Source organism: Juglans microcarpa x Juglans regia, chromosome 2D, assembly GCF_004785595.1.
Source record: "Juglans microcarpa x Juglans regia isolate MS1-56 chromosome 2D, Jm3101_v1.0, whole genome shotgun sequence".
Classification (NCBI taxonomy): domain Eukaryota; kingdom Viridiplantae; phylum Streptophyta; class Magnoliopsida; order Fagales; family Juglandaceae; genus Juglans; species Juglans microcarpa x Juglans regia.
In genome coordinates this window covers 128,615-179,987 of record NC_054596.1, presented here as the reverse complement: position 1 = coordinate 179,987, position 51,373 = coordinate 128,615, and the positions used below count along the sequence as shown (strand labels likewise).

The 51,373-nt window shown below is 37.6% G+C and overlaps 4 protein-coding genes and 1 pseudogene across 14 annotated transcripts; 2 read left to right on the top strand and 3 right to left on the bottom strand.

The window, feature by feature from the left end:
- The first annotated feature begins 1,729 nt into the window (after nt 1–1,729).
- Nucleotides 1,730–3,809, top strand: LOC121249067. The gene is made up of 4 exons (XM_041147724.1): nt 1,730–1,834; nt 1,881–1,966; nt 3,177–3,314; nt 3,397–3,809. Exons 1-4 carry the CDS (start codon nt 1,747–1,749, stop codon nt 3,628–3,630), a joined length of 546 nt encoding a protein of 181 aa, XP_041003658.1. The 5' UTR covers nt 1,730–1,746; the 3' UTR covers nt 3,631–3,809.
- A 376-nt stretch (nt 3,810–4,185) lies between these two features.
- Nucleotides 4,186–7,480, bottom strand: LOC121249068. Its single transcript, XM_041147725.1, has 5 exons — nt 7,364–7,480; nt 7,148–7,284; nt 6,882–7,064; nt 4,339–4,587; nt 4,186–4,247 (listed from the first exon to the last, which is right to left on the bottom strand). Exons 2-5 carry the CDS (start codon nt 7,235–7,237, stop codon nt 4,227–4,229), a joined length of 543 nt encoding a protein of 180 aa, XP_041003659.1. The 5' UTR covers nt 7,238–7,284; nt 7,364–7,480; the 3' UTR covers nt 4,186–4,226.
- A 2,316-nt stretch (nt 7,481–9,796) lies between these two features.
- On the top strand, nt 9,797–20,048 carry LOC121249064. Of its 4 annotated transcripts, none has more exons than XM_041147721.1 (16): nt 9,801–10,097; nt 10,524–10,618; nt 10,724–10,837; nt 11,840–11,944; nt 12,072–12,143; nt 14,685–14,797; nt 15,460–15,597; nt 16,269–16,337; nt 16,626–16,713; nt 16,829–16,900; nt 16,993–17,093; nt 17,907–18,036; nt 18,808–18,867; nt 18,960–19,070; nt 19,575–19,701; nt 19,779–20,048. In XM_041147721.1, the coding sequence occupies exons 1-15, from the start codon at nt 10,001–10,003 to the stop codon at nt 19,683–19,685; spliced, it is 1,476 nt and encodes a 491-aa protein (XP_041003655.1). In that variant the 5' UTR covers nt 9,801–10,000; the 3' UTR covers nt 19,686–19,701; nt 19,779–20,048. The 4 variants fall into 4 exon arrangements, 2 of the variants coding, with proteins under 2 accessions (XP_041003655.1, XP_041003656.1); XM_041147722.1 differs by having other exon boundaries at nt 9,803–10,097; nt 17,907–18,024; XR_005937583.1 differs by lacking the exon at nt 19,779–20,048 and having other exon boundaries at nt 9,797–10,097; nt 18,947–19,070.
- Nucleotides 20,049–27,891: 7,843 nt separating this feature from the next.
- On the bottom strand, nt 27,892–31,616 carry LOC121250849 (annotated as a pseudogene).
- Nucleotides 31,617–31,986: 370 nt separating this feature from the next.
- LOC121250297 (UPF0496 protein At3g19330) lies at nt 31,987–47,568 on the bottom strand. Of its 8 annotated transcripts, none has more exons than XR_005937749.1 (4): nt 47,309–47,568; nt 46,171–47,220; nt 35,166–35,279; nt 31,987–32,041 (listed from the first exon to the last, which is right to left on the bottom strand). XR_005937749.1 is itself a non-coding variant. In XM_041149390.1 (3 exons), exons 1-3 carry the CDS (start codon nt 47,421–47,423, stop codon nt 35,264–35,266), a joined length of 1,206 nt encoding a protein of 401 aa, XP_041005324.1. In that variant the 5' UTR covers nt 47,424–47,568; the 3' UTR covers nt 34,869–35,263. The 8 variants fall into 8 exon arrangements, 4 of the variants coding, with proteins under 4 accessions (XP_041005324.1, XP_041005325.1, XP_041005326.1 ...); XR_005937750.1 differs by having other exon boundaries at nt 35,166–35,266; XR_005937748.1 differs by having other exon boundaries at nt 31,989–32,132.
- Nucleotides 47,569–51,373: the final 3,805 nt, after the last annotated feature.

Below are 51,373 nucleotides of genomic sequence, written 5' to 3'. Positions count from 1 at the left end.
GCGTAGAATTTCACGTGGCAGCTGATGGTACCAGTATGAGTTAAATGGTGTCAAAATAAGCAGTTCCAGCAGCCATCTCTTGAGAAAAATGAAAATAAAAAGTCCAAAGAATCAAGCATGTGGGCCTAAAAGATTGTTTGCTGGCAACTATTAGCTTATCCTTTAGAAATGCAAATGAAAAAGAAAGAACAGATTATGTTGATCCTGCTAAAAATCCGGCCGACAAAAGTTAAAACAAAAAACACAGCTCTTGCTTAGTTGGGCTTGGGGCCCAATTTTATGGAACTACCTTTGTCGGCAGAACCACGGGATGTTTTTAACGTTTTTGTAGGGCATATTATCACTACTTGAGAGGGCAAATGAACACGAAACGTCAAAATCAGTTGGAAGGATTTTGTTTGTTTTTTATCCTTTAGCTTGTTTAAATAGAAAAAGGTTTAAGATGCGTTTACACGATGAATTGAGTTAAATTATTTATGGATAGTAATAAATTTTATAAGGTTCACTTAAGATAAATTTAAATGTGTTTGAATGTTAATATGAGTTTAGATATATTTATAAAAAATTAAAAAAAATTGTAGGTCCTGCATGTAAAGAAGTGTTGAATTGAAAAAGATTATGAATCTCACGTGTAAATATATTTTGAATTGAAATGAGTTTAATAATTTAAAAATTAAATGTTTAGATATTAGATTTAATTTAAAATTAAATTAAATTAAATTGATCTCAGTTGAATCTATCAACTAAACATGATCTTAGAGGGCAATGCTTGTACAAAATGGGATAGTGGTGGTAGGGGTAACGCTCTCTTTCCCTCGCGCTAAAATAGAGATTGACTTTGAGCAGGAATAAAAGAATTTTACATCTCGAATCAAAATTTTACACATGAGCATTTTAAGAGAGTAACAATAGAAACATTCATAGGCAAATCCCACTTTCTCTTTCTCCCCCTCTCTCCTCTCTCTCTCTATTTTTTTCTATGGCGACTGATTTTTGGCATGTGCATCCAAATTTTTGTACTTTTCTTTATGAATTTGTAAATGTTTATGGATAGATAACAGAAACCCAAAAAGATTGAAGCACCAACAAATGCCCAGACCCATCGTCACGGAATTAACCATCTTCTTTTTCTTCCTTGAAGAAGCTATATATAAAGCTGCTATGTTCTACTCCAGCAATAAGAGAAAAAAAATTAAGAATTTGCACTGCTGTGTTCTGCTCGCAGCAATAAGAGAAAAAAAACCTTCGCAATGGTAGAGTGAGGAGAGAAAGAGCACTAAAAAGAAGAGAGAGAGAAGGGAGAGAGAGCGCGACAAGATAAAAGAGGGAAAAAAGGAAAAGAGATTTATTTCCATGTTTGTAGTTTTATTATTGTTCTCTTGAAATACTTATGTCATAATTGACCCGTCCAGCCCCTACCCTCTCCCGCTAAAATATGATGTCACTGTCAGTCTTTATGCCTTTTAATTCTCGTGCAAGCCTTATTCTCCTTATTCATCGTCTTCTTCTTTAATTTTTTGAGAAAGTCTTTATACAGTCCCATGTCAGGAGACTGGGCGTGCACGCCCAACGTGGCAAAAATGCCTCATTTTATTAAGTTAGGCTTACGACATCGTCTTGCTTGAGACGGACGCCTTCCTCATTTGGCTGGTCTTCGTTATTCCATTGACAAAGTGAATTCATTCTTCCCTGAGACGTAAGCTCTGCCCAGAAGAGTTCCTTCCTCATTTGGCTGGTCTTCTCTTCATGAGAGATTGCTTCCTTCCTCCCCGAGACCGAAGCTTTGCCCAAAAGAGTAGCCCTAACTTCACTCCGTCAGTATTGGAGATTCGCGTTGCCCAGAAGAGTAGCCCTAACTTGACTTCATCAGTGGTGGAGATTCGCTTTGCCCAGAACTGTAATAAATTCTGTCCCAACCCTAACGTCGTCGTGCAAGATGGTGGAGGAGTTGATTCCGCCCAAAAGAGTAATTATTGAGCCCAACCCTAACTTCACTCCGTCTGAGCCCTAATAGGTTGATTTATGACAATTTTTGTATGGTAATGTTTCTCTATTTTTGTTAGAAATTAAGGCATTTGGTAGGTATTTGGTAATTCTGTGTTTGAGTTCGTATTGGAAATTAAGCTAGTTGGTAATTCTAGAAATTAGGGCATCTTCGAAGTACATCTTCATACACGTTGTTGTTGGTAATTCTGGAAATTAAAGCATCTTCGATGTACATCTTCATACACATTGTTGTTGGAAATTATGTGTTGAGTTCTTATTGGAAATGTCATGGTGTCATTGCTGCTGCAGTCCAATTGTTTGAGAAAATGTGTGAGAGGGACTCAGTTTCATGAAATGTAATGATCTCTGGTTTTTGAAATTGTTTTAATTTCTTGCACTCTACATTTTTCAAAGCACGTAACTTTCTTGCTGCTTGTGGTATTACTCCAATCTACTGTTTCAACTGGAGCTGATTTGGCTTCACACTTATTTTCCTTTTACATTTTAGCTCCATTTGTAGGTGTTTTATGTACATTATATCATAATATTCCAGTAAGGAATTCTTAAAATTGATTTTGCCTTTAGAAGCATAGAGAGAAGAGGGAGCTCATGGAGACATATTGGATACTTGAGGTGTTGTCTTCTAGTTTGAAGTTACTCATCGAGCTTTATTCTTTGGCATCAAAGTCTCTTGACTCTAAACACTGATAAGCATATTCCGAATGCTATTTTGTGTAATATTTCATCAATATCAATGAATAGCAGCAAATTTTACTTTTGTGTTTAATATCTACTTTTCTTAGTTTATTGTAAATTCTGAGTGCAAGTACGGTTAGGAGATGAACTTTTTATAATCTATTATTCTGATTAGTTATATTTGCAAGAATGGGTGAGAAATAGCTTAACCTGAAAATCATAAAGACTGATTGTCTTGCTCAAACCCAACTCATTTTAATTTCTTGCACTCTATATTTTTCAAAGAGAAGCTAGGAATCCATTTTTCAAAGAGACGATGACCTAACATAGATGCATTGATGTATTAGGGACTTCAACTCATGGAAGTAATCATGGAAGTCTAAACTAATTCATGATATTATTTGTTTCAAGGGTGTTTACCACTATACTAATATTTTACTTGTTTCATGGATGTTTGTGTTTAATAAAGTGCAATGTCTTCATCGCAATCTCAGTCATCATCTTCTTTGGGTGATCGTTATTTGAGAAATGCTCCAATATGTTTATGTGGGTCGATTGCACGTCTCAAAATCTCGAACACCTCAAGAAATCCAAGAAGACCTTTTTTCACTTGTCCAAAGTACAATAAGGAGGTCATCACTTAATCTCCTACACTGTTGAACAATAGTGATATTTCTTTTTTCTACATTGATTTTTACAAGATATTTGCTGTAGGGAAAGCCATACTACAACTACTTTATATGGGTAGATTTTGAAGAACGAAATGAAAGTCCCTTTGCCAGGGAAAGAGAACTCCAGCAAAGAGAGGAAGAAGTCGAAAAGAGAGAGGTTGAAGTCCAAAGGAGAGAGAATGAACTCCAACATGCACGCATGCTACTTTGCGTATATTGGGCATTTACAATTCTAATCTCATGTTGTTTGCTACGATCAACATCAATTGAAGATTAAGTTTGTATTAGGGACTTTTTAGATGTTGTTAACTTTTTGTGTTCTAGTGTAGCTAGACTGGTTACTTGTAAACCTTCTGCATTAATATGCAGTCTTTTGTGCGAAGTTGTAATATGCAGTTTCTATGTCCAACTGTACCAGACTTATGTTGCAATCAATATAACGTATTTTCCATCAAATTTGTTGCTGTAATAGTAAGCTGAGATTTGATCTATGCGGGAACTGCTCTTCTTTACATACTAGTGCATTAATAAAGTGTGAAACTTCCAGCACCTAATAAGCAGGTTGCTTTGAACTTAAATATCTCAAACTCTTCATTAAAAGCACAGAACATTGTGTCTGAAAATAAATGTCACAACAGGTACTTCAGTGTCCACAAATACAAAATGTTATCAACAAATGTAGCCATGGCTAATGCCAAATACAAACAAGGACCACAAATACAAAGTGTGACCACAAAAGCCGAGTACAAAAATTTCAATAGTGACCAGTAACAACTACATTCGAAATGAACAATGCCATAAGCAACCAGCTCCACAAATGCTAACAGCTCCACAGGCATAAAGTTATTGTCAACTTCTAATACACCACTCAAACTAACAATGTTGAAGATTCACCTGTAATCGGGTTAATGAAAATCGATTTAGAAATTACTTAAAAATTGTCATACGTTAGTAAACAAAGTTATATACATGAACTATTGCATACCTGGCTAATGACACTTTGTTGTGTGCCATGAAATACGACCTCATCTGTTGTTGCTGCTTGAACGCCACTTGTGTTCAAGATCTCATCTGTTACTGCTGCAACACCACTTGTGTTCAAGACCTCATATGTTACTACTGCAACGCTACTTGTGTTCAAGACCTCATCTGTTGTTGCTGCAACGCCACTTGTGCTCAAGACCTCATCTGTTCTTGGAGCGCCACTCAAGACCTCATCCTGAAGTTGACTTGCCTACATTTCAACCATACATAATTAAATTATATGTTTTTATGAAATAACTCTGCATAAGTATGACAAACAAATTAACTACATTTTTTCTCTTTCTTTTTGCACCGGTCTTGGACTGTTTACGTTTAGTTTGTGGCTTCCTTATAACCTTCTCTACTGTAGGTGCCATCCTCTTTGATGGAGGCCTCCCCTTACCTCTAACAATGCGAGGACTCAACATTTTTTTCGAACTTCCCATTTCAACATCATTAACCTCAGCATTCACAATTATAGGCCGCGCTTTGGTTTTTGTGTAACTCAAATTCATAGCCAACAACTTCTGTGTCATATCCATTGAATAATGATCGCTTTCAGCTGCATTTGTAGCGACTTCGTAGCACAGCTTAATCAAATTAGTATACCTTCCAGCAACTGGTTTATTACTCAAATCATCATAACTGCTTCGAATCAGAGTATACCTTCGCTTAATGTCCTTCCGCCACATGTCCATAATGTACTTTGAAGGCACTGATTGAACATCTTTTACTGAGAAAATAGCAAGAATGTGCCTGCATAAAATGCATCTCATCTGAAATAGTCTACACATGCACTTTGCCTCACACTCATCTTCATTAAAGTATGTCTGGTATGTAACTCTTTTAATATACCCTTCAACTTGCAATTGGTCATTAACTTGATATGTCGAAATTGCCCATTCCGTCTTGATGAGAATACAATGAGAATAAATAATCCCCATTACTTCAGACTGTACCTCCTTAAATTTAGAATTAGTATACAATTCTTGAAATTTCTTCTCCACGGGTAAATGGGTTATACATGGGATTGTGCAGTTGAATGAGTGAAAGTCCGCTGCCATCTCATTCTCTCCTTTCTTCCTCAATGCATTGTCAAACTGATTAACGAACTCTTTTAACGTGGTCCCCGAATGCACAAAACTATCAAAAAATACATTAATGCTCTTACTTCTTTGAGTTGTGCTCATTCTAGCCCAAAATGTATCTTTTAGATATATAGGAACCCAATGCATCCTCTCACTATATAGATTTTGAAGCCATGTATTCTCGTGCAAATTATACGTATCAAGAAACACCTCTCAAGACTTCTCAAACTCTTCAGAAGTTTGGCAATCATAAACACATTTGTACAATGCACTCTTCAATCCATCATTATATTTAGAATGGAAACCCAACTTCTCTGGTAGTTTTCGCATAATGTGCCATAAACAATACCTGTGTCGGGTCTTCGGGAAGACTATTGCTATGACATTTTTTATGGCCTTATCATGGTCAGTGATGATGGCATTTGGTGTTCTCCCATCCACACATTTCAACCAAGTCTCAAATAACCAAATAAATGTATCAGTAACTTCATTTGAAATCAAACCTGCTCCAAAAAGTATTGATTGTCTATGATGGTTAACACCAACGAAAGGGGCGAATGACATGCCATATCTATTTGTTAAGTATGTTGTATCAAATATTACAACATTCCCAAAATACCCATACTCTATTACATGCATCGGCCCAAAAAACATTCTTTAATCTTCCCTCGTCGTCTAAATCCATCAAGGAATAGAACCCATCATTCTTATACTGCATTCTCTCAAAGTAGCCACAGAGTGCATCAGCACCTCCTTTACCAAGCCTAAGATGTCGGGCCTTATCAATATAATTCTGCGCATCCTTCTCAACAAATGGAAGATTATCATATCCACCTGCCTCGACAACCAATGAGTTGAAACTTTTAGCCATACTTATTCATGCCTTGTCGTTGATATCTAGTTGTCTTTTTATGGAAGCGTCGATAGCACGATTACATCTAAAGAACCTTGCCTTTCTTGGACTTAACCCATGGTTGTGTGCATTATCAATGGTAGTTATATGCAACACCCCATCAAGCAGGATTGCATTAATCTTAGCCTTACAATCCGTCTTCGTTGTCGGCCGTGGTTTAGAAACATTCGAAATACGGTTCCTTGCCTTACCACCACGAGCACAACCAAGTGTTAAATACCTAACACTCCCATCGTCTTCCCTTTTACTTCTTTGGGTCATTACGCTAAACCTAATTTGTTTTCCATATTTCTTATAGACGTCTAAAAGCTCATGCTCAGTTTTAAATGACATCCCTGGCCTCGGCTCTATAACACCATCATCGTCATTTCCATGGCTGCTCGATGGTACTTCCTCAACCACTGAATTATCAACCTCCTGCATTAACCCATAACACCTATCAAGATAAGGAATGTATAAACCTAAGGAATGTATAAACCCAATTTCAATATATAAAGTGTATACTTGCTCTTGTTCAATGAACTCGTCTCCCACATTTGAGCTATCCTGATAAGTATTGCTTTCAGAAGAAAACAACGATCGCCTAGTAGACGAGGAGGGTTTTGTCATGTCCTTAGGATTACTTGAATATCCCGGATAGGGAATTTGATAGGCAATTGGTAGTCTAAACGGTACTCCCGTTGGCTGCTGCAATTTGCAATAAATAAACATAAATGTCCTTCACAAAGTTGATTTAAATATAGAAACTTCCGAATCATAAAGTTTAGCACCTCGTTTCTCCATGAATAAGGGTCGGCATTTGGACGAGGAGCAAACGGTGGGAAAAATGTAGGTGGCATCATCCCATGATAACCATGCATATATCTGTTATATGCTGACCAATCTGGATAAATGATCTTGGTATTTCCTGAAAAAATATCGAATAATGATTTATCACCAAATTATAAATGACACTGATAACATGGCTTTGGATGGGAAAAGAATACCTGTGTCATTGCAGTAGTGCTGGCAGGCCTTGTAGCACTGCTGGTAGGCCTTGTGCTTTCTTCCCCTTTCTCCATCGAATTGTCTACCAAATGGACCTACCTCTATGTAAACATTCAGCCAATTCAAGATAAAAAATTAGTAGTAAAGAGAATCATAGCCTATTCCTGAACATATAGTACTGAACATGTTTAATAATCCGGTAATAACAATGGGTAGGAACACCCAGAGTCACAAAAAGCAATCCACCAATCACAACTAAAACTTATTCTTCATCTACACAACCCTAAGAAAACATAAACAAACTATGTCATCTCATGCTACTCCTCTAATTCACTTTACAAAATAAATCAACAATATCAAACACTGATACAGAAGTAAAAAAAGAAAATTTACATTGAAATCTAAATTTTTTTTGCTAACTTTTTTTTTTTTTTTTTGCTTAGCCAAATGATGACCTTGAAATCTAAATTCAGATGAATCTAGCTAGTTCCTTCAGAAGACAACGCCATACTTACTTATCATCAGGCAAAAAAGATAAATTGATGAACTTAATAATAAGCAAGCAAAGCTAGTACGTGCATATGGATTATTAAAGCCGAAACTGAAACCAAGTAATAACAATGAGAGCAGAGCAACTAGAGGCAAACCAATTAGCACAACGCCGGCGGTGGAGGAGTTGAGCACGACGGCGGTGGTGGGGGAGATTAGCACAATGCCGGTGATGGAGGAGACAAAAAAATCTGGGTCGCGCGGGGCTGCTAGCAGCAAACAGATTTGCTCGGTAGCCTTAATCCTCGTTACTGGCTGATGTTGGTGGAGGAGTTGAGCACGACGACGGTGGTGGAGGAGATTAGCACAACGCCGGTGGTGGAGGAGACAAAAAAATGGGGTCGCGCGGGGCTTCTAGCAGTAAAACGATTTTCTCGAAACCCTCGATCGTCGTTACTGGCTGATGGTGGTGGAGGACGTTACCGACTGATGGTGGTGGAGGAGATGAACACAATGTCGGTGGTGGAGGTCAGTGAAAACAATGCCAGTGGTAGAGGAAAAATCTGGGTCGCGCGGGATGAATAGTAGCAGCAAAGTGAATTCTGATTTTGAATTCCTTCTATTATCTTCGTCAAAGGCTTAAAGCAGAGGAGGTCAATTTCTTCTTTCGACCAAGCTGATTTGGACAAACGACAAACAGTGGCGTACGCGGGGATTGCTTAAGCAGACTGTACCTAGCATATCTCTTTTTTTTTTGTTGCCTTTTTCAGTTTACAAGGAAATCTCTACTTTCTTTCGGTTTTTTTTTTGTCTTACTTCTATTTTCAGTGAAAAAATATCTTCGTTTTAGAAAAAGTTTTATTCTCAAATCGGTACAGTATGTTTAATAAATTATTTATATAACATAATTTGATTTAAAAAATAAATATTAAATAGTAATTCTATTCATTATTCTAATTCTCTTCATTCTCTTATCATTTCATAATGTGACATTAGATAATTAGAGATTATTTATTATATTTCATTTGTAAATCTATCATCTCATAATATGACATTAGATAATTATAGATTATTTATTATATTTCACTTGTAAATCTATCGTCTCATAATATGGCATTGATAATGTGTCATTAGTTGAAAAATTTGTAATGATTAGATAAAAGTTGAAAAGTTAAAAATTTACAATTAAAAAGTGTTTATGTTTGAATGATGTTTGGAAATGAAATGAGATGAAATATCCTAATTTCCAAAAACCCATTACTATTTAAGTAATGTGAAAGATATATTTTACACATCGACTTGAGAGTATAAGTTGAGATGAGATGAACTAATATGAAAGTTGAATATAATATTGTTATAATATTATTTTTAATATTATTATTATTTTAAAATTTAAAAAAATTGAATTGTTTATTATATTTTAGGTGAAAATTTAGAAATATTATAATAATTAGATCATATAAGACAAAAATATAATTTTTTTAATTCAAACCTAGCCTAAATAACTTGCTGTGAGTAGGTGCAAAGACTTTTAAATATAAAATTTTGTATGTACAGTCATTTTTGTATATTCCTTTGCATATTCTACTAATGTGATTAGTTGCGTCATTTTTTTAATATAAAATAATTATTTTAGTCAATCACATTAATAAAATGCATAAAAAATACGTAAAAATAACAGTACATAACAAAACTCTTTAAATATAATTATTCTCTTTTTTTGACATAAAAGAGTAATACTACTTATTATCTTAACTTTTATCATCTTATAATGTGGCATTAAGTGATTGTAAATTATTTATTATATTTTACTTGTAAATCTATTATTTAATGTCATATGATGTAAGGATGATAGGAATTTAGATAATAAATAAAATTTTTCAACCATTTAAACGGTCAGTTTAAAAATATTTTTGAAATGATCGTCTCTCTATTGTGAACCCGTCCGACGGTTACAATTTTGACGTTTTTGTAGGGAACTCTTTGCCTTTCCTTCAAAGCAATCCCACGACGGAGATGGACTCCAATACCAAAACCTCTAGTTAACCCCAGGAATCTTCCTAAGCTTTTGCTTTCAATTACAATGCCTTAATCTCTTGTATTTCTGTGATATTGGGTTCGCTGCTTGTATCGCTTTTCTCAACATAATGAGCGGAAAGAAGAAAGAAATCATGAGATTAGAGAGAGAATCCGTCATTCCGATTCTCAAACCTAAGCTCATCATGACCTTGGCCAACCTCATTGGTACTCAAATACAGCACCTTTTGTATTCGTTTATGGTTTTTAATTTTTTTTTTTTTGGTGGGTTTTCTTTCAAAATTTCTGTCTTGTGGTCGTTTTCTTTTCTCTGAAACTGAAAGAGGGATTGCTGATAAGTTTGAATTTGCGCACAAAGTTTAGTATATGACGACAATATATTGATGCATGTGTCTCTACTAGATTTTGAATCTATTGCTTCGGTCAAATTGTTCTTCACTCTTTTCTTATGCAATAAGTTTCCTAAATGCTCTCATTATCAATCAGCTCTTTACTTAATTCCCGTGTTCTATTTATCCATATTTTCCCTTTATTAGCTGTTTTGTTTAATTCAGTAGTTCGTTGGCTTTTTTTTTTCTAACATGCTACTCCTATTAATGCTAACTGGTCCTTGAGTTTTTCAACATTCTTCAGAACATAACACTGACCGGGCTGAGTTTTTGAAGCTCTGCAAAAGAGTTGAGTACACAATTCGAGCTTGGTATCTTCTACAGTTTGAGGATCTAATGGTATTGTCCTGTTTCCTTGGTCCTACTGACAGAGCCTTCAATGCTGTATTTGCTTTCTGATTTTTTTCCCATGCTCACATCATTGCTCCTAATTTGAGCTTACAGCAACTGTACTCCCTTTTTGACCCCATACATGAAGCTCAGAAATTGAAGCAGCAGAAGCTATCTCCTGAAGAAATTGACGTACTAGAACAGAATTTCCTGATGTACTTATTTCAGGTATTATGGGTACTTTCTATTGTTTCAATTGTAGAATGTAGTTGGACTCCTACGGAGGGGAAAGAGGGGACGAAAGTCAGATATCATCACAAACGATTCTTTTTCTTTAAGAAAAAAACTGATGGTACTGATGTTGAGAAATGCTTACAATATGCATTTACCGTGGGATAGTTTCACTGTTCTCTCCTTTTTATTTATACATAAATCAGAGTATTTTGAATTCTCAAAAGTGTATTATTTCCATCCTTGCTCATATTAAAACTTCAAATATTAAGTGCAAGACTGATTTCATCCTAAAGTTCAAGTTTTCTCCCAACTTGTTTTCCAAACGCACAAAACTCAAAAACTTGTTCACTCCTCATCTCAACATATTTTCACTTATTCAATTACGATAATATTAAGAGTAAAAAAAGGCTTCGCCTAGTTTTATGGTTTGATCAAACTTTATTTTACTTGTGAAAAAAATAAAAGAATACATAACATTTATTAAAAAAAAAAAAATATATGGTTGCTGTGGCCACCACGGGGTGCCCGTTGCTTGTCTTGGTTGGCATTAAACAAAAAGCCATTTTATTGTTTGTATAAAATTTTAGGTTCTACTTGTCAGGGTGCAGCTCTGGATGAGCTGTAGATTCAGACGCCAGGTACGTTGTTGTAAAAAGTGGGCTCATGAATCTAGGTTTATTACTCAAGGGTGGGTCCAAGGGTCCTGCATTGGTGAGGTTCCGCACCAGAGAAAAATCAAATAAAATTTTTGGTTTTAAATTTTGAGGTATATGATAACGGGTAAGTTTTATGATTAAATTATGGCTAGAAATTGCTGGTTTAGGTTTGAGAACTTACATGGAAAACGGGAAAATGCATTTCATTAAGAGGGATGGAATTAGACAATTAAACGAGATTTTTTTTTGTCAAACACTTTTCTGAAACCAAACATCTCTATATCTTTGTCACCAGTGTAATGCTTATTATGTAATTTTGAGAAGACTATTATCTGTACAGGTGATGGAAAAGAGCAATTTCAAGTTAACAACTAATGAGGAAATCGATGTTGCACTTTCGGGGCAGTATCTTCTAAATCTTCCAATCCGGGTCGATGATTCTAAGGTTTGACATAAGCATATTGTTTAAAAAGTTGATTGCTCCATGTCCATTGACATGCATGTTGAGATATATCTTGGATATTTTCAGTTCTTTGCATTTGCTGATCTGAATATTCTGACTTGCTGTGTAGCTTGACAAGAAGCTTTTCAAGAAACATTTTGCAGATCATCCTTATGAGAACCTTCCTGATTTTGCTGATAAGGTATTGCTTTAAGTTATCATAGAAGGTTTCGATCTTGGAAGTTTCTGTTGGTAATGACTCGTTTGCGAGTACTGTCAATTGTCTGTATGGAAAAGGTTCACTATTAGTAGGTCTGGAAGAGTGGAGGGGGGAATGGGGAAGACTTTGATGGCTACCATCTGAATGTGGCTACTTGGGCCTTGCTCTGTTAATATTTTTACTTTTAAAAAAGAAAAGTGAGGTCATCACAAAATAATCCAAAAAATAACCAACTGAAAATATAAATTTAAGGAAATAGGATGTTGTTTGTTACACTGCTCCCAACTAACACTCCCGAAAACCTAGTTGTTGTCATCTTTGAATCTTTTCCAAATCAATTAGTTGGCAGTAAAGTGTCTACATTGACTACAATGCTTGTGAACCAAGGCATGGTACTGCATCATGCACACACTGTTCAAGGATGACCTTAAGGCGCTTCTGGTTCTCCTGTAGCTGGATCCTCCGGAACCACATTTCTGTGCTTTGAAGTTGAGTTTGAAACGATATCACATGAAACAGCTTCAATGGATACTAAAGGTCTAAATCTCATGAGATACTACTTCTACAAATCCTAAATTGTTTTCATATCTATGTGACAAAGGAAATTACAAAATTTGACACCAGTGGATGGGATGGAATCTTTTTTGACAAGTCAATGATATGAGGACAATGATGTTCTTATCATTATTCTTATTATGAGTCTGATTATTATTCTCTGCTGGGAGGATAATCATTGTTGCGTGTGAAACAAAATATCCTTTGTTGATGAAAATATAGGTTTCCTTTTAGAATCTTTAATAACTCTGCCTCCAGTCCTAGAAGAATGACTTGTTCTAAAGTTCAAGCAAAGAGTGAGATTCCCTTTTTTTTCTCAACAAGGAGCGTGATATAGAACCATGTCAGTTGCTTTTTTCCCCTCTCCCCTCCCTCGCTTCCCTGCATAATGACATAATAATCCTAAGCCTCCAAATCCCCACCATAACAAGTTGAACTCAAACCTCTTTAAAAAGGGGAAGATGCATGAGTTTGTTAGAATATAAATTAAATGATTCAATTCACCTATTTGCATCAACTCATGCTTTTGGGCTAATTAGTGACTTTACATGACATCAGAACAAAGATCCTGAGTTCATACCCCGTACCCCACATTTTATCCCCATTTTAATTAAATATTCTATGTGTTGGGCTCCTTATTAAGAAGGTGCCTGTTCTGACATGTGGCATGCTACATGGCATGCCACGTCAACACTACTAACTCTACCTTAATGGAATGATTGGTTTGGGAAAACTTGAAACCAAAAAGAGTAAAAAGTCATTAAAAAACCACATGGATCAATTTTAAGCAAACCGTAAGGATCATTTTAGTATCTAATCCTATTAATTAAATGATTAAATTCACCTCTTTTCAGCAGCTCAAAATTCTCAAATAATTGGTGATTTAATGGGGTCGTTTCTTTCTTATTCATCCTTTATGCTCTTCTCGACACAGTAATATTCAATAATTTAGAGTATAGAGACATGCTTGTGTTTTCTAGTTCTTAATCTTATATATACCCATTTCAATACTTGGTTTTTTCAATTTTTTTTGGCTTTTCGAGATGGACACATTTTGTGTGATATAAGGTTATATCGGATAAGTGTTCTGGTTGAATATTAATTGTCACAACTGATGGATGGTTTTACTTACCATTATGTATTGAGTCAACTGTGTCTATTCGCTTGGCAAGCATGATGTGAGAAATGGGGATTTTAGTGAATTTTATGTTCTTTATTGTTACAATGACATTGCTTTATTGGAATGCACTTTTTTTTTTTTACACACAAAGTGGCAAGAGTTCTTATTTTCTGTCCTGAAATAATTGAAATTTTTATCGACGTTGGTAATTATTATATACAAACACCCTTGCTTTTGTTGCACTTTTAATTTTTTTGGTGCTGGGCTACTAATTGACATCTCTCTATCTCTTTCTCTATCGACCCAAGGAAAAAGTTAGCTAGTTCTGCACTATAACCCATTGGGACCAGTCAACTTGAAGTTTCCTTAAAATCACTTATAAAGCCCAGTTTCACCTTGTTAACTGGGACTTAGGACGTATGAATACCTTTATAACCTACCCATTCCGAATGGGTTATTCATATTCCGAATGTATGAAGTGTGTCAAACTCCCCCTCTTAAATTTCTAATGTCTTCACCAAGGCCATGCCATGCAGTGCTTTGGTATCGCATATCTGACCATACTAGTTGGCTTTGATACCCTATGTCACAGCCCAGGGAAAGGACCAGCCATTTTTGCACTATAACCTCAAAAGGACCTGTCAATTTGAAGTTTTCCAAGAATGACTTGTCATGTTCAATTTTACCTAGTAAGTAGCTGACATGGGACTTAGCACTCATGACTACCTTTATAACCTACCCACTCTATGGGTTATTCATATTCCCAATATGGGATGGGGTGTTACACACACACACATACTCTCTCTCTCAAGCTAATACACTTCATTTTTCTTCTTATTTATGTTTAGTACATTATTTTCCGGCGTGGTATTGGGATTGATAAGACAACTGACTACTTTTTTATGGAGAAAGTGGATATGATCATTGCCCGTTTATGGAGATATCTTTTGAGACTAACTAGGTGAGTAATTTTGAGACCATAATATAAATCTCTTGATTGTTCGCACGATATTATTAGAGGTATAATATTCATGGACTCATGGTTAAAGAAAAATGAGCTTTGATATGGCCAAACATTTACAAACTCATTTAAAGATGTCAATATGAAATATTAAACATCAGCTACATCATCTTTTGCACAATTTTGAATTTTTCGTTGTTTTATAAACTGGACTGGGGGTGGTCAGACTGGTTCAACACCTCTATCACGATCTGATTTAACACCCATAGCTGTTATGAGAACATCCAAAACTGTTGAGTTGTCTTAAACTTGGAAACCTGTCAACCATTTGCAGGCCAAACGTTTTGAGAGGTTTGTATGGTCTAATTTGGTAAGTTTTTCATCACCCACAAACTCCCAAAACAGAAAATTCTAGATTCAAGTCATGCCCCAAAGTCAACCACCATGTTCCCCTTCCCAAGTGAATCAAATATCCTTGAGATCTTGGCCTGTCTTGCTGTTTCGATTTTAGCCTGTCTCACATGAATTTTCAACACTTTGTATAAGTAAATGTTTATCTTGTGAACTTTATCATGTGAAATGTTTTTTTATTTGAATTTATTGTATCATTCTTTTGAACATCATCTGATATACAACTTTTTAAAACCTTTTGTGGTGTATGGTGCTTTCAGGCTGGAAAAGCTTATGAAAAGGTCAAGTGGAAGGCATGAGAAAGATCCGAAGAATCTAGATGATATTAGCTCTGAAGCAAATGGTGATGATCTATTTGAACGGGTCCGTCTCGAAAGTATGGAATTAAGGTCTCATGTTGCTTCTCTGTCTTGCAGATATTGTGGCTGACACTTCTCTTTGAACATATTTAAGTACCATAGCTTTGGGTTGTATGCTTGCCATTCTAAGCAGTCTGAATGGAGCTGCCCTTGCTCTTGGTCACTTGGAACTCTTGAGTCCTAGAATTGTAATTTCCATTCTACTAGATAGATATTTTGTTTTATGCAAAAGTTAATGAATTACCGTTTATTATCCTGCACTATTTCTTTGGTACCTGAATTATTTGGGTGCATTTTGTGTCTTTTATCCTTTCAACATGATTTTAGTATCATTCTTCCAAATGTTGTCTGTAACTCTGGCTTTTCGTTTAAATATTTCAGTACAAGTGGTTTCAGAATCCTGGATTTATGACTATAAATAAAGAGATTAGGTAATCCAATGAATCAAAGAAACTACTCGTTCAGGGTTTTCTAATTTAGTCTCCTCTAGATCATGGTTTCAACCTCTTCTCTCGCTTATGCATCGATCACTCCTAATTGGAACTCAGTTATTAGTTCAATGCCGAAAGATCAATCACATACTTCATTGTAAGATCTAAGTTTTGGATAACTGTTTGTCTAGAAGTCGAAATTAACTTGCAACTGTTAGAAGCGTAAGTTTTAGCTGCCACGTCTTGACATTTAAATGATGTATTCTCCAGTGTTAGGAATTTGCTGAGCGAGATTACAATCCAAGAACCTACCTTTGATAGGATAATTGTCGTCTACAGGTACTGCTTCACATATTTGTTTATTTCTTCCATGTCGCCAAAAAAAATATTTTGTTTTGCAACATTTTTTTCAACATTTATTGTGAAGAATTCCTTGCATGGTTGAATATACACATTTCTCCCCATTCAAAATTAAACCAATTTGGTGGTTATCTTATTTCAATGTTGAGAATATTGACAGTGGCTGTTGAGTGGTATCAAAGTAAGTGTTTGTAATCTCTGAACTACTCTAATCTTGAGAAGATCTTGAATGTATTGTATTGACATTTAAGAAGGAAATGCCTTCAGGCTAGCAAGTACGAAATTTAAAACTGAACGAGGAATATATGTGAAGCATTTCAAAAACATTCCAATGGCCGATATGGAAATAGTTCTTGTGAGTTACTTGCCTGCTCTCTCTCTCTCTAGGTTATTGATTCCTTTGTAACCTTCATTTTGCTCGAAGTTTGAACAACTCATGAGCTGGGATTGGAACCTTTTGCCTTTGACAGCCTGAGAAGAAAAACCCGGGATTAACTCCAATGGACTGGGTCAAATTCCTTGGCTATGCTATAGTTGGGCTGGTCAGTATTCTGATAGCAATGAAGTTCCTTTTGAGAACTTTTCGTCTTTGAAGAATGTTATTCTAATGTGCTTGTCATATCCTTCTTTATAGGTTACAGTATTTGGCTCACTCAAAATGCCTAAAGCTGATTTATGGGTCAACTTTGCTATTCTATCCACTGTGATCGGTTATTGTGCTAAAACATACTTCACGTTAAGTACTTGCAATTTTTTTCCCCTTTGGAGTTTAATGCTTATCACTCATTTGATGATTATGATGTTACACATGGCCATGATCTGAATTCTGATTTTCTGTGTGATAGGTCCACTGAGACAATCATTGCGTGAAAAGTTGACTCGGTCAAATGATTAAGGGACGTTTGGACACTGAGATGAGACATGAAATTCTCAAAATTTCTCAAAATTTCATTCTCAAACATCACTCAAACATGAAACACTTTTCAATTTTAAATCTTCAACTTTTTCATCTAATCATTACCTAATCATTATCCAAACACAAAAACCAATACAACTTTTACAAACTTTAAAACAAAAATAATATCAAAAAGTTATATTCAAACAATTTTTTAAATTTGTAATATTTTTATTTAACTTTTTTTCTCTCATTTTCCAAAACCTTATATAATATTTTAACTTAAACTATTTCACTACTATTTATAAAATTCTGAGATACTCTAAGTGTCCAAACGAGCTTAATTCTCTCTCTCTCTCTCTCTCTCTCTCTCTCTCTCTCTCTCTCTATATATATATATATATATATACATATGCGAATATCATAACATAGGTTAGTCAGATCAAAATAGAGTCGAATTATGGGTTGGATTCACTGATTTTGTATTGACCCTTAAGGGCTGATTGCAAATCCACTAGTATCTTTAGTGTGTGTCATTGGTTGGCTGTGCATGCGTAATAACTTGGTGTGCTCTTTCTTTCAATGTTTAGTTTTTCTTCAGTTATAATTTTTTTAATTTCTAATCTGGCTATTATTTCTTCAACCGTTTGTAGGTTTCAGCAAAACTTGGCTGCATATCAGAACTTGATAACCCAATCCATGTATGACAAACAACTGGATAGTGGAAAGGGTACTCTTCTTCACTTGTGCGATGATGTGATTCAACAGGAAGTAAGTTGCAAGGTTGATGAATTTAACTATCATTTGTCTGGTTGTGGGCTCCTCCCCTACCCTTTCTTCTCTCTCGCATTTGGTTGGCAATAATGGTTTTTAGTGGGTATGTACTGGCCATACATGGGCAGTTCGGTATACTTAGGTTTATTATTGAGTTTCCTGTGACTTAATAGGAAGTATAGTGACCTAAACAAAGCCCCTATCTGTCATTTTCGTGCCTGGGTGCCTCCCTGAAGAGAGGGGGTGGGGGGAGGGGCTCAGTAGCATGAATTCTTTTCTGACGGAGTCATAAATCAGTATTCAGTGATACTTCTTTGATACTCTCTTAATTTGTATTCTTCTTTTTGATAAATGGTAACTAATATGAAAAGAAAGCTAAGGGGTGCAAAACCCAACTACATGGGCTGCATATTCCATTTAGTGATTTTTTAAACACATGAAAGTTTAAGTGTAATGGCAAATTATATAGACTACAGATGTCAGGATATGTTCTTTTCTCATTGTATAAAATGAATAATCATAAGGGAAACGCAAGAAAGGTTTGTAACATACACTTTAACGCTTTGTTTTTGGTGATGCTAGAAAGATTGAATAAATAGAGACAAAAACAGATAAGCACACATATTGAGCTATATTTAGCCTCATTTCTTGACACTTCTGTTTGCTATTTTCTTGCATTTTGGATTTCCTATAGTTGAGCATTGGGCATTGCTTGAGATATATGTTATTTGCAATTACACACTTGAAATAATTACAGTGCCTCCTTTTCTGATTGTTTAGGTCAAAGAGGTGATCATTTCTTTCTTTGTATTGATGGAAAAGGGCAAAGCTACAAGACAGGTATACATCGCCATTGGCTCTTCCCACTATCTTTTAGTTGTTTTGTGGATTCTTTCTGGCATTATTGATGACATGTTAGTTATGTGAAATAGGAACTCGATCTGTGGTGTGAGGAACTAATCAAAGAAGAGTTTTGTGAGAGCTGTAATTTTGATGTGGATGATGCAGTCCAAAAGTTGGAGAAGCTAGGGATTATTGCTCGGGTGAGACTTCCCACGGTTTGCTCCCTGATCAAGCTTGAATGCACTTTTACTGGATATCTATTTTCAATGAAATTGTGAATTTGTTACTCACATGTTTCCAACGTAAATGATCTCACAATGACCCTGAAAAAAGGATCAGTTAGATGATTGGGGCCTCTATCACACCTATGAGGTGTGAGCAGAATATAATCTAATTCAAAAGTTAATCAAATAGTTCATTTTATGGATTGAAGTAAAAGTTGTACCAAGACTAGAGTGGGATTCAGTACGTGAACTGTTTCATGTATTTAGTTGCTTGTAGTGGAAACTTGCGGACACGTACCAGTTTAACTCATTGTCTGTATTCTTGGAATGGTATGGAGCACATAAAGAAATTTGTTGCTGAAGAATTAAATTGCTGTCTAAGAAGATAAACTCAAGTTATAATGATACAGGTTTTTTTTTTCCTGGACTCTGATGTTGCTTTAGAGTATTTTTTGATTGGATACTTAATTTTGATTTCAGGATAGTGTTGGCCGGTATTACTGCATTGGACTAAAAAGAGCTAATGAAATGATTGGCACGACCACTGAGGAACTTGTCCTCAAGGCCAGACATGGTGGTGGCAGACCTTGATATTGTCTGGCGAAAGGTGAGCTTCCATGTCTTATATCAGTACAAATTTTCTAGAAAGTAGTAGTGCTATAAGCCTATAAGACTTATTTGCAGGTGATTGTTCTGCCTTGATACTGCCTACATATAATTCTTTGGGATGGGGCACTTCGCTCAATTGTATCTTTCAGCGGGTTTTTCTCTTTCAACTGGTTGTTAATATCTATAACTTTACTCCCTCTTTTTTTTCAATTTTTTTATGTGCATTCATTCTTCTTGAGGTTTGAGAATGTGACGTCATCTGAATGATAATAGCCGGCCAATGTTGATATATTTTAATTTCCTTTGTAGGGAGCACGATCATTTTAATCGTAACTAAAGGCAGCAGAGCTTCATGTCTTCAATGTAAGGAATTGCAAGAGGTAGCGATTGCTTTTAGGTAGAGGTGATCATTTGTGTTTTCGGGTCTAGTAAAGTCATGAATATTCGACTATATGGATCAATCTAAACTCAACCCGTTAAATTAAACATGTTAAACTTTCAAACCCTAATCGACCTATTTAGATAACGGGCCGTATTGTATCATTCATTTTGACTCGTTTAATAATTAATTAGAAAATATAGGTCAACATAACATGGCACATTTAAACCTATTTTATGTAAATAGGTTGAAATAAAGCACATAATTCATTTGACCTTATTAACATAATTTCACATAAAAGTTAAAATTTATATTTAGTAGTAGTCACAACATCTTAAAAAAATAAAACTATGTATTTACAAAAATATCAATATTTTTCAAATTTTAACTTGTAATAAAATCCATATTACAAACCCTACAATAAAAATAATGAGCATAGGTTCAGAATTATAATCTTAATAATAAAAACATAAACATATTGAGAAATATCAATATTACAACTTAAAAATAATAAAATTGTAATTTTGAAATAAAATATAAAAGGGTCAAAACGGATTGATTTCTGGTTAAGCGGATTGACTTGTTTATAAATTTGATCTAAATGGGTTAATTTGTTTTGATCCGAACCTATTAATATCATATCCAAACCCCTTAATTTCATATAGTATTTAAGTTAAAGGATCGTGTGCGACCCCCACTTTTAGGATAAGATGCATCTTACGTAGAGGGTTTGGAGAGTGTAATGTTTTTCCGTAGCTTTTAAAGTAGAAATTAGCTTTTCTTAATTGGAAACTTAATGGAGAAAAAGAATCTTGAAACTTTCGTTTACTAGAAACAGTCCAAGCATTTTCTCCTTTCTACTCTTCCTCTTATCTATGAGCGAGACTCCATAAAAATATGCTACTTGGGTGATGCATTCTCTTTTTGAACTCTCACCACTGAACGATGAATTTTGCCAGTCTTCACCTTCGACCTAACCAAAAAGAGAACAGGGTCAAGACAAGCTCGACAAAATCAACCAAGCCTAACCGGTCACATGTTGATATTGATAACGTTTGAGGGACATTCGCTGACAAAATCCATACATAAATAAACCTAGACCCTAGCAACCTTCATAACCAAAACGTCATGACAACATCTAAGGTTATTGTTTCACTAGGGTATGAAATGAGACTCTTTGGCATTTAGGGTCTTCTGAAGCTGAACTGATTGTGCTCTTTTTCTCTTTTGCATTTTCGCTGCTTGCATTCTTCTTTGTGTTTATCCAATAAACTCATCTCCTCATTGCAAGTAGCCTTTGTTCCCAATCATTGACTCGGTATACTAAAAGGACTAGGACTTTTTGTTTCACCAAAACAATGCTTTACATAGACAAAGCTTTACTGTACGTCTTGTTTGGGTAGTAGAGACAATGAAGCCATTTGGGAAGATGAGAGTCGTGGTTTTTGGTCTCTATATTTTAAAATTATAGTGCAAACAGAACCTAACTCTGTTACATGGTGGTGAGATTAAATGAATGAACAACTCACTTTGAGGGTGAGCACCTCTAGGAGATGAGAGAAAGAGAGAGAATTGGAAAAAGATAGCTGTTGTATTGATTTTGCATAAGGGAAGAACTTCCCACTACACCAGACTATATGCTTTGACATAAAAAACTAATGAAAGTGTAACTGTGCTCAACACTTAAGGAAAATAACAGACACGTAAAATAACAGCTATTTGCTAATGGGCTTATAAACCCAGACTCATGCACCTTGGGCCTAAGCCCTACAACTACTAATAGGCAACCAACAAAAAATAAACAATAGACAGAATTAGTTAAAAGCCCAAGGGACCTGTTGGCCCCATAAACCCCCACAACCACTTCAGTTCCTCATCTACAACCACTTAAGATCCTCAGCTTAGGGTTACTCAGTCCAACTTCACCATTCACTTCAGTTTCAAACCCTAAGTCCCCCTTTTCTCTGGCGGCACCCTGGTAACCCCCAGTAACGGTGGAGCTCTAGAGCGTAACAATGTCTCCCCCTTAAAACACCTTGCCCACAAGGTGTGGGAATGCGTTTTTCAGCTAGTAGTAACTTTCCCATGTCGCGTCTTCTGCTCCCTGTCCTTGCCAACGTACCAGTAGCTTTGTCATGGGTATGTTGTTGAGAGGCCTCATCCTTTTGCTCAAAACCTCCTTAGGGTCTGGTTGCAAGGCTCCTTGACTGTTCACTGCAGGTAATGTTGTTGCTGGTACCACCCCTTCTCCTAACTTCCTCTTAAGTTGAGAGATATGGAATACGAGGTGGATTTGGGAAGTTGGGAGTAACCTTAATTGATACGCCACTTCTCTAACTCACTGTTCCACCACAAAAGGCCCGTAATAACGCTAGGCCAGCTTTAAATCTTGACGCTCTGACACTGAAGTTTGCTTATACGACTAGAGCTTGAGGTAAACCAAATCCCCCACTTTAAATTCTTGATCTTTCCTTTTCTGATTAGCATATCGTGCCATTCTGTCTTGACCCTTTTTTAGATTACTGCGCAATAATTGAGAAATGTATTCCCTTGTTTTGAGTTCTGTGTCTATTGATTTTGCTCTAGTAGTCCTTGGTATGTAAGAAACCAACCTCAAGGGAGGATAACCATACAAACCCTTAAAGGGTGTGAGCTTAGTTGTTGTGTGATGGGTGATATTATACCACCATTTAGCCAACGGTACCCATCTGACCCAGTCCCTAGGTTTGTCCCCAAAAAATCATCGTAGGTAGGTCTAGGCACTTATTCACTGCCTCAGACTGTCCATTAGTTTGATGATGGTATGTAATGCCAAACTCTAGTTGTACACCTTGAGCCTTGAAAATTTTTTTTCCAAAAAGACTTGAGAAATTAATGTCCCTATCTGAGACTATGGACTGAGGAAATCCATGCAACTTGAATGTGTCCCCATTTGCTATCATGTAAGAACTGCAATAGCTTGGTCTTGAGCTCATGATACTTTGCCACATAGATTATGCCTTGTAGCACAAGACCCCTTCCCTTACTGAATAGTGTGGGGACAATTCCCTCTTTTGACACCTAGAAATGAGATTATGCAACTCTGGGTCCCCCACAATACCCATTTTAATATCCTTTAACCAGTCTAAGGATGGAACTGAGATTAGGGCCAATGAAATCTCCACTTCATCTCCCACCCTAGACTGAGCATTTGCCACCTTGTTATCTAGGCCTTTCTTGTATTAGAGAGGAAGTCATAACCTAGCAGTTTGCTTAGTCATTTCTGCTGCATATGAGTCCTAATTTTTTGATCCAGTAGATACTTAAGACTATGGTGGTCGGTTTTGACAACCAAAGACCTACTCAGTAAGTAAGGCTTCCATCTTTGAATGGTTGAGATTAGAGCATACAACTCTTTTTCATAGGTGGATAGAAGTGGGGCCTTCCCTTTTAGAGCATGACTAAAAAAAGATACTTGTCTGCCTTGTCGCATCAACACTGCCCCACCCCTTTTCTAGAGGCATCACACTCCACCACAAAAGGTTTAGACAAATCTGGGAGTGTCAGCACAGGAGGCTAAGTCACTGACCTCTTCAACTCAATAAAGGCCTGTTCAGCTTCCTCATTCCAGTGGAAGTTATTTTTCTTAAGTAATGTAGTTAGTGCAGTTGCAATAATCCCATAATTTTTAATAAATATCCTGTAGTACCCTGTTGTTAAACCTAGAAAACCCATTGGCTTTAATGGTTTTTGGCCTAGGCTAGTCCAGCATTGTCTTTAACTTCTCAGAATCTGCCTTTACACCCTGCCTAGAAATAATGTGACCTAAATAGCCCACCTCCAAGCATCCAAATTTACATTTCGACTCCTTAGCAAAAAGCTAGTGTTTTCTTAGCATGCCTAGTGTGCGTTTCAGGTGTTCCAAGTGCTTTTCCTCTCCTTTACTACAGACTTTAATGTCATAAAAAAAAAAACCAAGACGAACTTCCTCAAGAAAGGCCCAAAGACCTCATTTATCATACTTTGGAATGTTGAGGGTGCATTGGTCAGCCCAAAGGGCATGGCCAAGAATTCATAATGCCCTTCAGGATTAACTCTGATCTGGTGAAAAACAAGATTGAAGGTCTAGCTTAGAGAATAGTCTTGCCCCACTCAGCTCATCAAGTAACTCTTCAACAATGGGGATGGGAAATTTATCTTTTATTGTGACCTGGTTCAGGGCCTTATACTCCACACACATGCGCCATGACCCATCTATTTTCCTCACTGGCAACACTGAAGAGGAGTATGGGCTTTGGCTAGGTTTTATTACACCTGTTTCTAGTAATTCTTTTACGATTTTCTCTATTTCATCCTTTTGGAAGAATGGATACCTGTAGGGCCTTACATACACAGGTTTACCCCATGACAGTAGATTAATGGCATGATCTTCAGCCCTAATGGGGGTAACCCTTTGGGTTCTGGGAACACATCACTGAATTATTCTAGTACTGCCTTGATGGAAGCTGCCAGATTCTGCTTGCAGTTATCATCCTCATTGTTTATCATTTGCAAAATAACATTTTTTTTCCTAACTTGTTCATTTTGGTGCAGGACCCTTCCTCTAGCAACTGTGAAGAGACCTGGCCTTGCAATGAGACTTCTTGCCCTTGCACAAAAAACTTCATGGTAAGCTTATTAAAATCCCAAGTCACGGTCCCAAGAGATTGCAGCCAATGTATTCCCAAAACCATATGGCATCCCACAAATTCCATTACAAACAGCTTAACTGTGAAAACAGCCCCTTGCACCAACACCTTCACATTTATGCCCAACCCTTCACTGACCACCTAGTCTCCATTTGACCTTTTTAGCAACCCCACTATCCAAGAAGTTGTGGGTGCTGCTTGAATCTATCAGGATCACCACCCACTAATAAGCTACTCTTCCCATCACCCTCATAGTTCTTGGGTTGTTATAGCCTATCAAGGCATGCAGTGATATTTCGGGCTTTGAATTCCCCTCCATACCACCAATTTCCTCTTCACCTTCCTCTATTCTTACCAGTTGGGGTATGCTTTCTACCATTTCTCTCTCTTCTTCCTCAACCTCCTCTATCAAAAAGAGCTTAGGGTTTTTACACTTGTGACCCATATTCCATTTAGAGTCACAGTAGTAACATAAACCCTTGTCCATCCTCTCTTTCATTTGGTTAGAATTGATTTTTTGGACTGGAACTACAATCTTACTCGTACCTTGCCCTGGATGAGAGCCCTGACCCTTATGACTCCCAAATTCTATACTTCCTAAGGAATATGTTTTAACCCCTCTTACTGACCTTCAAGTTTTTGTCCTGCAACTCAGCCAAACTAAAAGTTGTAAACAAATCAGGAGGGTTAAACATCCTCACCTGTAGCCTGATTTCATCCTTCAAGCCACTTAAGAAACATCTTAATTTGTGGGAGTTAGACAGCCTAAGCAATCTGTTAGAGATGGCCTCAAACTCCACCTTATACTCCTCCACAGAACCAGATTGTCTCAATCTAGTTAGATCCTCCCTTGAGTCATCATAGGAGCTAGGTCCAAATCTAACCAGGAAAGCCTTAACAAAAGACTCCCAATCTGTAATGGCACACATGGTCTCTAGGTCTTGAAACCATACCATGGCCTTCCCCTGCATATGGAAGGAAGCCAGCCTTAGTTTGTGTTGGGAAAGAGTGTTATAAAACAAAAAGAATTGATTAGCCTCATAAAACCACCCTAAGGTGTCTTCCCCTTGAAAGGAAGGAAAATCAATTTGCACTGACCTGGGTATTACCTCCTCATTCACTTCACCATACCCTTCACGATGATGACTTTCATTTCTTTTTTGTAGCTCCATTGTTAATGCTGCTAATTGTTGTACCACTGCATCAGATTGCCTCTTCAAGGCTAACACCTCTGTCTCTAATGTTTTCAGCTGGGATTCAGTGGCTTCTTCAACCCACTCAGTCCTTCTTGTAATTGGTTTATGCGAGTCCCCTCAGCCATGGTGGTGGTGATGGTGTAGAGGATTGAACGACTCTGATGCCAACTTGTTACACGACGGTGGGATTAAATGAATGAACAACTCACTTTGAGGGTGAGCACCTCCATGAGATGAGAGAAAGAGAGAGAATTGGAAAAAGGATAACCGTTGTATTGATTTTGCATAAGGGAAAAACTTCCTATTACACCCAACTATATGCTTCGACATAACAAAATCGTAAGGAAAAAGAAAGTGTAACTGTGCTCAACACTTGAGGAAAATAATAGACACGTAAGTGACAGCTATTTGCTAATGGGCTTATAAACCTAGACTCACGCACCTTGGGCCTAGGCCCTACAACTACTAATAAGCAAACAGTGGAAAATAAACAACAGATAGAATTAGTAAAAAGCCCAAAGGCCCTGTCAGCCCATAAACTCCCACGACCACTTCAGTTCCTCATCTACGACCACTTTAGTTCCTCAGCTTAGGGTTACTTAGTCCAACTTCATCCTTCACTTCAGTCTCGAACCCTAAGCCCCCTTTCTTTGGCGGCGCCCTGGTAACCCCCAGTAACGGTGGAGCTCTAGAGTGTAATAAACTCCTGGAGAAATTGATGTTTTTGAGCTGAAATACCCTAGATACTTGTTTCAAGTAATGTGACTGGTGCAACTTGTAAAAATTTTGAAGGTGCCACCACATTCGCTATCTATATGAAATGATTTCTTCTACTTGCAAAAAGAATGGCATTCCCATTATTTTCGTTTTTAGTAATGAACCATTTCACACATATTTGATTCCATTATGTCTTAATGACCTCATTTTAATAATGTTTTAGTTCCTTTTTTTTTATTATTTTATTATTTTTTATTGTCTACCTTCTGCATTAGTGTAGAGTGAATGATGTCTTAGAACTTAGAAGACATATAAGAGGTTTTTGGTGCCTTTTTTTTTTTTTTTTTTTTTCTGCTTTTTGCTTGAAAAAATTTTACTTATCGTCCTCACACCACACTATACATAATTTTTTTTTCCTTACCAAATATGTGATGTATAGGTGATGAGTAGAATAACTCAATTCGTTTTGGAGGAATAAAAAAAAAGAAAAAAAAGTAGTGTGTAAAATGATAAGTAGCAAAGCTTGCTTACTTGACTAGATGAATCTAGGACCTAATCCTAACCGATCTAACCTACTAGGCTACTACCAAGGCAAGGCTCAGGATCTCGATGTTGAATTTTTGCTAGTCTATTTATGTACATATATTGTCCCTTTTAACTGTACATATTTCATAGCACATAGCTGCCTAAGATTCCCAGATTTTTATTCCACCGTCTTGTTGAAAAGAAAATATACTCCAAATATGAAAATTCATTTACAATCTTAATTGTGCAACCACGCACGCGTACAGGCGTAATAAGACATAAATAAAATACATGTGAGTTTATTATGCTGACTCGGTGCGTGTGAAAATAATCAGATTCTTTAAAGAAGTGTTTGATGTCATTATTTACTCTGTTTCTAAGTCACTAGTGGAATTATTTCCACAGTCAAAAAGATTCAATGTGTTCCGCTCATGAACTCATTCAAGTCCAACCAGAAAGGGGGTAAAAAACAAACAAAAAATCCACGAGATCAAAACTATCCAAATCTACGCAAATTTCCAAGTTTATTTGTATCTACATAAACGTGCATGTAGGCATGCTTACAAACACTGCATTGTGGCGATGTGAACATTTTCTAAAAAGAGGTTTTAGATGAGGCAATCACCTCAATAAAAGGAATATCGTCTAGACATAAGCAGCTTCAACTTCTCACCACTGTCTAGTTCTAGTCATCCTCCAAAGTTTTATGATCTTTCCAACTGTTTCAATTTATCAAGAACCTGCTTCATTGTCGGCCGGACAGAAAGCGATTCTACTGTAAAAGTTGACGCAATCCTTAAGAGTCATAACAAATTCCCTTTTGGCCCAGCTTCCCATAACTCATGAGAGAAAATTTCAGAAGAACGGCCTTCCTTTATCAGCAACTTGGCCCAGGCCACAATATTGATCCCATTCCCATAATTGGAAAATGATGGATCGAGCGGATTTTTCCTGACCCCAGTTCTAACAACACAACGCCGAAGTAATAAATATCTGCCATGTCAGAAACCCTGCATATGGTTGCGTATTCCGGTGCTACATACCCAAAGGTGCCTACAACATTTGTAGTGGCATGGGTCTCAGATACTTCTAGGAGCCTAGCCAACCCAAAACCTGACAGATAGGCATTGAGCTCCTCGTCAAGCAGGATGTTACTAGGTTTGATATCACGATGAACTATCCGAGGAACACGAGTAGTGAAGGTAGGCAAGAGCCTGTGCTATGTGAGTTGCTATCTTGTGGATAATCGGCCACTCTATATTTTGGCCTGATCTGTTATGTATGAAGGTTTCAAGGTTTCCACCCGAAAATTAATTGTAAATTAGGAACATTTCAATCTCGCCCACATAATAGGCAATAAGAGTCACCAAATGCTTGTGTCGAATTCTTTCTGATGTTCTTATCTCTGCATCGAATGCCTTGAAATCTACCTACAGAGAGCCTCTTCACAGCTACAAGGAACCCGGGGACCAATTCTACCTTGTAAGTTGACCCAAATCGACCTGTACCTATTGAATTCTGAATGCTGAAATTCCCGGTAGCTCTAACTACAGTATCATAATTCAATTCAGTTGGAGCATCCGCAAATGTTACTACTACTTCTCTTCTCAATCTACCAGGTCTGCCAAGTTTTTTTTTTCCAAAAATAATTACAAAAACTATCACTAGGAATATAGATAGTACAACAGAAGCAGAGGTCACTACAACAATTACAAAATACTTCAATTTTCTGTGTCTTTGTGATTCTTGAAGTTCAGGTGGGAAGGAAAGCCCAGCTGGTGGGGTTGAGTATGGATCGGGGCATGAATGCTATTTATTTTCTAGGATTAATTACATTTTGCTCCCATAGAATTTTCACTCAATTCACAATATACATTCAAAACTAATAATTGCATTAAAATGAACTCTCGAGCTTTTAAAACTTTCCAATCCTTCCCTTCCGTATACCATTTTCGTTAAATCTAACAGAAATTCATTGCACGTGCTGCTCATGTACATAATAATCACTGTAAAGATGTAATTTTCATCTAATTTATTATTATTGACCATATAAAATATAAAATAATATATGCTATCAATTAATAATAAATCATAAATCATTAAATAATCTTTTTATTAATTTATGTATGGTTAATAAATATAAAATAATTTCATTGTATACATAGATTATTCAAACTTGCTTGCAACTTAGGTATAAGATAATCTTATATATGGTTAATAATTAATGATTTATTATTAATTGATAACATATATTATTTTATATTTTATATAGTCAATGATAATAAATTAGATGAAAATTATATCTTTGCAATGAATTTCCGTTAGATTTGATGTTACTGGTAGACGGAAGGGGGGGATTGAGAAGTCTTGAAAATTCGAGAATCCACTTTGATGCAATTATTAGTTTCGGAAGTACATTGTGAATTGAGTGAAAGTTCGAGTGGGTAAAGTGTAATTAGTCCTTATTTCCTATGAAGGAATCGCAATCACCTAGACGCTGAAGATGGGGGATAGGACCAGATAGGTTGTTGTAGGAAACATCCAGTTTAGTAAGACCAGAGAGGGTGGAGAAAAACGAAGGTATCTCCCCAAAAAGCCTTATTGTGATTAAGCAATAAAATTTCAAGACTCAACATATTTGTCAAACTCCGAGGGATAGTTCCAGTCAGAGCATTTTGAGATAGATCCAAAACCACGAGAGAAGTTAATTGACCAAATTGAGATGGGATTCCTCCTGTCAGATTGTTTCCTCCAAAAAGCATCCATTTTAGGTTTTTCAGATTTCCCAATTGGTGAGGCAGAGGTCCATACAGTTTATTTCCACTTAAGTCAAGGCGTTGAGGCATCATCAAGTCACCGATACCAGGGCCCATTGAACCATCAAACCGATTGTGTGCTGCTTCAAACTCTTTTAGTTGTAGACACTCAAGAATCAGTGCTTGATAAAGTCCAGCAGATAGTTGGTTTGCACTCAAGTTAACTGAAAAGCTCTCCAAATCATTGCAGTTTAAAACCATGTGACCAGGAAGTTGACCGTTGAACTTATTATCATTGAGTAGGAATCTATAAGAGAACTTGCGATTGGCTGCTAAGAAGTCTTGTCCTAGATAGAACAAAGGTAGGGAACCAGTAAGTCTATTCCAACTAAAATCATAATGATTTCAGAAGTCAGTCCATAAAGAGTGTTCACATGAGAACCCAAAAGAACAATACTAAAGTAGGCATTTGAATGTCTTCCTTATCTAGGAAATTAGGATATTGTCCATTGGAAATCAGCATGGTAGCACTACAACTGCCTTTCTCAAACCTAGGAAGAACACCAGATATGTTGTTCCGGTTGACATTGAAGTACGCCATACATGGAACCCGCAGCTGAGTAGGGAGGTATCCCAGCAAGTTGTTTGAACTCAAATCCAAGAAATAAGATTCTTACACAACCCCAAACTCTCTGGCACCACACCCGAGATATAATTATGCCCCAAATTGAGAATTTTTAGCTAGCATGAATTACTCCAATTACTGGGTAACCGCCCACCAAGATTGGCTCTGGGCGCCCACAGAACCTGTAAGCTCGAAAGCAACAAGACCCGAGAAGGAATATGCCCTCGAAGGCATTGAATTCACCTCTTGAACTACTCACCAAGCTCAAGCTATCCTCTTCATCTGAAGAATCGTAAACCAACTTAGTCAACACAAGAACAGACAACTGGTTACAATTGCCAATCTTTTGTGGGATCCTCTTTGTGAGACTGTTCCTAGAAACATCCAGAACCCGGAGCTCAGAAATAAGGCCAATCTCGGCCGGGATCCCACCTTGTAATATGTTTCCATCAAGCAAAAGGGTCCTCAAGTTCCCGCAGTTGCCTATCTGGGGCGGAATATTATCGGTCAGAAAGTTGTGAGAAAGCCTCAAATGGTCCAAGGTGTCAACATTTACCACTCAAGCTAATCCTGCCTGAAAGCTGATTATTGGATAAATCAAAGAGCCGGAGTTTTCCGAAACCAACCAATATATTGGGTATGAGACCGGAAAGCGAATTGCAAGACAAGTTAAGCAAGCTTAGAGAGTGAAGATGGCTTAGCTAGGTCGGATGTTGCCGGAGAAGTTGTTGCCTTGAAGCTCGATAACCTCCAAAGACCAAAGCTTTCCGATGCTTTCTGGGATCTCGCCGGATAACATGTTGTAGGGAAGGGACAAGGAGATGACTCTGGCGGACAAGTCGTTGTCACAGGTGACTCCTTACCAGTGGCAGTGGCTGTTGGAGGGCCTCCAGGTGGAGAGTAGGTTGGAGGGGTCGACGGAGACCGACTTCTTGAAACTCAGAAGCGACAATGCGTCCCTGGGTAGAACCGAACGAGTTGGAGCAGCCTCTGAGAAAGCCAATTTGTACAAGGAGGACAAAATGATGAGCAGCCATGCGAGATGCATTGTTCTCCGCCGAACTCTAACCGGGTTGTAGTTGCGGTGGTGAGTACTTCAGCGGAAAAAATGGCAGCTGTAGTTCAGAGAAAGACAAGCCAAGTTTCTGGTTCGGTGCAAGGAAACCTAACGCTTTGTTTCGAGCGTAGTAATAAAAGGTTTTGTTTCTCCACTGAGAAGACGGGGGAGAGAGAGAGAGAGAGAGAGTAAACACATTAGAAGAGGTTACAAGAAGAGGAACGGGAAATTGTTTGGAGTTTTGTTATTGATTGTATCCTTTCACAATCATATTTATTTTTATTTATTTTAATTATTTTAATTTTATTTTTCTTAAATTAATTATATTTTTTTACTCATCATCACTCTATATTTCCAATCTGCTCACCTTTTTCGGACGGTCTCTATGTCCACCTTCTCCGGCACGGTTATGACTCCCAAATCAGTGCACAAATCATTTAAAAAAATTACATGGTTATATTATGTGATTTACATGGATTTCATAGTATTTGTATATATCATAAAGACCCGCAAATTAGTGCACAAATCACTTCCAAATCAGTACAAATCAAAGCACAAATCAATGCAAATTAGTGGCAAGTATGCGACAGTGGAAATCAGAGCAAAAATCAATGCAAATAAGAAGATTATCCCAATTATTTTCATCAATTTCTTGGCAAGTATGCGAGGAAAATAAACTCAAAACCAGTCAACAAATCAATGAGAAGTCAATGAAAAAATCAAACCATAGAGTGACAGAAGAAACGAAGACGACGACGACTACTGTGGTGGGCGAGGAAACAAGCTGAGGGAGAAACAGCTTCGATAAATAGTGGGGGGAGGGGGAGGGGGAGGGGGGACGGAGGAAAAGATTTCAGTGGGGGGCGACGGAGCTTGGTGGTGTGTTGGCGTTTTCTGCTTGGTGGTGGCGACAAACCTGGTTTGGTGGTCTGATTTCGTCACCGATAGTTTGGTTATTAATGATTTCAAATTTGAAGTTCTCCATGTTCTTCTCATAGGGGTTTAATCAAATGAGCTCAAATGTTTTGTGTTTTGTATGAAATCTCTTATGTGTCTTATTTTGACTAGGGCTATTAAACTCACAAGTTCAGCTCAACTATTTTGAAGAAGCTCACTTTCCATCTTATCAAAGAGTGGGAGAGCAATGGAGAAGATGTAATAAAATGATCAAGAAAATACCCAAAAAGAGACTAATAATTGACTACAAAGAATCTGATCGAATGATATTTAGAACTAACAGCTTGGAAGCAGTGCATGAAATACACACGCTAGTGATTTGTACTAGTGTTGGCTGGGAGTGGTGGAGCAAAGGTTGCAATTATGATGATAGGGACAAGGTGTTTTGAATCTTTGGTGATAGAAAATCATAAATCCATTCGCAAAATGTTAAAGAAAATTGGAGGGAGAGGGAGACAGAGAGAGGCCCTCGCTTTTAATAATTAAAACGGTAACCGTTCATGTCATATTGTATCATATCTTCATGATTAAATGACTAAACAAATAGACTTCACTCTTTTCTATCCGATTGCTTGTTGTAAAAAAAAAAAAAAGAAAAAATAACAGTACAGATTACTTTAATCAAAATGAGTGGAAACCAATGGAAGCCGAAACATTTCCTTGGGGACATGAGAGTCTGTGAGCCACGAATCAAGCTGAATGTTTGTCAGCTGCCAGTTTCTTTCCTTTTTTATTTTTTAATTTTCTGCGTTAAGAATAGAGAAACTGCAGGGGAAGGAGGGAAAAGATTCTTACAACAACTAATATAAGGCCTCTCAGAGAAGTAAAAGCCTCAAAGGTGTAGACTGTAGATAAAAGGAAACCTTGATCCGCCAACGTTAGCGAGCACGAACTACAATTTACAAATACGGATATAGATTAAAAGAAAAAAAAAAACCGAATCTAATACAATGGATTTGGTTGCTTTCCTCTTTTTATTTGGATTAAATAGTATCTATGATACAAAAAGGATCGAAAAATGTAACGATAGGTGATTATACCATTATATCTTTTAATCTGTCTTTTATTAATTGGAACATAAAAACAAAGGGCGTTGCAGTTATTGTTATGGGAAATGCTCGATTCCATTTAATTTGGGGGAGGCGACTACCTATAAACATTGACCACTTGAGAAAGTTCCGGTCTGTTCAAACTCTTTAATTCATCCATCTGAAACACTACCATACAATAAAGTAGATTTGTCTGATGACCAAAACGAGAAAAGAAAGAAAATAAAATAAAAATATTCTTCACTCTTTCTTCTTTCTTTTTTCTTTTTGTAACTTTTCTTTTGGCAGATTTAGATGAAAATAACATTAACCAGTAAACCAACAGAGCCATGGCACCTCAAAATTTAAAACCCCTTATGCAGCCCTTCCTAATTCAATATCTTTGTACTCGAGAAGAAATCCGCATATTGATACAGAACTATCGACCCGATCAAATAGCACTTGAAGCCAGATGTAATCCTATTTACAAATAAAGCCGAGATTGCACTGGCACCGGCCTTTCTTCTACCATTCGACAAAAAATATGGATGTTATTTACGTAATTATAAAGAAGTATTGATAATTCATGAAATTTAGAACCACCGTTGATGCAAAACGAATCTCTTTCATTTCATTGCTCATAATAGACATCTTCCAACGACACAATTGGGCATCTTGGTCCATGATTGTTGTCAAGCTGATATATTTTCTCAAGCATCCGATGGTGTTATGTTACCACATGATTCACAATTAAGGGTCCACAAACCAGATAAGCAGGTGAAGGTATTCTCAGATCAACGAAGAAAATATCAGTAGAATCCCCTCATGGTTTTCACCTTCATAGAGAAAACAAAACAAACCTTACCTTCTTAAGTTTACAACACAAGTCATACAACTAGTACCATGAAAAGACCTCAAGTTTCATTTCTTGTGGTTATGTCACTACAAAATTACTCAATTAACAATTCAGCATGATAAGAATATCGAAGATTTCATTGGCTACACGAGAGTGGAAATCACATGGATGTCAACATATGGTAAAAGAAGAAACGTTCTAAAATTAGGCTCCACAGAGCAATCATGTTCCTAAACTATAATTGTTTTGCAATCAGCATCCTAAATTGAGATCAACTTGCAACGTCAGCACAGGCATCCAAATCAAGGGTCAAAACCAGGAGCTTAGTGGGGTGGGGTGGATATTAAAAATAAATGTGCACTTATCTCTTAACTTTGATAGATCAATAAATTCCACTTGTCCACTAGTCAATTAATTTTGACACTAATTTGAACAGCAGGGTCGTCATTGCAAGTTGATCTCCAAATAGGGTGTTGATAGCAAAAAATTAAAGGTCAGGCAGAACACTACAAATGAACCTATAATTTAGGGAGGACAGCCAGAGTTTACTCAAGATATAATCTATTTCCAATGATTCTTCTCCTATTAAGTGGTCAGTTTATTATAAAAAAAATAATTTGTCAATCAATGAAAGGATTTCTCAAAGAAAGTTTAATATAGAAGGAAAGTAAGAACTTTTTGTTTGAGAAGAAAACTTACCTCCACGGTTGAATCTTCCAGCCTTGGACTGTATGCAAAGTTTTTATGAGAGTTGGCAGCTAGTTAGGCTTCTTACCTATGTCTGCAATCTCTCGACATTACTGCCAATAGGAACTATCAGCACCACAGAAAAATTTATCTTTAAGCCAAAAAAAAAAAAAAAAAAAAAACCATCTTCACCATATCAGAAAAAGGTGAAGAACATTTCTCAGAAAATCTCGTCCACAATTCCTCTTCTTAGAGCATGATAATAGCTTAATAATGCTAAAACATAGTTAATTATTATAATAGAAGTTCAAAGGAGCGCCCAAACCTCATGAATTTCAACTTCTCTAATATTCTATGCAATTTGATGAAAGTGAAGAGTTGCCAGCCAAAGTCTAAGAACCAACAAATTTTAAATTACAAGAACCACCAGCTGCCATCGGTTTTAAACAAGAAAACTGGCCTCTTTGCTAGGAGTGCATACTAATGAAACATAACCACAAAATCTGGTTTTTTTTGGGGGGGGGGGGGGGGGGAGTGGTACAGACCAAAATTCATGATCCCATTGCATCACAAAAGGCTTCTAATTCCTAATAAATTAATTACTTCTAAAACAATTCCTCAAAAATTAATGAAATAGCTTCTATTCAGCACATACAATATAGCAGGGGGACAAAATGATTTAGATTGAATAATACAGTGTTATTTTTCATGTTTCAAATGATATCAAAGCAACTTTAAGACAAAAAATTGATGGTCGGAACCCGGCTCAAGCAGTGAAGGCCTTGGGTTTGGGGGTATGCTCCCCCTAGGTCTAAGGTTCAAATCCCATTGGTTGCAAACAATTTCTAGTGGTCATTAGACTGGGGGATTTTCCCATTGAATTACCTGAGGTGCACTTGCGGGAAACTCTTTGCCGATGACCTGTGCACCGTCGGGATTAGTCAGGATGTTGTTTCTGTACACTCGGTGCCAATAAAAAAAAAGATTGATGGTCGAAAATTTTTGAGATGTTAAGAGTGATATAGGACAATAGCACTTGGAAGGAACTTTGAAGGAGCAAAGTAAGAAGCCAAAAAGAAAGAGAACGAAGAAGAAGCCATAACAAAAGAGAAAAGAATAGAGGGGAAAAAGAGAGGAGAGGGATAAATTACTTTCTCACATTTTTACTTCATTCAAAACTTGAATGTAGTGGAGTGTAGAGGAGACTAGGGTTGGGTAGCGGGCCTCTGCATCCGGCCCATTTGGCCCTTGCTTGGGGCGGGCGAGGGCACCCGCTCGCCATGTGCATCCGCCTGCACTCTAGGAGGTGCCTAGGGACGGGCTCAGGTTGGGCCCAAGCCCGCCTGGGTTTTCACCCATTTGTCTGGTCCTACATATATATATATATATTTAAAAAATAATTTTTTTAATAAAATGACGTCGTTTTTAAAACACTCACCCCCCTCATCTCTCTCTCTCTCCCTCCCTCCATGGGCAGATGACCCTGAGACCAATCCGCCCCAGGATCCAAACAAGGGCACCCGCCCACAGGGGCGGGAGGTGTGGGTAGCACCCCTAGAGGAGACTTAAATAAACTCCTAAAGAGATGGATTAGAGATAAAACTTCTAAGAATTTCAAGTCTAACTTGACTCTTAACTTAGCCCAGTCCTAATTGGACTCTACCAGGCACATTTCTTGAATTACTCTTAAAATAAAAGATAAACAAAATAACATCCTAAATAAACTAAAATTCAACTCACTCATCCATTCATCCTGCATCATTCTCTCTTGCTTCGAAAAAACTAAATCTCGAGCTTTTTTTTTTTGATAAGTTAGAACTTTTATTAAGCACAATGTAATAGGCGAAGCCTGAGTAAATACCCGACTAAATCTCGAGCTTTTAAATCCCAAAAGGTTGAAAAGTACCCATGGGGTCACTCCTTGGAGCAAAACACTGGACTGGGACCGTGAAATGGACATGGGCTTGCCTCTTTGTTGCTTTGGACCTCCAAAAAACTGGTCTGAATGGTTGTTATTGGGCTTCAATGAAAGCCCACAAAAATGATGCCAAAGATAAATACAAATCACATGAATGCTGGCACCTTGAACTTTTTATTTTCTTTTTTATTTTCTTCCAATTAGACCTACTAATAAAAAATCAAGGCTTCTTCACTGATTTTTGTTTTTTAAATTATTTATTGGCACATGCCCTAAGCAAGGAGTTTCCTGCAAGTGCATCTAAGGTAATTCAAGGGGAAGTTCCCCCAATCTGATGGCCCCTAAAAACTGTTTGCACCCAAGAGGATTTGAACCTTAGACCTACAGGGAGCATACCACCAAGACCAAGGGCCAACCCCTAGGAGTTAAGGCTTCTTCATTGAATTCACCCTGAAATTCTTTTTCTCTTTCCCAACAAAAGCTTTCTCGGTCTCTGAATATAAGTTTTCTTTGCATAAATATTAGCACAGGAGAGAACTTGTAGGTGGCGCAACACAAAGGATGTTCATCATGGATTGGTTGCCATGGTGGTGTTTGGACAGTGGGCTGACAACGGAGAAAGCTGGCTGGGATGATGGTACTTGGTACCGATGGTGGTGGTTGTTCTGGTTAATTTTGTTTCGATTGGTATTGAAGAGTGATTTACAAGTTGAAGGTTCCAAAGTTTGGAGGGATAACGGGTAGCCTGGTTTGGGTGTTGGGATGTTTTGTCCTTTCAGATTTTGGATTGCCAATTGGGGTTGAAACTTGAAAGGATGTGTTGTGACTTTGTTTGGGATCCTTTTTTTGTGGCTGGGAATTGAGATATTGGGTGTGGGTGCTTTTAGGCTGCAAAAAGAGGCATCGGGGCCCTCAGGAGGGGTTGGGTGGGAGTGTATGGGTTACAATAATTGGTTATGTTTGGTTCATTGGGTGTGGTTGTGGTGTTGAGGAAATCCTTTGTGTACGAGGAAGTCTATTACAGCTGGCCTTGAGATCTCATGGTGCTCGAATGCCAAACTGATGGAGGCTAACAACACTTGGAAGAAATCTCAAAGGAACAATGAAGCCAAAGATGGGAGAGAGAAACAACTCAGGAAAAGATAGTGTCATGGTGGTAACAAATTTAACGGTTGGAAGAGAAAAGAAGGGGTTAAACTGGGAGTTTGGGATTAAATGAAACGGGGGAGTTTTGGGGAAATAAATAAAACGGTGCATTTTGTGTAAGAGAGTTTGATGTGGCGTTGTGTTTCATGTTTTGAATAGCTGCGTTTAATCTTCTTTTTTTTTTTTTTTTTTTTTTTTTTTTTTTTTTTTTTTTTTTTTTTTTTTTTTTTTTTTTTTTTTTTTTTTTGTAGATTGACTGGTATAAAAAGAAGAGTAGTCGTGTAAGAGGATCATCATAAAATACTTAGATGAATTGTGTAACTGGTGTTTGAGAGTTCAACCAGAAAATACTTTGGGAATAATTTCCTTATCTTATTTCTGACTTACACGAATTTCCTTCTTATAGGAACCTCAAGAAATCTAAACTAGGAAAAGAATAACTAATTAGTTTACCTAATAAAGATACATTCATAATTTATAACCATTGACTAATTACTGCCTAATTTACAGCTATACAAACTTGGTAACTATACAATCTTGGTAATTATTACTATATCTTTTTGATTTTCCAACAAGTTCCTCGAAAACTCTTTCCAAGAATAAAGATTGGTTCCTTGGGTTTTCTTGAATTTTTCTCTTGATTTTTCCATCGTTTGTATCACTAGTCTGTGTGAAGTGAGGCTCATCCCTTACAATTGGTATCAGAGAGGATTGATCCTCTGATGGCAAAGGCACGTGTGCAACAGCTCTGGAGTTACAACATGAAGGGGTTCACAAACAACTGGAGGATCATCAGCAGGCCATTTATAGCATTATTGAAAGGTTAGACTAGTTAACTGATATGCTTGATCACTAGTAGAAAGTAGACATTGTGATTCTATTGAGGTAGGAATAAATAAACCCAGAGGGGGGTATGAATCTTGTGCCTAGAGGAGTACGGTTGGATTTTCCCCATTTTGAGGGAACAATCCAACTGAGTGGATTTTCAAAGCCATCTAGTACCTTGAGTTTCATCAAACTCCCCCTAGTCAGAAACTTTTATTAGCTTCTTACCATATGGAAGGTGAGGACTGTATGGTATCAAGATGCTTTGGACAGGGGTCAATTCAATAGTTGGGAGTCCTTTGTGAAAAGTTTACAAGTTAGATTTGGGCCAACAACTTCTGATGACCCAATGGAGGCACTGGCACGTATGAAGCAAACTTCATTTGTAGCTTCTTATAAGGCTCAATTTGAGGTGCTATCGAATATGCTTAAAGGGCTGTTAGAAAGGCACAAGCTCAACTGTTTTTTAAGTGGATTGAAGGATGAGATTCATTTGCCAATGAGAATGCTCTATCCTATCAATCTCAATGTTGCTTTTGGATTGGCTAAAATCCAAGAAGAGTATGTTTTGACATCAAGAAGGTCTTGGAGGCAAGTTGGAAGTAATGTGGAGAAGGGGTCTTTTGAATCAAGTTCTAAAGTTACTAGAGGACGGAAGGGTAATGTTCCAATTAAAGAGGTTTTTTCTTCACATATAGATGAGAAGAGGAAGAAAGGCATTTATTACCATTGTGATGAAAAATGGAATCCATCCCTTATTTGCAAGAATCCTAAAGTGTATTTCTTGCAACTTGACGATTCTGTGGAAGGTGAAGTGCAACACGATGACTATGTGGAGACTGTGCATAATTGTAATGAAGATCAGAAACATGCTAGGGAAGATTTAGAGATTTTGATTAATGCTATATCTGGTTTTTCTAGTAACAATGCAATGAGATTACTTGGGAAAATTGGATCTTTTATAGAGAAGATCTTGGTTGATCCAGGAAGTACTCGCAACTTCCTGGATCCTTTGGTGATGGAAGCAACTAAACTGAGAATTCAGAAGGATTCTAGTTTGTAGGTGAAAGTGGCCAATGGTGATAAAATTTGGAGTTAAGGCAGATGTGAAGAAGCAGTTAGAATAAAAGGAACTAAGTTCTTGATTCCTTTCTATGTATTGACCCTTGGGGGGTGTGATGTTGTATTGGGAGTACAATGGTTAAATACTTTAGGTCCCATTAATTGGGACTTCACTAATATGACTATGCAGTTTGTAGTTCAAGGCAATGAGTTGATATTGAAGGGCCTTAACTCTAAGGAGATATTAGTAGAAGCAACTGAAAAACAGCTGAAATCCTCCTTTGTGAGGAAACAGGCTTGAAGGAAGTGAGTCAGTTGCAGCCTGAAATAGCAGAAGTTATCCAGGAGTTTCAAGGGGTTTTTGAGGAACTCGTGGGATTGCCACCACCAAGATCCTTTGACCATCAGATTTTGATGAAGGAAGGAACTGCTCCTATGCCAGTAAGACCTCATAGATACCCACATTACCAAAAAACTGAGATTGAAAAGATTTTCAAGGACTTGTTGAAGAATGGAGTGATAAGGTCAAGCCAAAGCCCATTTTCTTTACCAGCTTTGCTTGTTAAGAAAGCTGATGGAACCTGAAGAATGTGTATAAACTATAGGGCTTTAAATCAAGAGACCATCAAAGACAAATTCCCAATACCTGTCATTGATGAACTACTTGATGAGCTCTTTGGTGCAAAATTTTTTTCCAAGCTTGATTTGAGATCAGGCTATCATCAAATTAGAGTGAGGGATCAAGACATTTCCAAGACAGCTTTTAGAACTCATGAAGGCCAATATGAGTTCTTGATCATGTAGTTTGGACTCACAAATGCTCCAGCCACATTCCAAGACTCGATGAATGAGGTATTCAAGCCTTATCTCGGGAAATTTGTATTAGCTTTATTTTTATGACATTTTGGTTTATAGCCAAAGTTTTTCTATTCATATCACACATTTGAGGTCTATATTGAGACTCTTATAATAGCATAATTTGTTTGCTAAAATGTCAAAATGTAGATTTGGGATAAAAGAAGTGGATTATTTGGGTCACATTATCTCGGGTGAAGAAGTAAGGGTAGACCCAGCCAAGCTGTCTTCTATGCTAGAGTGGCCTATTCCTAGCACATTGAAATCCTTAATAGGTTTCTTGGGTCTCAGGTTATTATAGGAAGTTCGTGAGACATTATGGGGCCATAGCCCTCTTAACCATGTTACTAAAGAAAAATGCATTTGTATGGTCAGATGAACCTACAAGGGCATTTCAAGATTTGAAGCAAGTTGTCACCCAACCTCTTGTTTTGAGGTTGCCAGATTTTTAAGAGTTTACAATCGAATGTGATGCATCTGGGAGAGGGCTGGGGGCTGTGCTTATGCAAGAGGGCCAACCATTAGCATTTTTCAGTAAAACCTTGAAGGGGAACACTTTAATGCTATCAATATATGAGAAGGAGCTATTGACATTAGTTTCAGCAGTAGCCAAGTGGAGACCATACTTGCTTGGTCAGACTTTCAAGGTCAAAACTAACCAACAAACATTGAAGTATCTTTTAGAGAAGAGAGCAGGCATTGAAGCACAATATAAGTGGATTGCTATGTTGATGGGGCACAATTTCAAAATAGAATACAAAAGAGGGAGATACAATAAAGTAGTTGATGCCTTGTCGAGGAAATGGGAGGAAGAAGAAGCTACAACGAGGGTGGCGATACTTTAAGTTTGAAAATAAGTGGTTGAAAATTGAAAGCTTCGTGGACAGGGTCAGGCAATGACGGTCTTCATATCAGATACATTGTACCCTTAGCTTCATCTTTGCAGGCAAGCTGAAAGCTCTAAAAAAAGACTTAGGCCCCTCATTTGGATAGTGAGATGAGATGAGATAGTTTTAGATGAAAGTTGAAAAAATATTGTTAGAATATTATTTTTTAATATTATTATTGTTTTAAGATTTGAAAATTTTGAATTGTTTATTATATTTTGTGTAGAAATTTGAAAAAATTGTAGAGATGAGATGATACTCAATCTTTGGGTAACATAGGGGAACGTAAGAAAATCAAGTTGGAGGAGATTCAAGAGTTAGAGAGGATACAAAAGGATCGAGTCCTCTCCCAGGAAGACAAAGTTGGTTGCAGATTTAGATAAAATTGGACTAGTCAATGATACAATTGGAGCTCCATTGAAACATTAAAAAACGCAAGAACTTATCATTCCCAAGCAATGTGGGATCCCATACACCACCTACTTTTATCCTTATCATATAGGATATCACAATCTACCCCCCTAAATTCCTGACGTCCTCGTTGGGCCTGCCTGTTGTAGGTGACACGGCTCAAGTCCCACATTTATGATTGGGATAGGCTCTGATACCATTTGTAACGCTCCCAATGGAAGGTCCAAACCACATGACCTATACTCCAAAAGGATTAGTCAATAATACAATCGGGGTCCCATTGGAATCTTTTAAAGAGCAAGAACTTCTCATTCCCAAGCAATATGAGATCTAATACACCACCTACCATTATCCTTATCATATGGGATATCACAGGGCTCTAGGATTAAATTTTGGAGCGACTTCTAGTGTGGAAATGGTGCTCTAAAGGACTTATTCCCCTCTGTTTACCAGGTTGCATCTGAAAAAGAAAATTCAGTTGTTGATCTCATGGTGATATCGAGGGAGCAAGTTCAATGGAACATCAATTTCAGTAGGACGGCTCAAGATTGGGAAGTGGGCAGCTTTGAGGATTTCTTTAGTCTATTGTATTCCACAAAACGGAGCAACCAACGAGCTAATATGTTACGGTGGATACCCGCAGGCAAATGCATATTCTAGGTTCGCTCCTTCTATAAAGCTCTCACACACTCGACGAATAATCAATTTCCATGGAGAAGGATTTGGCGACATAAGACGCCTCTCAAAGCAGCATTTTTCGCTTGGATAGCTTCTTGAGTAAGGTCCTGACAACAGATAACTTGAGGAAATGTAGGGTGATCATAACGGATTGGTGCTGCATGTGTAAGAAATCCGGTAAGACTGTGGATCATCTCTTATTACACTACAAGACTATTACAACATTATGGAATGAAGTGTTCAGCATATTAGCCTTAGCTTGGGCCATGCCCGCTACTGTGGATGCACTTTTGGCCAGCTGGTGTCTGTGGCAAAAGCGCAATGCACGGACACTCGAAGACAAGGAGCGCTCAATAGAGGAACTAAGAGCTTTTTTTTATTACAACTTAATGTACATGGGCCATAGCTATAGACTTTAATGGCCTTAATTTGCATGACTTCCTTATCTCTATTGATTCCACATAGTTAGAGCGTACCTTTGTATATCTTCTTCTGTACTTGGGTTCTGGCTATCATTATTGAAGAAAATCGTTTACTTATAAAAAAAAAAAAAAAAAAAAAAAAAAAAAAAAAGAAGCTATTTTGGCCTTAATTTCTTTCCCCACACTAGTTTGGATTGAAGAGTTGAAGCACAGTTATGAGTTGTCCAAAGAGATAACTAATATTGTTTCTCAATTGCAACAAGGTGGTGAGGGGCCTAAAGGGTATACTCTACAACAAGGGTTGCTAGTGAAGAAAGGGAGATTGGTGATTGTGCCCTTATCCCCTTTCAAAACAAGTTCTGCAATTTATTCACTATAATCCCCAAGCAGGCCATGTGGGGTACCAAAAGACTTTGCGGAGAGCAAGAAAGGGATTTTTTTTTGGAAGGAATGGGTAGAGACATCAAGAACATGGTTAAGGAGCGTGAGATCTGGTAGCTCACTAAACACGAGAATAATCACCCAGCAGGGTTGTTGCAGCCCTTGCCCATTCTAGATTCACCTTGGTTGGACATCTCAATAGATTTCATTGAGGGTTTGCCAATGTCCAATGGGATGAGTGTAGTATTTTCAGTGGTGGATAGATTAACCAAATTTGTTCACTTCTTTCTTATGTCTCATCCATACACTACAACCAAAGTGGCTCAAGTTTTCTTCTCGGGTGTCTTTAAGCTTCATGGTATCCCAAGAACAATTGTCTCAGATAGAGATCCAGTCTTCACCAGTTCCTTTTAGAAGGAATTATTTCAGTTACATGGCACTTCATTGGCATTTAGTTCAACATATCATCCTCAGTTTGATGGTTAGACTGAGGCCTTAAATAAATGCTTGGAGGGCTATTTGAGATGTTATATTGGTACAGACCAAAGGAATGGAGCAACTGGCTACCTATGGCAGAGTGGTGCTATAATACTTCTAATCATTCTACAACTTTAATGTTTCCATTTGAAGCACTCTATAGTTATCCTCCTCCTAGGCTACTTGTTTATATCCCTGGCACCACAGCTAATGCAGCAGTTGAGCAGCAATTAAAGTCTAGAGATCAAATTTTGTTTCTTTTGAAAGAAAACTTGAAGAAGGCCCAGCATAGGATGAAGTTATTTGCTGGCAGGAAAAGAATTGAGAGATCATTTGAGGTGGAAGATTGGGTGTTAAGGTTGTAGCCTTACAGATAGAAGGCAATAGCAATGAGGCACAATTTGAAATTAGCTCCTAGATATTATCGTCCTTTTCAGATGGTACAAAGGATTGGAGCAGTTGCATATAAGCTGGCATTACCCTCTAATTCACGAATTCATCTAGTCTTCCATGTGTCCTGTTTGCAGAGGAAACTGGATGATCAGATCTCTCCCTTATCTACTCTACCTCCAGTGGATCCTGAAGACAATGTACAACCTGAACCCAAGGCTATTTTGGAAAGGAGAATGGTTAAGGTTGGAAACCATGCAGCAACAAAAGTTAGTGGTTGGGAGCACCAGCTGAGGACAGCATACGGGAGTCACTGTGGAAGCTGCGTAGCCTCTACCATCTCACCTTGTGGGCAAGGTCCTTTAAGGGAGAGGGGTGCTGGAAGAGTTTGGCAGTGCATTGGCCTTGAGGACAAGATTGTCATGGTGATAACAAATTTAACGGCTGGAAGAGAAAAGAAAGGGTTAAACGAGGAGTTTGGGATTAATCATTAAATGAACGGGGAGTTTTGGGAAAATAAGTAAAACGGTGCGTTTTGTGTAAAAGAGTTTGATGTAGCGTTGTGTTTTACGTTTTGATTGTTGCGTTTTGGAATAAGTAAAACAGTGCGTTAGAAAGGGATCTACTGTAGTGTTGCATTTCATGTTTTGAATAGCCGCGTTTTATCTTTTCTTTGTAGATTGTTTGGTATAAAAGGAGAAGAGTCGTGTAAGAGGATCATCAGAAAATACTTTGACGAATTGTGTAACTGGAGGTTGAGAGTTCCTTGAAAACTCTTTCCAAAAATAAAGATTGGTTCTTGAGTTTTCTTCAATTTCTATCTTGATTTTTCCATCGTTTGTATCAGTAGTCTGTGTGAAGAGTGGCTCATCCCTTACAGATAGAGACTATGAGGAGGGGAGGGAGAACATAACTTTCTCACAATTGTAATACATCCAAAATCTGAATCTATTGGAGTTATTACAAAGGAGGGTTGAATAGACAAACAGGAGTCTTAATATAATTAGGACTTCAACTTTATATAAACTCCTGGAGAGATATAATTAGATATAAATCTCCTATGCCTAGCTTGACTCATCCATTCATCCCGCATCATGGAGTAAAGTTTCATGAGAGCCAGGCATTAAGGTGAAGACTTTATTAGTTTATTGGAGTCAGCAAGCATATTACCTTCAAGCAGAATGAATGCATATTGAGATTGGGAAGAAGAAAGAAGCAAAATCATGTCTAGAAAACAATCTAAGGCTTTACCTTGACCATAATTAAGAAAAAAAAGGTAAGGCTTTGTGCCAATCAAAAATAACAAAAGAAAAAGAAATCAAGGTAAGGCTTTATTAGTTTACCAGTGTTAGCAAGCATATTGCTTTCAAACAGAACAAGTACGTATAGAGAACGGGGAGAAAAAATAAGCAAAATCATGTGCAGAAATCAAGTCAAAGCTTTATTAGTTTATCAGCTTTAGCAAGCATATTAGTTTCAGAATAAACACATGCTGAGAATGAAAACAAAAATGGGGTAAAAAACAAAACAAAAATTATGTTCGCAAAATATGGGTAAGGAATTACAAGATTGATGACGACAGATTTCCTGGAGAAGACGCGCTCTGGCCCTATTGACGGTGTTAAAACACAGGCATATATGTTCTTCAAGATCTTGGAGCAGGTGCAGGAAATTGAGCTGGTTCTTGTGGAGTTGTTTGATTACCTCCACGATCGGATGTTTCTCCCCGCCTCTCTCTAGTCCAAGGCGAATGAGGAATTTGTCATTGTCAACCGCATTGTGCAGACGAACAACGAGGCGATCAATGGTGTCAAGCTCATTGTTTAGAACAAAAGTGCCCTTGAGAGCAGCATCAAGTTGTGCCACATGGGCAACTTCTTTGTGAGTAAAGTTTGAAGTTTGAGGAAGGTATGCGGTGCAGAAGGTCCCGGCAGCAAAGACTACAAGGGTGTGAACGGCTATAGCAATAGCGGAAACAGCGGTCCCAAAGGCGGCGCAAATACAACAATCGGCGGACGAGGCAGTGGCGCCGCGGAGGAGGCGGAGTCGAGAGCGGGACTTGCGGAGGCTGCGATCGAGCTGTTGCTTGAGCTGGGAGAAGCAGCGGCGCATGTCATTGAAGTTGTGGGAATGAGGACAAGGGAAAGGGTTGTCGAGGCGGTCGAATTCAAGGAAAAGGTCGAAGGCGCGATTGCACTGGGATTGGGTGAGGAGGGAAGAGTGGGAGTCGGAGTCAGAGTGAAGAGGAAGGACGTCGAGGAGGGAATAGAGAGGGGCGTAGAGGGAACGTGCACGATCGACGCTATGGAGGAGGAGAAGGCAGAGAACGGTGGATTTCTCGCTGTGTTCGAAATAGGCTTTGACAAGACGGGTGAGGGTGTTGGTCTTGGTCTTGGCGTGGCGAAGGGCGTCTTCCACGCAATCACGGTTGGGGTGAAGCACCTGTGCCAATAGGAGCTGGTGGTGGGAGTCTTCGACGCAATTTGTAGCGGTGGTGGGTTGAATTTGGGACCATATCTCGCGGTAGGAGTTGGTTTGGACATTGAGGGTATACTCGCGAGTGAGGTTGACGGTGGGTGAGGGTTGAGCGCTCGAACTGTCCTCTGTCGGATTCCCTGTGGCCAACAGAAATAAAAGATTAAAAATCTGATTAGCACTATTACACGAACAGGTTCTGCACAAAAAGAGAGAGCCCAGGGTTGCCTTGGAAATGAGGAGGAGGAGGAGGAGGAGGTGGCGGTGGCGGTGGTGCCGCCATGGAAGCCACTGACGATGACGACGACGACGACTTCGACTTGAGGGAGAGGCAGTGCAGCATTTTCCTCCAATGTTTTACTTTCGAAAAGGGAGTATACCAGTGAAAACTGGCGTAGAAATAAAGGCACGGTTTGGATCAAACAGAGCTTGCAGAGAAGATGCATGTATTTACCGGGTATGCGTATTAGCGTATGAATATATATCTTCACGACCTCCGCACACTTTACATTTTATATTTTTTTTTAATTTTTATTATTTTTTTCTTTTATCAAATATTTATTATATAAATAATGAATAAAAAATTTGAAATAATTTAAAAAGAATAAACTAAAAAAAAATTAAAAAAAATTAAAAAATTAAAATTTAAAAAATATGAAATGTAGAGTGTGGTAGAAATTGTGTAACAAAACTCTCCCATTATAGAAAAATCACACTCTTCAAAGAGACACACCTGTTCTCGCATTGTGGACTTTAGAAACTGTAATCCAGATTTTAGAAGACACGAGAAAACCAAACAAAATTTGTTATTAACAATTGAAAAATGCTAAAGTCAGGCATATTTGGGGCCTCCTCGTGCACGGCGTCTAGCGTGTATTATTGAAACAAAGCGTTTCATAATCAATCCCTCAATCGAGTTCATCTTCAATATAACCTCATGAAACGGTACGTTTCAATAAAAATAAAAAAACTAGCCCTCCGCACCTCCAGCTCCCTTCCATCCTTGCGAAGAACCTCAATTTCCCTACACCGATTACAGAATCCTAAGCCCTCCGATGAATCTCGCGTCCCTCTCAAAATCGCTTCCTTCTCAAGATACATACACAGTTGCTAGTATAAGTTGTACAACCCATCTTCGTCAACGTCATAAACGCAAAGTGTTGCAAAATTAAAAGCAAGAAAAACAGAGCTTCAAAAGGTCGCCCTTTGAATACTCAACTTTTATTTAATTTTTTTTCTCTCATTTTCCAAAACTTAAAAAATACTCAACTCAAATTATCTCACTATTATTCATAAAATTCTCATATCATCTCACTCTTCAAACGAGCCATAGTCAAATTTTGTTTAATATCACATATTTTTACGCATTTTAAAACTATAAATATCATTTCTCTTTACCTATTCCTCTAGAAACTTAATTTCACGTTTGAATTATCTATCTAAATTCTATATAATAAAAACAGATTACCATTTTTTATTTTTATTTTTTATCTAATTTATTTTTGCATATCAAAAGGAACACAAAATGTATTGTATCTCTTGATGATACACAATTGAGGATTCTCCTAACCAACCTGCGAAAAAGCCCACTTCTTGTGCCAAAAAATTTCAACTTCCACAATATCTCGGTTACGAGGAATAGAAAGTAAAAGAAGCAAGATGCTCTATGATTTGCTCTTCAAATGAGTGGTACATATACTTATAATTTTATGCATAATATTATATGTACCGAGTAAAAGATCCATTGTATCACTTTTTCATTTTTTAATTCGAATATTGAATTTCAAATTTTATAATTTTCAATCTATCAATTAATTATGTGAGTAAAAATTACAAGTATAAATAACATTTTTCTACTAATATTACAAATCAACTGCACATGCATCATTCACAACTAATCATATTGCGTTCATTAGATGGGGTAGTCTTCACATGAAGCTAAGGGGTGTGATCACAGCAAACAGTGTACCCATTGGATTGCACCATCTCCATGATGATGTTCCCATGAAGGCTGTGACGCCCCGACTCCTACGTACAAAAAATACAGGAATCGTGACGTCAAGATGATGACAACACGGCCACACATCCCAACGATAGTGTCAAGTGTGTGTACATGCAACAGTGTACAATAAACAACGCAGCGGATAAATTAAGCAAGTCAACTAAGTACCAGAATTTTAATACAAATATTCAAAACAAAGTATTTTTAAAAAGTTACACAGTCATCCAAAATAAATATATTACAAGTCCAAACCAAAACGAGTGATCCCAAATCACTCCTCGGGCGGAGCCGAATCCTCAGGCTCACCCTCATCCTCCCCTGCATCAAAATCTGCATTATCATAGAACGGTACTGCAGGTAAATATAAACCAAACAACCACGAGATAAAAACATATTAGTGCAACTAACATGCATGCATATGATGAAATATGCATCAAATCCAAAATATCATTTCCCCCGAAAATGGATATTTTCCAACACAAGTCAAAATCCAATTTTGGCCCAAAAACACTAATCCGTCATTTTTCCAAAAAATGACCCAAATCAATAAAACTTCATTTTCTCAGAAAATGAATCACATAAAATCATTTTATTCAACACACGCTATTTTCCCATAAAACAGCACATCAATCCATTAACCATATGCACCATGATCTCCCCTAGGGATCATCCACACGTCTTGGCTTCATAGCGATGCCCAGTTCCGCGCCCAGCGCGTTCGTGGCCAAGCATCCTCTAGCCCCCGCCAGCAGAGGGGCCACGGAGTCGGCATGAGACCATCTCGTCCGATCCCATCGTCGCCCAGCGACGATCCAAGGGATGTCACTCAGTATATTCCGCTCCCGAGTGACCAGATGAGCTCTACCGAGATAATGCCCCATCTCGACTTGGAGTCGTGATACACACGCACCCAAAATCCTTTAACACATGAAAATCCAGTTTTCATGAAACATATGAACATGAATGCATGTACACGAAAACTCAGTTTCCTTTACAAACATGATCATGTGTGCAATATGCTATGTACTTGAATAACACCATACCAACAACCAACATTTCACAATACCAACCAAACATACAACTCTGTCCACAATCCATCCGACCCCCGAACTCCTGGACTCAGTCTGGCATGTCCAACCAGATCACAATAATATGAGTTAGTGCAAAAATATATTTAAATTACGATAGTTCTTTAGAAAAATACTTACAGTGCTATATAATAATTTCTAGAGGATCACGGAAGTGCAAAAGGTGGCGGCTCAGCAACAAAACATTGTAAAATACACTGTGGTCATGGGTCTCAAATACCCACTTTTCAACAGGGACAAACCAAGACCCGAAATTGATAGGGTAGGGTATAGGGATGTCGGTGAAACTAGTGGTGGTGGTGGTTGGCCGTGGGTGGCGGCGCAAAGGGTGGTTGAAGACAAAAAATATCCAAATCGAAAATGGGGTTGGTTGTGCTTCACCGGTGACGGATCGGAGCTGGGGTTGGGTGCATTGAGTTGCTATAAGGTCGAGGATGAAGTGGTGAAGAAATAGTGGTCAGAGGTGGCGCGACGGCGGCACGCGGGCTCAAGGAATACCGCGGCTTTAAGCGGTTCGTGGAGGCTAACGGCGGCGTGAAAGGAGCTGAGAATGGAGGGGTGTGATCGCCGGCCGGAGGGAAGAGGCTGGGCTGGGCGGTGAGGTGCACGGTGGCGCGCGGCGGTGGCTGGGTGGAGAAGGAGAAATCGCACGGGGGAGAGAGGGAGCAGGTTGCAGCGCGCGGGAGAGCAGGGGAAGAAAGAAAAAAAAAAGAAAGAAATGAAAAGAAAAAAGAAAATGAAAAAAAAGAGAGGAAAGAGAAAATATAGAGAAAGAAATGAGGTCCAATCCTCACATCTTGGGTCACAAAAATGATCCAACGGAAACGATTTCAAAACAAAAAGTTAAATAAAATAATTTAAACGTAATGATACAATGAAATTAAAATAATTAAATCCAACAATCAATTAATTTAAAATAAAGAATAATTTAAATACATCACAATAATAAATATTAAGGAAACATCTCAAATTAATTTTTTCACAATTTAAAGATATAAAATAAACCATTTAAAATATCCGATAATTTTAAAATAAGAGAATAAAATTTTAAATTAATAAAAATAATCATTCAATAAAAATACACTAAAATACGGGGTGTTACAAGAGGTGTTGGTTGTGTTCCTTATTAATGGTTGTGTCCCTTGCCAACCAATGTCTTGTAGTCTATAAATAGAGACCATTTGTACACAATTCGTTTACTCG

Coding starts and splice junctions, on each gene's coding strand:
- LOC121249067 (XM_041147724.1), top strand. CDS start 1,747: ATGAGAGATTGCTTCCTTCCTCCCCGAGACCGAAGCTTTGCCCAAAAG. Junction 1,967..3,176: donor AGTTGATTCCGCCCAAAAGA/GTAATTATTGAG, acceptor TCGCAATCTCAG/TCATCATCTTCTTTGGGTGA. Junction 3,315..3,396: donor GTCCAAAGTACAATAAGGAG/GTCATCACTTAA, acceptor TATTTGCTGTAG/GGAAAGCCATACTACAACTA.
- LOC121249068 (XM_041147725.1), bottom strand. CDS start 7,237: ATGCATGGTTATCATGGGATGATGCCACCTACATTTTTCCCACCGTTT. Junction 4,588..6,881: donor AGTTCATTGAACAAGAGCAA/GTATACACTTTA, acceptor GTTGAAATGTAG/GCAAGTCAACTTCAGGATGA. Junction 4,248..4,338: donor AACAAAGTGTCATTAGCCAG/GTATGCAATAGT, acceptor ACCCGATTACAG/GTGAATCTTCAACATTGTTA.
- LOC121249064 (XM_041147721.1), top strand. CDS start 10,001: ATGAGCGGAAAGAAGAAAGAAATCATGAGATTAGAGAGAGAATCCGTC. Junction 10,838..11,839: donor TCCTGATGTACTTATTTCAG/GTATTATGGGTA, acceptor TTATCTGTACAG/GTGATGGAAAAGAGCAATTT. Junction 16,714..16,828: donor CCGATATGGAAATAGTTCTT/GTGAGTTACTTG, acceptor TGCCTTTGACAG/CCTGAGAAGAAAAACCCGGG.
- LOC121250297 (XM_041149389.1), bottom strand. CDS start 47,423: ATGCTGCACTGCCTCTCCCTCAAGTCGAAGTCGTCGTCGTCGTCATCG. Junction 47,221..47,308: donor TCCTCCTCCTCATTTCCAAG/GCAACCCTGGGC, acceptor TGTTGGCCACAG/GGAATCCGACAGAGGACAGT. Junction 45,050..46,170: donor AATCTGTCGTCATCAATCTT/GTAATTCCTTAC, acceptor TTTCTCTTCCAG/CCGTTAAATTTGTTATCACC.